This window comes from Glycine max, chromosome 9 (assembly GCF_000004515.6).
Source record: "Glycine max cultivar Williams 82 chromosome 9, Glycine_max_v4.0, whole genome shotgun sequence".
In the NCBI taxonomy this organism is placed as follows: domain Eukaryota; kingdom Viridiplantae; phylum Streptophyta; class Magnoliopsida; order Fabales; family Fabaceae; genus Glycine; species Glycine max.
Window position 1 is genome coordinate 8,583,606 of NC_038245.2, and position 51,682 is coordinate 8,635,287.

General features: G+C 36.1%; 2 protein-coding genes and 1 non-coding gene across 3 annotated transcripts; 1 reads left to right on the forward strand and 2 right to left on the reverse strand.

Annotated features, from left to right (window-relative positions):
- Nucleotides 1-13,863: 13,863 nt before the first annotated feature.
- LOC102661001 (uncharacterized) lies at nucleotides 13,864-20,581 on the reverse strand. Its single transcript, XM_014761762.3, has 5 exons — nucleotides 20,458-20,581; nucleotides 20,288-20,372; nucleotides 19,798-20,202; nucleotides 19,101-19,716; nucleotides 13,864-14,123 (listed from the first exon to the last, which is right to left on the reverse strand). The coding sequence occupies exons 1-5, from the start codon at nucleotides 20,553-20,555 to the stop codon at nucleotides 13,864-13,866; spliced, it is 1,464 nt and encodes a 487-aa protein (XP_014617248.3). The 5' UTR covers nucleotides 20,556-20,581.
- A 5,471-nt stretch (nucleotides 20,582-26,052) lies between these two features.
- Nucleotides 26,053-28,520, reverse strand: LOC100811574 (diphthine methyltransferase homolog). Its single transcript, XM_006587017.4, has 2 exons — nucleotides 28,199-28,520; nucleotides 26,053-26,873 (listed from the first exon to the last, which is right to left on the reverse strand). The coding sequence occupies exons 1-2, from the start codon at nucleotides 28,518-28,520 to the stop codon at nucleotides 26,161-26,163; spliced, it is 1,035 nt and encodes a 344-aa protein (XP_006587080.1). The 3' UTR covers nucleotides 26,053-26,160.
- A 15,238-nt stretch (nucleotides 28,521-43,758) lies between these two features.
- On the forward strand, nucleotides 43,759-43,865 carry LOC112998008 (small nucleolar RNA R71). Its single transcript, XR_003263055.1, has one exon. It is a non-coding gene; the product is annotated as a small nucleolar RNA R71 (small nucleolar RNA).
- The last annotated feature ends 7,817 nt before the right edge of the window (nucleotides 43,866-51,682 follow it).

A 51,682-nucleotide genomic window follows, 5' to 3' on the forward strand; every position in this document is an offset into this window, starting at 1 on the left:
TAAAATGCTTTGGGCTTAGTGAGATGACTCGCTTATCCCAGGTTTATTCAACCTACCGAGGCTGGGTGGCTTAGCAAGACTAACTCACTTAGCCTCCAATAGAAGACCAAAAGCCTTTTAGACTCTAACCCAAGCAACATAACTCGCTAAGCGCGGCATGCCGGCTTAGTGAGTTCATACGAACACACAAACAAAATTGGAAATTTAAACTCTCGCTAAGCCGAGGTGCAATGGCTTAGCGAATTCATACCAACATTCATATGTTCAAACAAAAATGATGAACACACTTATTGGGATAGGGTCGGCTTAGCAAGTTCATCTGAAAGCCCAAAAATTCTACAAAAATTGATGAACTCGCTTAGTGCACAGGCACGCTTAGCGAGCACATTGAATTTTCCAGAAAAAGTTGGAGCTTTTCATCCCCTACCACAGGCCCCTATCAAGACTCAAATCCTAATCAAAACAACATAATAAAACATACATTGCATGCGGAATTAAACCCCTAAAAACATGCCTTCTAATAACTAACCTAACAGCAACATTATTAATCACAAAATCAAAGCTTTAAAAACACTCAAGCATAGCTTCTAACCTTAGGTTTAGAACAAAAAATTAAAGAGTAAAGTGAATCACTTCATTGGATTGCTGAGTAGAGAAGCAAAGAGGAAGCATAAAGAAGTAGAGGCAGAGATGTGAGCACAATGCAGATGCGAGAATGCTGAGAGTAAAGAATGTGTAAGTGTAAAAGTAACTGCCTAAGGCAGTTAAGCCTTATTTTTGGCAGTTTCGGCTGCCTCGCTTACCATGGGTGACTCGCTAAGCGAGCACTCAATGACGTTTGAGTTTTCAGATTTCAAATTCACGCACTTAGCAAGCAGACTCGCTTAGCCTAATTCAAAAATTAGAAAATCTAGAGAAGGATTTGGGCTTAGTGCGAAGAATTTGCGCTTAGCGAGTTCTGCAGCTTTGATTGGTCTGTAACTCTCGCTTAGCGGCCATGGGCCAGCTTAACAAATAAAATGCTTCCTGATGCAGTAGTGGGACTCGCTTAGCGAGAGGCTCTCGTTTAGTACAATTCTAGACCTGAGAGGGATTTGGGCTTAGCAGGCTGACCCGCTGGGCCCAATTCACATGAATGTTCAAACAAAGAGGAAATTGCACTTAGCACACATGCGCGCTTAGCAAGATGAAGTTTTGCACTTAGCGAGATGACTCGCTTAGCCCAATTTCAAAAGATGAAATTCCAGAGAAGTTTTTGGGCTTAGCACACAAGGCTCGCTTAGCGAGGCCCCATCAGCCAATGAGTTGGGGTTGTTGCACTTAGCGCAAGAGGTGACTCACTCAGCGCATGCACAAAGATTCGCTTAGCGAGTAGGGCACGCTTAGCGAGTGGATAAATGAAAAATTTTCTAAGTTATTTTTCTATCCACAGTTTTAGAAAAGCTCAAACAACCCCAAATGACAATGCAAAACATGTTGATGATTTAAGCAATCACAAACAAGTAATCCTACTTGAATGCACTAATGAATGAAAATTAAAAAGAGCTGGGTTGCCTCCCAGTAAGTGCTCGTTTAATGTCATTAGCTTGACGCATAATACGTCATGAACCTGGATCAAATTTGGTTCCAACCTTCAGAACCATCTCCTTCCCTCCTTCATTTACCTCTGAACAGACATTCTAGCTGAGCAAATGCTTTTCTTCATCAAACAAATCAAAGCTGATCTTCTGATCAGCTATCCCCATTTCCAGCTTTTTCTTTCCCATATCCACCATGCAACTGGTGGTTAACATGAAGGGACGACACAAGATCAAGGGGATCTCAATATCCTTTTCAATGCCCATTACCACAAAATCAACAGGGAAAGTGAAATGTTTCACTCTAACCTGAACATCTTCAATGCCTCCATAAGGTCTGGTAATGGAACGATATGCTAATTGTAGTGTCATTCTCGTTGGCATAATTTCCAACTCCCCAATCCTCCTGCACATGGAAGGTGGCATCAAGTTAATGCTGGCTCCCAAATCAATGAGAGCTTTACCAACAGACACTGAACCAATAGAGCATGGAATTGTGACACTCCCAGGATCTTTGTGCTTCAATGGAAGGATTCGTTGAATCACATCATTGTAATTTCCCTCCACAACTATATTATCATTGTGAATGTACTTGCTCTTCTAGGTTAACAAATCTTTCAAAAATTTTGAATAGAGTGGCATCTGCTATAGGGCCTCTCCAAAGGGAATTGTTATCTCCAATTTCTTGAAGATATCAAGGAATCGAGCTAGGTGCCGCTCCTTATCTTTCTTTGGGGGTACCAAAGGATATGACACCTCTTTCCCTGTACATGGAACTGCCTCCTTTTTCTTCTCTCTTGCAAGCTCACTCTTTGTCTTTCTACTCTCCTTCTTTTCTTTTCCTTTTTCATTTTCTTCCTTTTTCTTTTTCTTTTTCATTTTCTTTCTCCATTTTTTTCTCATTTTCATTTATTTTGTTCTCCCTCATCTGGTTTTCTTCTGTTTCTTTTTCTTCTTCTTCCTCTACTACAACTAGCTCTTGGTTGTCCTCAACTTTCCTCTCCTCATCCTCAATCATGGTAGCCTTTCTGCCTCTGGTCATAACAGCTTTGCATTCTTCTTTTGGATTCTTCTCAATGTTTGCTCTAAAACTACTAAAAGAATTTTCAGCAACTGTTTGGCCAGCTGCCCCACTTGGATTTCCAGGTTTTTGATGGCAGACTCGGTGCTCTTGTGGTTAGACATAGAAACCTGCATAAATTGCGCCAAGGTCTCCTCCAGATTGGTGGTCCTGTCATAGAGGCTAGGCCCCTGGTTCTGAGGCCTATTGGATGGTCCACCTTGATCCTTTTTGAATTGATTTCTTGGATGGGACCTCCATTGCCCTTGTTGATGGTTATAATTCGAACCATGCTGGAAACCTGAATATCCGCTTGCATGAAAATTGGGTCTAGGCTGATTCCCCATGTAATTTACCTTTTGAGTTGTGTCTTCTAAGGGAATACAACATTCGGACTCATTAGCTCCCCTACATATGTTGCACCCTCTAACCTGCAAAACAGCTGAATGTGAAGGTTGATTAACATGCAATTGAATAGGCAAAACTTACTTAATGTTTCTATCAATGTCTCAGGCTGCTTGGACAATAACTTGTTTTGTGCCAATAATGCATCTTGAGAATAGAGCTCCAACAGACTTCTTTTTGTGGGAATGTGAGTCTGATCACGCAAGATTACATGATCACTTGCAGCCATATTTTCAATAAGTTCCATGGCTTCTTCCGGGGTCTTCAATTTAATCTTTCCCCCCTGCAAAAGCATCAAGTAGCTGCTTAGACTGCGGCCTTAACCTGTCAATAAAAATGTTTAGCTGAATTGGTTCTTAAAATCCATGAGTCAGAGTTTTCCACAGCAAGCTACGAAATCTTTCTAGAGCTTCACTCTAGGACTTGTTTAGGAATTGGTGAAATGAGGAGATCGCTGCTTTCCCTTCAACAGTCTTAGACTTAAGGAAATACTTCTTTAGAAATTTTTCTACCTCTTCATCCTAAGTCTTAAGACTGTTCCCTTTAAACGAATGTAACCATCTCTTCGCTTCTCTAGACAGTGAAAAGAAGAACAAACTCAGCCTTACAACATCTTCCAACACACCTACAATCTTGACTGTATTGCAGATTTCAATGTAAGTAGCTAGGTGTGCATATGGGTCTTCATTCGGCAGGCCATGAAATAAATTGCCCTGTATTAGTTGTATCAAAGAATGAGGATAAGTAATATTATGTGCTTGGACCTCTGGCCACGCTATAATAGTAAAGAATTGCGACACAATTGAACTAGAGTAGTCTTCAAAGGTGATCCTCCTAGGTTGATCTTCAGCCATTATGTCGGCCTCAGGTGCCCCTGTTTCAGATTCCTTTGTCTCTGGAAAGATAGAAGACGACTCAGATGATTGAGGTTCCTTAGGAATTGCGGTGTTGTCTTTTCCTGCAAAATTCTTCTTCTTCTTTCTATGTTGTTCCTCCTACAAGTGGCTTCAATTTCCAAATATAATGGAACTAAATCACCTGCAAAAGATTTGCCTCGCATACAAAGCACTAGCAAGAGCAGCAATTAACCAATCCAAGAGAAAAACAAATTCTAAACCAACTAACTATTCATACAAAAATAAATCAATGAATAAAGAATCAATGCCTACAAACTGAACTAAACTTTCCTAAATGGAAAGAAACTCCCCGACAACGGCACTAAAAACTTGTTCCGAGCAGTTCACTCAACTGCGAAATCTTATGAGCAAGTGTACTGAGTCACAACTAATATAAAATGGAAAGAACCGACTATCATTCAGAGGGAGTTTATTTCAATCAGAAAAGCTTTCATTCAATAAGTGGACATTTGTATAAAGTCATGAAATGGAAATAAAAAATGGATATAATTGCAAGTCTAAAGATAACTAAAGAATTAACTCTAAATACGAAAGATAAACAGATGATTAAAACACTGGGTCCTTCTACTAAGTAACTTGATGCAATTAAAGGTTTTTCTCTATCGAATGTTGTCTCTGTGTTCTATGCTGAGGACAATTATCCCAAACCACGATGCCTCGCATGAATGAGCTAATTCTAATTAAACTTCATTCTCGAATCCCTCGTCGAACTTAGCCTAATCGAACAGCATTAAGGTCACAACATAATAAAAACTAAATCCCTTCACCCTGTGTCCAACAATACAGTTATCTAGCCCTGCCCTATCCAGTTCTAAGGATTCAAAACATTTTCCAATGCTAAGAATCCCAACTTTACACATAAATGGGTGATCAGACCAAAAGCATGCAAGAATTAAATACAGATAGAAGCAATGAACACATCAAAACAACATTAAATAGATAGTAAAAAATATTTACATAAAGACTCAGTAGAATTTCCCAACAAAAGCTTTAGCCTTCCATGGCAAGTTACCGCCTTTAAGCTACAATAGGGGTTTTTGGAAGCAAAATACATATTACACAGTGGTAGGGATGTCTCCTCCACCTCAAGGAATCTAAAAATTACTCTAAAACCTAAAATCCTCTTGAAAGTTGGGGTTTTTGGTGTTTTCTTGCCCTGTTGCTTATTTCATGTAATGCACAATTGCTCTCTGAGGCTAAAGACCCCTTCTTTTCTCGCCAACTTCAGCTTTTAAGGGCTTTTTGTCCTCTAAGGCTCGCTTAGCGCCATTTTCGCGCTAAGCACAAGTTAGCAATTTTTGGCTTAGTGAGTCAGGCACGTTGGACGCCAGAAGAGACAAATCACTCGCTGGGCGAGCTGATGGCGCGCTGAGCGCGTGCGTACATGGTAGATTCTCTTCTAGATTCTCCTAACCAGCTAAGCGAGCTGATTCCTCGCTTAGTGGATGTTGCTCGCTAAGCGCGTATGCCTTGCTTAGTGAGACACCAGCTACAACAACCTTCTATTTCTTCATCTTTTCACCTGAAACTGAAGTTGAAAACTCATTAATTCACATTGAAGGGAATATCTACTACATAAAAATTAAGCTAAACCTAAAAATATGTACAAACCTACATAAAGAACCATAAATTGGGAAAAAGACATACTTTTAATAAAGCTTTTCAATACAAAAGCTAGTCGTAAATGATGACTAACAACTCCCCCAAATTTATAGTTTTGCTTGTCCTCAAGCAAAGAAAGAACAGTTCACTTGTCCTCTAGTGATAAGCTCACAATGGTTATTCAAAATTGTGTTTGTTCACAAGAATTCAATCACATGAACACAAGTTGCAAGCAATGCTTTACACCAACAACTTCTCATAGAGATATGCAGAATTTCAAAGATAGGAACATGCTTTTTAAGCAACACAAGTGAAATAAGCTAGTAAGCAAGACAAATATTAAGGAAGGTTCATCAAGCCAAATCCCCACGGTCACTATTTCACTCAAGCACAGGTGTTTAATCTATTTATCATTCAACAACCAACACAAGTCCCAAATTTTGAATTTCATCTCATGACATATGATTACAAACACACAATTTGAATCCAAAGGACTTTTTAGGCTTTGTTATACCCTAATTTCATCTGGGGACAATTTTTGTCGGCATGCAGACCTTGGTTGATCAATTTGAGATGCTTAACACGCATCACCACGTAATCCATAAAGTTATGTGACGTTTCGGAAAGAAATCAGCCAAAAACACAAAAATGGGGGGTGAACTTATCAAGCTGGGGGTGTAACTAGCAATGGGCGCATCTGGGCCCATCTAGAAGATTCTAGGCATTTTTCGCTTTAGGTGGAAGCAACCCAGCTCGCTTGGGCGAGGGCGACAACCACCTCCCCCATTTTGCGATAAAATGGAATTTGGGGGCTTCTGTAACCTTGGGCAAGCATATTTCACTTAAAATTAGTGAAAAGAGGGAGAATGAAGAAGAAAATCAAGGCTGAGGTGCTTCTATAACACTTTCGTAATGTTTCCGTGATCAATTCAAGGGATACGAAAATGGGGGTGAACTAATCAATTTGTGGGGTGCGCTCAGGAATTTTCATCAGGAAGCAACCAAGTCGCCCGGGCGAGTTGGGCGACAAGCTTCTCCTTATTTTGGCTATAAAAGGGGCATGGGAGGCTGAGGGAAGGATCCTAGCACCCTTGGAGTGCAGGAATCACTTACAATTAGTGAGTAGAAGAAGAAAGAAGGAAAAAATCCAAGCCGAGACGCTTCCGAGACGTTTTCGTGATCAATTCCGTGAACGTTCTTCGCCGTTCTTCATTGTTCGTCGAGCTTCAACCGGTTAGTTTTCAATTTCAAAACTTTCAATTCATTCTATGCACCCTTAGTGGTCCATTGTTGCTTTGTCTGCTTTCCTTTTCATATTGATATCCTTTTCTTCCATTTTTAACGAGCTTCAACCGATCGTTTAAGCCGTTATCTCGCCTAATAAATGATAAAATGAATTTCAACCGATCACTTGTGTTGTAATCTCATTTAATCACTGTTAAAATAAAATTCAACCAATTGTTCATGCCATAACCTCGGTTAAATCAACAAGTAATAAAAAATAATAAAATAAATTCCAAATCAGACTTTTTTCTTTGGAGGTTCCCTTAAATGAGTTGAGAAATAACCAAGTGAAACTAAGGCTAAAATCAACTCACAAACCAAGCTTTATTCGTGGAAAGGTCATTTGAAACCGTTGTAAGGTCTAACGCCTTAAACGGTCGCAAAGAACTACGTAGGTCTGATTTCTTCATCACAATTGAGGATACGTAGGAGCGAAAGCCCCGCTTTTGTTGATCCCAAGAGATCATTAAAGGTCCAACGCCTTAACATTCTCTCCTTCCAAAATCCCAAGAGATCATTAAAGGTCCAACGCCATAACATTTCTCACCCAAAAGAGATCGTTCAAGATCCAACGCCTTAATGTTTCTCACCCATAAGAGATCGTTAAAGGTCCAGCGCCTTAATGTTTCTCACCCAAAAGAGATTGTTCAAGGTCCAACGCCTTAACGTTTCTAACCCGAAAAATCAAGAGATCGTTCAAGGTCCAACAGCATAATGATTCTCTCCTTTCAAAATCAAGAGATCATTCAAGGTCCAACGCCTTAACGGTTCTCTCCTTTGAAAAATCAAGAGATCGTACAAAAGGGTTGAACGCCTTAAACAGTTCTCTATTTTCAAGAATCAAAAGATCGTTTAAAGGTCCAATGCCATAAACAACTTTTGTTCAGTTAAAATCAATCTTGCGAAAAAAAGATAAAAACAATTTAACCAAACGTTTAGTTCTTAAAGAACTACGTAGGTTTGATTTCCTTATAACACCCGAGGATACATAGGAGCGAGGGAAACCCCCCTTGTCGACCACAAAAAAGTGAAAGACATGAAAAGGCACAAAAAAGTAAAAGACATAAAAAGGCAAAAAAAAAAGAAATACATAAAAAGGTAAGAAATACATAAAAAAGGCATAAAAGGGGAAAATACATAATTTTGAAGTCATTTGCACACTCGATTAGAGGCTGTCGTCCCTTGTGACGGGCGTGTGGAGTGTTAATACCTTCCCCGTGTGTAAACAACTCTTGGACCCTCATTTTCAAAATACGCAGATCATCGTGTTTTGGTTTTTCTGACATTTTCCTTAAATAAACATTGGTGGCGACTCCACTTGTTTTCCTTCGATGGAAGACGCACCCTTGGCCTACACGAGAGGCCTTTTCGCGCCCCCCGCTGAAGGGCGGGTTGCGATAGTTGACAACTCCACTGGGGACTGTTTTTAGAGAGTTAGGCCTTCTTATCTTGTGCAATATCATGACTTCCCCTTTTGTTGGTTTCCCTTTATTTCTCTTATGTTCTTGTATGTAACTCTTTGATGCTTTTAGTGTGTTTTTAAATGTATGCATAAGATAGATATTTATTCATTTGATGCACACAAACACCAACACTATTTGCACACACGGTGAGTTGAAAATAGGCCCTATACCCAGGTCTGTGGGAACATAGGAAGTGGAGGTGAATCTGTGACCATGCTAAGTCTCCTACTTGCTTGATGACAATGAAACCTCATCTAGAGTTTTCCTCTTGGAATATGTCAGTAAGGTTACGTGAAACAACACTTGGGAATTGTCACTAGAAGGGGACTTTTGGATCTTTTCCATTAGATTCCTTAATTAGGGGCACATAGAAAATGCACTCTGGCATACTCCTTAATTGCATCATGCCTCTCTTCATGGCATCATAATGAACATATCGTTCCTACATTTTTCATTTATCATATTCAATCATCACATTTTGCATGAGTCATTGCATCATCATGCATCTGCATTCAACATGCTTTTTGTTCTACAAACTACATACCTTTTATTTTCATGTTCACTCATGCATGATTCTTGCATTTTCCTTTGCAAAACAAAAGCAAAAAACAAAAAAAAAAAGAACAAAAGAAAGTCACACCACATTCTTGGTTACATGGTTGGGTACCATGAAAAAGGTTATAAACCAACCGTGCTGCGATTATACACCTATTTGTCAAAAAAAATGAAAATCATTTGAATGTGGTACCTAATGCATGGTTAACTAGGAAAATGATGTTTCTTCGGGCATCTCGATCTCATGATCACATTTTCCATGAATATCATGAGCATACCTCAGTCATTCATCTCTATGGTAGGTTGCTGAAGTATTGCCAATCAAAATTTCTTTTCCTCGGATTATGGGGTTGAACCAAGCACATGCTTTTAAGAAAAGGGTCATCAAGTCAAGGTCAAGTATGGAAGTAACCAGCTTGCAAAAATTAGGGCAAAAGATGGATCGAGTCACATTGTTTCTTTGTCTGCTGCCAACCCATAATTGTGCTAATTTACAAAAATTGAGGACTGTTGATGTCCATGTGTTACTTCCAGTTTCACTTTGACTCTGACAAGATGTAATAAGCAATGTCGTCTATATAATATTTTCACCTTTTGCCACATGTAGAATAACAATACTCTCCTCTAAAACCTTAAACTGGTATACATTTCCTTCCTTTCCATGCTTCTCATTCCTTACATTCATAATAGATACCTAAAAAAACTCCTCCTACCTTAGAACCCGAATCAAATCAATATCTGACTCACTTTTAATGTTATGATTTTCCTCTCTTTGGCAGTTACGATTTTGAAATTCAAATGCCAAATCTTCTTTGCCAATGAACTCCTTTTACTCCGACCATGTGTACTCTAGCCACCCTTATTCCTTCGATGAAGATTCCAATAATTGTTGTAGATGCAAATGCCTTTGGTGTTTTGATGATGATCATGATGAAGAAAAGCAAATGATGCAAATGATTCAAGAATACAAGCCACAACATCAAGATGATCACTAGTACATTAGGAAGGAAATTCCTAATTGATATAGCAAAAGGTTTGGCCAAGTAATGCATGTTAAAAAGTGTTTTTCAAGAGATTTACTCTCTGGTAATCGATTACCAGAGGATGTAATCGATTACCAGTGGTCAAAAATGCTTTACAACAGCTACTAAATATTTGAATTCAAATTTTAGACTGTGTAATCGATTACACCATATTGGTAATCGATTACCAGCAGTTAATAAACGTTTTAATTCAAATATTAAAGCCTGTAATCGATTACACAACTATTGTAATCGATTACCAGAGGAGATTTTCAGAAAATAACTTTCAAGAGTCACATCTATTCAAATGGTTTATGAATGGCCATCAAAGGTCTATTTATATGTGACTTGGAAACACGAATAATAAGAGAGAGTTTTTGATTGCCCAAAATGTCTTATCCTCTCAAAGATTCCTTGGTCAAACACTTGCATATTCAAATAAGGAATTGTGATTGATCTTCATTGTACAATCTGTCTCTTTCAAGAGAGATTTCTTCTTCTTTTCTTTTACTTCTGAAAAGGGGTTAAGAGACCGAGGGTCTCTTGTTGTAAAGGATTCCTGAACACAAGGGAAGGGTTGTCCCTGTGTGATTCAGACTTTGTAAAAGGATTTTACAAAGAGAGTGGAAAATCTCAAGTGGGTTGCTTGAGTACTGGACGTAGGCACAGGAAGTGACCGAACCAGTATAAATCAAGTTTGCATTTCTCTCTTCCCTTAAACTTCTTTTATTTATTGCTATTTATCTTTTGCCTTTAAAGAAGTTTATTCTGAATTATCTTTTGAGTAATTCATGTTAAGGATGCATTGTTAATCTAAAGAGAGAGAGCAAGATTTAAATTGGGGAATAGTTCTTGTTATCTTAATTCAACCCCCCCTTCTTAAGATATCTGAGGCCACAAGGTCCAACAAGTGGTATCAGAGCGGGATTCTTGTATAAAGTTTAAAAACTTCAAGAATAGATATGGCCTCATCCAACTTTCCATTTCTTGAGGGAAATTCTATTAATAGGCCTTTTATGTTCAATGGCGAGGGTTATCACTATTGGAAAACCCGAATGCAGATTCTTATTGAAGCCATAGATTTAAATATATGGGATGCCATTGAAGTTGGTCCTTTTATTCCTACAAAGGTAGTGGGAAATGTAATTATAGAAAAACCAAGAGAAGAATGGAATGATGATGAAAGAAGAAAGGTTCAATACAATTTAAAGGCCAAAAATATAATCACTTCTGCATTAGGCATGGATGAATTTTTTAGAGTCTCAAATTGTAAAAATGCAAAAGAAATGTGGGATACTTTGCAAGTAACCATCTTAAATTGGCGTAAAAGTGTCATATTGAACAAAATCCCATTAACCTTAACTCTTTTAAACATATTACTCTCCCCACAACATTTGTCCAACCATAACATATCCTCATTACCCACATCATACATTGACCCCTTCCACCCCTTTGCATTTTGATCATCTGCTACTATTTTTCGTCTTTTGCCTCTATATCAATCTTTTCTTATCCCTCCTTACAACATCCACATATATTCTCCCATTCCTTTTTCCATGCCTCTTCACTCCTCTTTCTCCCTTACGATTCGCTGATGTGATCTTATGTACCATTCCCTTCACAAACCTATCAACTTGTCGTGCATTGACCCTCAATTTAAACATACCTATCCATATAGTATTCAAAAGTTTCTCCATTGTACCAACATCAATAATACCATCAATTGTCACAAAGCCAAATTCCCCCTTCCCCCCCCCCCCATTTGTCTCTCTTTGCCGCAATAAACACATCACCCACCTTCCCCCATCGCTTGAATATTTTCCATAAAGCTTTCGTATCAAAATTCTCAGGGAAAATGGTGAAGAAAAAAGATTGAAACTTGTCGTTCATTTTCTTGTCTTTTGAAATATCTGATTCGTTATACCTATTTCTCCTATGATATACTATAGTCCAGCCCTCACCATCACTCATGGTGTTCCCTTCCCATCATTCTCTCTCTCATCTCTCTCCTTTGTACAAAAAAAAATGTTTTATCCAATTTGAATAAAATTACTTTCAATGAAATGCAATTGTAATTTGAAACATATTGTGAACACACTTTTTAAATTTAATTGTCAATAGATGCATGAAACCATGAAGTTAAATAACTCAAACCAACACTTTTATAGTAACACGGTAAAGCAAGAAAATAAAGAAGAAAAATAAAAATAGCAAACAGAAAAGATACTAAATATTGGAAATAGTTTTCTTGCATCCAATAATAGGTGCATGAACAAGAATTGAGGAGATTTGCTATGTCATCTAGAATATTTTACTCGAGAAGATTATTTTTTAAAATTTTTTATAGGCCAAATAGATATTATTAGAACACGAGAATTACTTTGTGCACCCAATATTTTTCAGGTGCACCCAATAATTTTTTGTTTTTCCAAAATTATGCCTTTTTAAAAACATACAAATTCACGTACGGATTGCGAATCCGTAATGGTGAGTCTTTCATATGGATTCACAATCCATAACGACGAATCTGTAAGGCCATTACCTTCCCCACCTTCGCCACACCGTAACACCGCCACCACCATCGCTCTTCGCTCTAACCTCTGACACATTGCAGCACTACCACCTCATTCATGACCATCGCCCTCCCTTTGCTCGCGCCAAACATCGCCCTCCCTCGGGTCTCGTCAAACCTCCATCATGAGGTCCCTCCAGTCACGTCGCGAGCGTCCTTTGTCGCCACCAACCTTGTCGTGGAGGTCCATGGCCGTACGGATTGTGAATCCATAAAGGCCTTACGGATTGACAATCCGTATAGGTTATACATAAGGGTGTTTTTGATTTTTCACCCTAAATGTTGGGTGTACAAGAACAAATGTTGGATGTAAGAAGAAAAAGCCTTAGGGAATATGTCCTTGTGAGTAAAGGAACATAGTCCCTGGTGGGTTCATAATGGTGGGTTCATAAGAAATAGCCCAACCAGGATCATGTTAGGAAATTACTTTTTGCATTTTCCTTTTCACTTCATGCACTCCCAAAACGTCACATGGACAAAAATATTCCTCAGCCTCTTAAAGACTAAAAAGCACCCGTCACCCCCCTCGTCTTCCTTTTCTAATTATGCTGCTGCTGAATCGTCATAGAGAGAGAAGCAATTATGGAAGCTCCATTCCACAACATGGCATTCTTCATCATCTTATAAGATTGGTTATTTTTTTCCACTTATATCTCTTATATATTAATGATGAACTACAAAATCTAAAAAATAGTTGATGATGATAAAGGTTAATTTTGTAAACTTATTGTTCTCTTTCATCTATTAATTATTTTTGCTTGATGTGTATAAAAAACCTAGGAGGACTTTTATTTTGGGACAGGGGAAACATAATGAAGGTGCCAGGGAAGTTCTGGGTTCACAATATTGGACCATTGGGCTGCCTTCCAAAAATACTTGCACTGGCTCAGAAGAGGATCTAGATTCATTGGGATATTTTCTAGTTATAACTCAGCGGCAAGGTTGTTTAATGAAGCGCTGCTTCATTCAAATCAGAAACTAAGAATTGAATTGAAGGATGCTCATGCTACTGTAGTCCATGTTGATATTTATGCAATTAAGTATGACCTCATCACAAATGAAGCAAGTATGGTAACCCAAGCAAGTGAAGCAACCACTTTCTTCTCATTTAAGTATCGATGATTATTTAACTCACTCTTATGTTGATATTCTCAATAAAGTTTTCCTGCTTTCATTCCATATATTATGATGACATAATTGGGACATTATATGTACCAAGCTGATCAGTGCATAACAATATCCTGCTACACACACACCCCTCCTTTACCAACAAAAGACGAGCATTATTATACCACTATTTCAAAACCAACTCGCAAGGACATATTCTAAATTTAATCATATACACAACCCAAAAAAAGACAGACACATTTCCCTGTTTGGGATTCTTTTACAAAGAATTTCCCAAACTAGGGCTGTTCTTGAGCTATTTCCCAGGGGGTGCTCTTTTGGCACGTACCCTGCATGGGAAGCGCCATTGTTGATGGCGCCTTCAGCAGGAGTTTGGCACGTGGCCATGGAAACGCCATGCCCAGCAGCGCTTCCACTTTTGCATGAAAACGCCAGCAGTGTTGGCGACTTGGTGAAGGCTGAAGGCTAGCCCTAGGCTTGCAGTGCTGCAGTGCAGACTGACTGCAGTAGGGAAGCGCCATTGGCACCAGCGTTTTGCCTGAAAACGCCAATGGTGATGGCGTTTAAAGCTGTTTAAATACCAATGGTGTTGTACATGTGTTCTACGCTTTCGGTTTCATTATTTTACTTTCGTTTTCGTATAGCTTCGTTCTGCGCTTCCCGTTTCAATATTTTACTTTCGTTTTGGTATACCTTTGGCATTTTAGTGACTTTGGAAATTTCAGTGGTATGAAGCATTTTATTTTTTTAAATTATATTAGCTTTTATGTTTTTTCTTCAGCGGTTTCCGTTTGAACATTTTGCTTTTGATTTGGCACCTTTAGCATTTTGGTGGCTTTGGAAATTTCTGTGCTATGAAGCAATTTTTTTAAAAAAAAATTATATTAGTTTTCATGTTTTTTCTTCTGCGCTTTCCCTTTGAACATTTTATTTTCGTTTTGGTAGCTTTGACATTTTGATGGGTTTGGAAATTTTTGTGGTATGAAGCATTTTATTTTAAGGTTAGTGGTTTAAGGGTTTAGCTTTTATGTTTAAAAGGCTTGTTAGTGTATATTTAAATGCCAAAAATAAACAAAAAAATTGTGTAACGATGTGTATTTGAAGAAAATATTTTGAATATGAAATTTGTATAATTTTTTTAATTAAATTAGGTTGGTGTTGATGAACGTTTGAAGTTTGAATAAAAAAAATTATAGATAATATTTATTTGAAGTAAGTATTTTGAGTATGAAATTTTTTGTTTAATATGAAGTTGTAGTATTTTTTAATTAGATTAGGTTGGTTTGTTGGTGTGTTAAAAATTTAGAAATGTTGAACTCGAAAGTGTTATTTGATGCTTTGTTTTTTGTTGTACTACAAAAATTTTATTATATTTGTAGTAATTTTGTAATTACCTTTTTCCATTTTAAAGTTATTAATGGTTAAGAATAATTATTTATACTACTAACTTCGGTAATGAATTAATAAATTTTCTGTTAAAAATGACTATGTTAAAATTGTTCATTTTTATAAGTTTGTCCCATAAAATTAATTTGAAGTTAATTAAAATTTTTTAAAAGAGAAATTGAATGTGAAGTTCCAATAAAGAGATCTTTTGTGATTACATTTTATTAGTTTTGATTAAAAGTTTTATAAAATCGTGTGTTATTTAAGTGTGTTGATGTGAAATTTATTTAAAATTAATAATTTGAATTACATCTTCATTAGTTTAAAATTACTACATTTAAATTGTTAATTTTTTTTAGTGTCTTAATGTGAAATTGATTTGAAATAATTTTTTTTTAAAAAATTACATTTTATTTTGAAGTTTCAGCAATGACTTTTTGTGATACCCATTTTGTAACTTATTTGACGTGTTCAAATATTGTTTTTGTAGGTACACGATGAATTCGGTTATAACAGTGTTGTATTTCAATGGAAGGGTGTATGAAGATAATGATGGTGTAATATTTGAAGGCAGTAAAAAAGCGATTCAGATTAAACGTGGAATTAGTTTCAATGCTTTGAAGAAAAAAATTGGAGATAAGGTAAAGTTACAAAATAATGAAATTATTTCTGCTATTAGCTGTAGATTTTTAGTGTCAGGAAAATATATTGCCTTGCAAATTTGTGACGATGAAGACATTGAAACAATGTTGGAAAGTTTTAAACAACAAGACCAAATGTCAGTTCTGGAATTGTACATAGAAAAGGATGTGGCTGGTGGTTCAATGTTTCATTCTGCCAATTCGCTTACATCATGTGGAAATTATTTATCTAATGATGACACACAACCGGCAACAAATATGAGCAATTTACATATTGACGAAGACGATGATGATTATCTTGTGTCTAACTCATACGTTGAAGAGTCTTTAGACGAAGATGACAGTGTTGACGGTATATCTGATACAGACGATGAAGTCACAAACATTCCTCAACCAGTAAGAATTGTTCACCCAGCAGAAGGTATAATTTGTTGTATGAAAAAATTAGACAATACATTTATTATTTGATGACAATTGTATTTAATGCTAAATAAGTATTATTTGATTTTTTTATTTTATTTTGAACTGTTAGGTGCACAACGAATTGAAAATCCATTTTGGAATGATGCCTCACATTATAACAATATCAATTGGAGTTATCCTGATGAGGAGGACATTTGCGGTTTGGAGATGCCGTCGACCTTTAATGTTGGCCAAGAATTATATGTTGGCATGGAATTTGATAGTAAAGATGCGGTCAAAAATGCAGTGAAACAATATGTTATGAAGGTGCATCAAAGCTTCAAAGTTGTTGAAAGCAAAACGAACAAGTATGTGGTTTGTTGTGTGAATAAAAATGCAGAGTGTCCTTGCCCTTTTTATATGAGGGCAATTATATCTAAAAAAACAGATACGTGGAAAGTCACACAATGGGGTGGACCACACACATGTCTGAATATGACCATGACACAAGATCACGAGAAACTTGATTCAGATTTAATTGCCACTTGTGTAGTAGGTACGTATTTTATGTTCATATTATGTTCATTTTTTGTTAATTATCATTTAAATTTTGTTATGTTATTCACAGGCATGATCAGAGAAGATCCATCAATAAAAATTTCTTTGATTCAAGAGAGGATTAACAGTGAATTTGCGTACAAGGTGTCGTACAAAAAAGCTTGGTTGGCGAAACAGAAAGCCATTGCAATTGAATATGGCGATTGGGATGAGTCATATGCGAAACTTTCGTCGTGGCTAACACACATGCAAAATCATTCTCCTGGATCATATTTTCAAGTACTACATGACGATTTTATCATTGGGAATACGGTTAGTCGCGAACACCGTCAGTTTCATAGAGTTTTTTGGACTTTTGGGCAATGTAAATAAGCTTTCAAGTACTGTAAGCCAATCATACAAGTTGACGGTACACATTTGTACGGCAAATATCGTGGGACCCTCTTAATGGCGACATCACAAGATGGAAATGGTGGCGTCCTTCCTCTAGCATTCGTGGTGGTTGAAGGTGAGACGTTGACAGCGTGGTCATGGTTTTTGGCACACTTGCGTGAACACGTCACTGATAAAAATGGTATTTGTCTCATTTCTGATCGACACGCGAGTATAAAGTCCGCTGTGGCTAATGAAGCACTTGGTTGGCAACCTCCCCACGGTTATCATGTCTATTGCGTGCGACACATAGCAAGCAACTTCAATCGAAAATTCAATAACGCCAAACAAAAAGAAATGTTGAAGAAGTTGGGTAAGATTTCATATTTAATGGTCACGTTTATTTAACTTCCATATATACTTAAAATTGTTATTGATAACTAATTTTATGCAGCCTACACTCCTTGCAAGCACATTTTTGATCAAAATTTAGAAAAATTTCGTGAACTAAGTCCAGCCATAGCAACATGGATTGATCGCATTTCAAAGGAAAAATGGACGATGGCTTATGATAAAGAAGGACGTCGATATGGCCACATGACAACCAACCTCTCAGAATGTATCAATAAGGTTTTGAAGGATTGTCGCAACATTCCCATAACAGCCTTGGTCAAATCAACGTACAGTAGGTGTCGAAAGTACTTTGTTGAGTGTGGCCGCCAAGCCCAGAGACAGTTAAATGAAGGCCAAGTATATTGTTCAAAGCTTGTTAAAGAACTTAGAAAAAATCAAGAACAAGCTTGTTCGCACATCGTTCGCGTGTATGACATCCACTCCACAAGGTTTGAAGTAGAGGAGACCTTCAATCCTATTACGCAGCGTGGCAGACAAAAGTGGGCAGTTAACTTGAACGGTCATTATTGTCAATGCGGAAGGTATTCTGCGCTTCACTATCCATGTTCACATATTATTGCAGCTTGTGGTTACGTGAGCCTGAACTACTACCAATATATAGATGTTGTTTATACAAATGAGCACATCTTAAAAGCTTACTCCGCACAATGGTGGCCTCTTGGGAATGAAGCGGCTATTCCTCCTTCTAATGATGCATGGACACTTATCCCTGACCCAACCACAATTCGTGCGAAAGGTCGGCCAAAATCAACAAGGATAAGGAATGAGATGGATTGGGTCGAACCGTCTGAGCACCGAATAAAATGCAGTAGATGTGGAGCCGAAGGGCATAACAGGCATCGCTGTCCAATGCAATCTGAGCGTGGGAGTTGTTCAAATCATTGATTTATGTATGTTAGCCGAGTGACTTGTATTTGTTTAAGTTCTCTTCAATGTATTGAATTTGTGGGGTTGAATACATTTGTTAGTTAAAAACATTACTTATTTTGGTTTGTGTGCATTAGCTATTTGTGGGTTTCAATGAATTCGTTACTTAAAAACACATCCATACACCCTAACACTAAACCCTAATCCTCAAACCTAACCCTAAGCCCAACACACTAAGCTCCAACCCCAACCCACCTAAACCCTAAGCCCAACACACTAAACCCCATACACCTAAGCTATAACCCTATCCCAACCCCAAAGAGTAAACCCCTAATCTCTAACACTAACCCAAACACCTAAACCCTAACCCGAAGCACTGGGAAACAACCCTAATCCATGTAATCCATAAAACCTAACCCTAATCCAAACCATATCCATTAACTCCCTACCCTAAACCCTTAAACCCCTAAATTCTAACAATTACCCTAACCCCTAATCCAAACCCTAAACCCTTAAACCCCTAACCTCTAACCCTTACCCATAAACCCCTAATCCAAACCCTAAACCCATAAACCACTAACCTCTAACCCTTATCATAACCCTAACCCTAACCCTAATCCAATTTATTTTTCCTTTGTCTACTTTAGTTTTAGTTGTAAACTTGGTTAATTATTATAGTTTGATGTGCCACATAAACTCTATACATTAGTAAGGCATCAGTAAGGCATAATAAATGAGATGCGATAGATTAATTGTCAAAATCAAATGTCTAACAAACAACAACAAAATTACACAGATACATCAAAATCAGTCATTATGGTGTCCGTGATGTCGTGAAGATGTGCCACATGGTCGATCCCATCTTCGCGCTTGACGATCAGGATTTCTTCTGCCGCCGCGTTGTCTCCCCGCTTCTGCTTCCTCAGCCTCTGCAGAAAACTCCTGACGCAAATCAACACCTAATAACTCGCCCATATCAGGTATTGCTCCGGGTACATTCCATTGCGGAGCAAATGGGGTGTTAGGTGTTGCCATGGGGGCATCGTGCTGCTGTGAAGGAGTCATAGTGGGCCATGAAAAATGAGGCTGTGTTTCCGCAACACCACCGAACGAATGTGAGGTCTCAGAAGTATCAGTATGATGACCTGCAAAAGGATACTGATACTTCTGTGAAGGATATTCGGAAAATGTTGCTGGCGTGTAATACATTCCATGACCACGCTCCATCATTTGTTGGGAATATTGTTCCGCTTCAACAGGCTCCCTTCGTCTGCCTATGCCCCGAGTTTCAACACTTGACTGAAGAATGGGAAACTCTTGGGCTGGGAATTCACGCTCTGATGCTGGACCATGTGACACTGGTTCAGTGATTCTCTCTTGCTCTTCAGATATAATTGCTAACTTATCCACGTAAGGCACGAGATCATCAACCGTCCACGTGTTCCTCCCTTGTGGTGACACCATATATTGTAAAGTCTCCACAACTTCACCCTGCAATTAGTAGCGTCAACAAATTAATGCTCATGCTTAAGAAATTAATTAGAAGTTAAACATTGAAAAACAGATAAATACCAATGCAGCTGTGTTTGCATTGTTTGGGTCGACAAACATCTTTGTTTTACGCCTATACCACACCATGTAGTCCGAGTTATAACCCAGTAGGCCCTCCTGTCGAGGATAAACGTCGACCCTAAACTCTGCTCGATTGTTCCACTGACCAATGATTGGGGCCAACAGGTGGAACCAATTCTCATCTTGTTTGCCTTTGAGCGTTATGCCATGGAGATTTTGCGGTTGCGAAGGACACCCGGGAATGGGTTGTTGCAATCCAAATTGTCGTAAAACTCTATCGGGTTGGTGCCACTCAACAACATGGAAACAAATCAGTGGCACCACCGCAAACCAAGCTACACCTCCAACCACACAAATTGGAGGCAACGCTGCCATCACAGTTGCTATGTATGGCTCCCAGACAAACTGCATATAACAATACGCTTGTCAATTTTCAGTCAAACATAACATATTAAAATTCCATTTAAGCATTACATTACGATGTTCTTACCTCATGTCGTTTCATCAAATCCAATTTGCGACGGAAAAGTCTAAGATCATCATTGCCAATATGCTGATTTCCACGTCGCAACCACCTACAATAAAAATGAAATCATCGTTGTCAACACGTTCCATCATTAAATATTTTATCATTCAAACCTAATTTTTTAAACGAAAAACCTGTGTCCGAGTGGTTTATTTTCTATAACGGGAGGCGTCCTCTTTGGAGCTAAGGTCGTGCATCGTTCCCATGCCCACATTTGGATTAAGATGCACATACCTCCGATTGATTTAACTTTGTAATCGGTGGCACTGCACATCTCTCTATATAAATACGCAAGCACGGCAGGTCCCCACGCATACGTGCTGCACTGTTCAAAGTCACGTAGAAATTGTAGGTACCTTAAGGAAACTCTGCTACTACTTTTGTTAACAAAGAGGACACCTCCTATGAATCGAAGGATCCACGCACGGGTAAACCTTTGTAATTGCTCAATGTTACCCTCATCAATATTTATGTCAGAAAAATGGTGAGCCAACCAACTTAATTTGACGACACTGCCTTCAATTTCCCCTTCCTGTGGTCTGACTCCTAATAATTCTTCACACAAGTCGGCCCAAACAAGATTAGTTGAACCAATTAATGGTGCCCCGTCACTACGCAAACCTAGTAAAACTGACACATCTTGGAGAGTAATGGTAGCCTCTCCGCATCTCAGGTGAAACGTGTGGGTTTCGGGCCTCCATCTTTCAATGAACGCACTAATTAAGGCCGCATTTATCTTTAGGTATCCCATCCTCATGATCCAATAAAACCCACATTGCCGAAGCAAAGGAACAATTTCCTCCGGTATTTGTTCTTCACCTTGATACGTCGGGACTGCTCGCCTGATGTGTTCTGTCTGGTTCCCCATTCCAAACATGTTCTGAAACATGCTTGGGTTGCATCCACAACACGTCACTATCAATTGGACCAGACCTAGTTTGTATACTTGATGAGCATGACGACGAAGAAGCCATTGAGCCTACAAAATAAAATATAATACAATTAATTGACAATCAAATTTATACAAATTAATTAAAATAAATAAGAAATTATATTCTTTAAATTTCAATAACAAAATATATTATACAAATAACCTAATTCATATATATTCTATAAATAAATTAAATTACAAACAAATATAAATTTAAATATATAAATTAATGACTACAAATAATTACGCGTAAAATAATTTAACATACAAAATCAATAATTTAAAATACGTAAAACTATTCTAATTTAAACATAACATATAAAACTGAAAATAATAACTAAAAGTAACGTAATATAAAAAAATTAATTCTAACCTAATTTAAAATTACTAATTTACACTACATAAAATTATTCTTAATCTATCATAAAATTATTCTTAATCTACTATATACAAAATTAATGACTTCAAATAATTACGAGTAAAATAATTTAACATACTACATCAATATTTTAAAATATCTAAAATTATTCTAATTTAAACATAACATATGAAACTAATAATAATTATAATTAAAATTAACATAATATAAAAAATTTAATTCAAACCTATTTTTTAATTAATAATTTACAATACATAAAATTATTTCTAATGTATCATCAAATATTTAAACTAAATGTAATCTACCATATAAAAAATTTAAACTAAAGCTAATCTAAACTTAATACGTTATGATACCTAAAATTATTCCTAATCTAAAATTATTAAATTATGGTACCTAAACCTATATAAAAAATTTCAACTCAACTTAATCTATCATATAAAATTATTCCTAATTTCCCATATAAAAAATTATTCCTAATTTATCATATAAAAAATTTAAACTAAATCATATCCTATAACATTAAGAATTGAAACTAAACTATACAAAATTATTAACACTACCTACCTAAACTATACAAAATTATTATTATCTTACACTACCTAAAATATACAAAATTATTATTATCTTACACTACCTAAACTATACAACATTATTATTATCTTACATTATCTAAAACCATTTTATTATCAGAATATAAACATATAAAAGAATATATAACTTACAATTTTTTTACGAAAATGGAAGAATGAATACCAAACAAGAACAGCACCAACCAAGCAACAACAGCACCAATCAAGCACTCTTTTCACACAATATTTGTTCACTCTGCAAACTCAAAAACGCAGGCTACACTTTCAGGCCAAACGCAGTTTATAAAGATGAAGAACCACGAAGCGCTAATGGCAACAGCGCTTTCCGGTCAAGCAAGACGCGCCATTGGGAATGACGCTTCCCTGCGCACCTAGGCTGCCTAGCCTGCACCTTTGCTGCTGCTGCTGCAGCTGCTGATTGACGGACAGACCAGTCAAAGCGCCAATACCACTGGCGCCATCCGGTCAAATCGCCAACTGTGTTGGCGCTTTCCTCCAGCAGGTGACAAGTGTCAACCATGCATGAACTCGCCAATTGCAATGGCGCTTCCCATGCAGGGTACGTGCCAAAAGAGCACCCCCTGGGAAATAGCTCAAGAACAGCCCTAGTTTGAGAAATTCTTTGTAAAAGAATCCCAAACAGGAAAATGTGCCCCCAAAAAGACATATCCCAACAACAACCCATCTGCTACTGCAACGTCCAACATTAGATAAAATTATTCACATACTCGAATCAACACAAAAAAGATACAGCCTTTTGCCCTTTCCGACGTCTGAGACTGATGGTGAAGCACCGCCCTAACCCCTGATTCAACTTCATGTAAAATTAATTAAATACAAATAAGTATACTTCGGAAAGCATCTTTCCCGGAAAACCCATTCCGCAATATTAATAAATGTACTCCAGAAATATCATTCATGAAGATAATTACTTTAAAAACATATTTTTGAAATAGTTGTTCTAGAATGTTACTTACACTATTTCGGATAGAGTAGTCCAGAATAGTATAAGCAACCTTCCAGCGCAACTATTTCAGAAATAAGCAACCTATATTCTGAAATGAGTGATTCAGAAATTAATAACTTTTTTGGGTAACTCTATCGGCAATAACATTGCTAATGAATTGTTATTCCAGATTATTTACATATAAACCTCTTACGGAATACACAAATCGGAAAAAAATGTAATAAGAATTTAGAGAAAAAAATGTGATGACGAGGGAACACAGTGAAGGAAGCCTCAAGGTAGGTACATATGGCGTGAAGAGATTAAGGAGAAAATAGGTTTGGGAGAAAGAAAGTTATAATAAGAGTTTCAGTGTGGAAATATTATAAAATTGAGGGTGCAGAAAGCAAAATAGGGTTGCAGGAAGTAAAAGAATAGGCTGTCAAAATGACCAAAGTAGACATTCTATTTTGTTGGCATGTGACTTGAGCAAGAGGTAAAATTGGAATTTGGATAAAAATATTTTTCTGCTGATCGACCATGTAGTGTGTACTAAAGCTTTCACACACTAACTGCACGGACGCATGCGTGTCAATAGTATGTATATAGTTACAACTTACAACCGACAGAATTCAAGGAACAATATAATTTTAATAAATAAATAACCAATCAGCTCCTTTGTATATTATATTTTTTTATCATTAATCAATCATAAAAAAAATTATAAAATAATTATTATAAAAATTAATAAATTTATCATATATGATAATTTTGTCATAATTTTTTTTATAAAAAATCTGTGCATAAACACATGCTACAATGTAATTATAAACAAGCTACAATATAATTATAATAATTCTTTTTTTGGGTCTATAGACTTGATAAATTATTTATTTGGAAAAATTTTAAAAAATAGAAAAATTTGTCATAATATAAAATTAAAAAATAGACATATAATCATATAACTTTTTTAACACCATGGGATGAAATTTTATATGAAAGTTAATTCAAAAGTTTGATTTTTTTAAATAAAATTGTATCATTAATTATTTATAAAAAATTTTGGTATAACTTATAAAATAATTATTATAAAATTAATAAATTTATCATTTATGATACTTTTGTGATTATGATTTTTTTTCGTAAAAAATCCGTGCATAACACGGGCTGCAATGTAATTCCAGAACTAAGTGCAATGTAATTATAAAACTGGTGGATCTATAGGTTTGATAAATTATTTATTTGGAACAATTTAAAATTTTTTGTCATAATATAAAATTAAAAATTAGACATAAATATGTAAAAGAGTATAGTTTGCTGATACTTTTATTATCACAAGACCTTCTAATATTACAAAAGTTAATTCAAAAGTTTGATTTATGTAAAAAAATTTGTATTATGAATCAATCATAAATTTTTTTGGTATAATTTATAAAATAATTATTATAAAAATTAATAAATTTATCATACATGATAATTTTATGATTAAATAACTATAATTTGTGCATATAATATTCATTTATTAAATTATAATTGAAAAGAGTAAAATTATCAAAATTTATAAATCATTCATTTTTTAAATAAATAAATTATTGGTCCAATTAAAGGACTCCAGTTACTTTATATGGTTAACACATTACTTAAACAGAAGCAAAATGAGAATTTATAAAAGAGAAGGAGAAAAACATAGTAAATACACATGACATACATGTTATGTGAAGAAAAATAAAAATAAAGATGTTCATTTTTTTTAAACAATAAAAATGGTCCAACTCTTTTTATTCAAAAAAAGTAGTTTGAAAAAAAATAAATGATATTTTTATACTTTTTCTTACAATTTTTATACTTTTTAGCATATTTTATTTTTTAATCTGTATAATTTCAGTACTAAAAAAAACAGTGGAGCGGAATATGCAACGGGCGACTTACTAGTAATTATATTAAAATTGTCCAACGCTAGCATGTGAGTCGCCAGGACAGTTTTTCAATTTATTTTCTATTCATTTAATTATTATTTTTTTCTCTGTTTTTTCCTTCAAAAAACCGTACATTACACGAAGGCCAATGTTAGTTTGATTTTATTTGATATGCAGATGTTCTTTGAAAGTATAGATAGCAACTATTGCAAATAAGCTAGTTTCTTTTCTTTTTTCAACATCCAGCATAAAGTAATTAGAATTAGATGAGCAGAGAAAAAAACAAAGAAAGAAAAAAGAAAGCCCAGGCTAGGACGACACTTCACAACTTCTTGCATTAAGTTTCCTTCATTAATATCAACTATTACAGATTCAATAGTTGTGATGTTTAAATCAAATATTTATTCTTGAGTTTAATGATTATGTATTGAATAAAATAATTTTATATTATCATTAATAATAAATTATCATTAATATAAATTTTAAAATAATTATCATAAAAATCAACAAATAAATAATAAATTATGATATGATAAGATATAAAAATATTTTATATTATCAATCCATAATCTATTTTCTCTTAGATAATAAAAATTTAAGTACATATTAGATTTTTTTTTAAATGATAACAAAATTACTTTGAAATAATTTTAATTTAAATATTAAACACATAACTTCATAATAATTATAATAAAAGTCATTATCTCTTAACTTTCACTATTCAAATATAATCCAAAGATTTGTATTTTACTTTTATTTCTCATTAATTAAAATATAAAAAGTTTTATCCTATCATAAGTAGTGTAAACATAAACTTGTAGTTTGCAGTAAAAACAAAAACAAAAACTTGTTGTATAGGTTGTTCTACTTTCTTTTCTAACCGTTAAACCATGATCAATCAACTACAATCAAAGAGTGACACGTTAGCTCATCCTTCAAGCCGTGAATGAGTGAGTAAAAATGATTAACTGTAAATGAAAGTGTCATGTAATTCAACCATAATTCAATAAATAAACTACGTATCACATTTTCAAGTGGGTTCATGACTTAACGTTAAGCATCAATCTACATTCTACAAGATAAGATCATTTCCTGGCCTCCACACCCGAACAAGTTTGTCGTAGAATGAGCAAGTAGCCACCAGTGGTTTGGTATTCCCACCTATGTGATTTGCTTCTCCTTTCTGCCAATCTGCTCCATAGGCAAGAGAATCATGCTTCTTGTAAGTTTCCGACACTTCGGCATTGTTGCCTTTAATGGCGACAATAGCAAAACCATTGTGCATACAAGCAGCCAAAACCAAGCCTGGAATGAAGGGGTGGTGCTTAACCCTCCAAACTCCTCCCCCCAAGTTAATTGAATTAAGGGGTTTTGAGATTGATCTTAAATCCCATACCCTTAGGAATTCATCATAACTGCCAGTTAACAAGGTATTTGGGTCATGTGGACTCTTCTCAATGCAACAAACACCCATTTTGTGGACTTTAGAGCTCTGAAATACCACATTGGGAGGTTTATCTCGCAAATCCCAACAACTGAATTTACAATCATCAGAGCCAGTGTATACCAAATTTGGTTGGTGGATATCAAAGGAGGTTGTCCAAAGTTCATAATCATGAGCTTTCCACTCTTCTTGAATTTCCAGCTTGGATTCAAGAAAAGAAACAATAGACACAGAGCCGTCAGAAAGCCCCACTGTGATGGATGTGGCTGAAGGGTTCCAATCCAGGTACAAGCACATAGAGTTACTGATTTTTTCATTTGTGATCTCCTTTAGATTAACCCCTGAAATAGAACCGATAAAAAATATTAATACAAGGTAAGTGAGCAAAAGAATGAGAACACGTCTCTTAAGCAAAATACAAATTTAGAGATATGATAATTTAGATCTCATGGATGAGTACATCAACAAATGAACAGCATATCCAGCAGGCTGTCGGCCTTTGACACTTCCTTTGCAATTTACATGTAGAGAAACCATATTTTAGCGCTATAACAATAAACAATAGCCACTAACAAAAAATATACAAGGTAACAAATTGTTATGAGGTCAAATAATAGGCGTAAGTAGTATGGCAGTATTCATACTAGTGCACAAGGAATTGACCTTCCATTTAAAAAGAGGCAATAATAAAATAGAAACAGATTATAATCCCAACAATAGCCATAAATGGGAACCAAACCTGATAGAAGAATGTCAAATAAATATCAGTCTTGTGGTGGGTATTTTAAGACTACATGTTAAATTGTTATCAAACTCTTAAGTCAACTTTTAAATTCCAACAGTTTACAATTCTAAGTACAGGCAGCCAACTAACTCTTTTCTAGATAAGACTTAGGTAGACTTGGTAAACTTGTGCAATTTTGCATAAGCTTGAGTCAAGAAGAGAATCAGCAAGTCTGAAATCCAATGTGATTTTTGACCCAATTGACCCACAGTGAGAATGTTTATGCTTTTGCCCATAGGCTGCTTATGAAGTCAAGGTAAATGCAACATTTTACTCGGGCTCAAATCAATCAAACCCTCACCATAGTCTGTTTTGTGCAAACCAATTGAAGCTTAGTTGTAGCATGAAGTTTTGTTGCTATCAAGTTTAGTGTTGCCAACTTGTCATTCTTTTATAGTGATGATGCCTATGAACTCAGCATCCATTGTGAAACCAAAATCATGAGAATCCAGTGTTGTCAATTGTGAAGAAGAAAGGATGCATGTGAAATACAGAGCTTCGCACAAACAACAAGGACTAAACCTAACATAACCATACTTTCAGAAATTTTAATAATAAGTAATACCATGGACGAACCTTCAGTTTTGGAGACAAATCAAACAATACTCATCTCGAGTACATGCATGCAAGTCCATGTCTGTGTCTCCATTGTAAATAGTGATGGATATTTACCTTGTGTTTGAATATTATTTTCTAAATATTTTTATATTAGGTAAATTTGATCCTATATATGAGTTGGAAAGGACTTCACAAGTTCCCTTGAGACTCCGAGTTTGACAACCTTTTATTTTGATACAGTTTTAAATGCTATTAAGTTTGAATTTGATATTTTCATACTGAAAATAGTGCTTTATAGAAATGAATCAAGGACTAAATCCATACCTTCCACTCCATTACAGCAACCCTCCAGCATTTTAATTCTCAAGTATCCATCAGCATCTGCTTGAGCTAGAAAAGGACTTGCATGCCCGCCAGGTGGATTCCACTTTATGTCAAAAATCCCAGCAGTTTCCTCACTAAAAACCATGTCAAGGTGACCTGGTTCCACATCAACATTGAAGAGTGAAATGCTTCCATGTCGACAGGGCTGAGAACCTTCTTGTAATGTGTAAGTGGATACTGCTAAAACATTATGGTAGGGATCATGTGGACAAAACTCCACAGCATCAGCATTACCCTTTAAATAGCAATGTGCTATGTCCATGCCAGCCAAATGATTGCCAAGCTAGCTTAACAGAAACCTTGCATCACATGTAAACCATGCACACCCACAGGAAAAACAAAAAAAAAATCTGGAATAAAAATTTTTAGTGAGAAAATGACACAACTTTTAGCATAAATAATTTATTGAATTACTGATTGGGAGTTCAATCTTATTTAATAATTTCTCACTCATGTTTTACATAATTACCTTTCACATGTCCCTGATCATCACTTTTACTGAATAAAACCCAAAATAATTTATACAGAAACAGAACATATGACAGAAGAAACAATCAATTCGTAATAAAGCATCCAGCCAAATTAAATGGGATGGAAGTTGCTGGATATTCTAAATGCACAACAGCAAGAGAAGCCTAGATTTTCACAATAAAATTTGGAGTTGATCATAGATACCTTTTAGGGAAAATCAAAGGAAGGGCCCATGAAAAATAAAACCCCATCGAAAAACTATACCCTGGCCTCTTCTATTTTGAAACGTGTGAACCACTTCTACTGGTCTTGTCTATATTGTGTTACTGTGGTGTGTCATGTGTGAACTTTAGTATTTGATTTAGTGTTTTGAGTCAAGCATAATATATTTTGACTCTTCCAGAAAGGGAAAAGGAAAAAGAAAAACTAAAATGATTTTGAGTCAAGCATAATATGATTTAAGTTCTTCTTGAGCAGTTAAAAAAATAAACATTTATTTAAACATGGATGAAATTCGATGCTTCGTGTTATAACAAATATCATCTAAATATTACAGAAGGAGAAATGATAACACACTCCTATAACACATTCTCTACTGTTGTTAGTTAAAATTAATTGGGAACTATAAAATGAGTGGTAGCTCACTAAATAATGAGTGGACCATACACAAATTTGTATTGTAGTTGTATTGTAACTTGTTTTAAGCATTCAATATTGTTTTGTCAACTAAATTTAACATTTGCAGTTTGCACCCTACTGGATGTTTGCCTATCTAAGCATCCCAACTTAAAACAAAACATTATTTTTTATTTTCCTTGATTGTTTTAGTTTGCAATTCGATTGCTTCAAGTAGAGGTGTTGTATTGAAGCTACGCAGAAGGATAAGGATGGATTTCCTTACAAATTTGTTTCAACAGATAAAACAAGACCCTTGGTTCAACTTATAGGTAAAAAAAATGTCCTATATTTGCTTTGAAAAAAAAAAAACTACTAGACTGAGCGGGCACTAAAACTTTCATAAGGTCCACTGAAGGAAACAGACACAAATGCATTTCTCTGATCTGTGATTTTGTTGAAGATCTAGGCATGGAAACTGATGGTGGAACAGATGATGAGAAAAATGGAAGTTGATGATGGGAAAGCAGAAGAAGTGCAAGCTTAATTTAAGGACAAGGTTTTGGGTGTACTGATGGAGGTTTTGAACAGAGTGTCCAAGCTTATAACTGCTTTCTTTATTTAACAGAGTTGGTTTACACTTTTCCTGAAGCTATATTCATCATTTTCTTATTATCACTTCTTTTCTTTGTTTAAAATATGTATTTTTTCCATAGGAATCATACTAAAAATAGTAAACTACATTGATACCACCTGAGGTATTTTCATATTGCACATGATACCCCTCCTTTTTCTATCCCTACACTAACCACTATAATTGTTTGAAAAACATTACACTGACACCCTTTATATATTACACTAACCCCTTTAATTGTTTGAAAAAGAAGGAAGGCTGTTGTAAAAATTAAAAAAGCACTGAGATTATGTGCAATTTAAAAAAATCTCAGGGAGTGTCAGCATAATTTATCCTAAGAAAAAATTAAACATTTATGTATTTTGTTTTGCTAAGTTCCTTCTTAGAGATATATCAGTCTGTTGTTGCGTGAAATGATTTTAGCCAAAACATGCTCCAACATGATCCCAAAATAACTTAAGTGATTGATACCAAGAACGAGAATCGGCTTCTCAGTAGTGGGTTCCGAAGCTACTTCAACAAGTGCTTGGTTTAGGTGAAAGTAGAAGAAGAATTTGGATTCTGAAAAATTAAAGTATAAAAGCTGTAAATAAAATGTGTTAATATTTGTAATGATAAACATGCAATATAAACTGGGTTTGTTTTTTTGATTGACTGTGTGCTTAAATTTGAAATACAAATCATATTTATACTTGCAAAATGCAAATAAGCCACGTTTTCCTACTCACTAGCTGCCTGAACGTGAGCTGGAGAGGTATTTGGTAGCTTCTACCCTGATTCAGCAAACAAAATGCAGAATTTGGCAGACTTCACTTGACTCAGTAAGTCATGGTGGGCTCTTCTATCTGATAGTGGTTGACAAATTCCCCTGGATTTTAGGCCTTATCTCTAACTCTTCAACAGTCCTTCCATTTGCATTTTTGAACGTTAAACTGACAAAGGAACCCCCTTCTATCTTCTAGGGAACATGATATTGGTGCCTTCCAACTGATGCCATCTAAAGTTCGAAAATAATGGGATATCTTAACTAAATTAATTTAAATGGAACTCAGCTAATTCTCACGTGCTAAGCATCAACCGAACTCGACTTCTACTAACAAGTACCCAAATGCTTCTAAGCCCAAACTCAGCTAGCTGCATTGGCCCATAACTCTTAATCACTGACTCTTTCCCTGAACTGGGCCTCGAGCCCATTACATTCAAAATTTTGAATTTCAGTTGTCAACACAGTAAATTTTAAGTTAGTTTATAACTGGATAGTAGCCAACCTTAAAACTGATATAACTGCATAATTTGATGACCATTATACTGATGATTATGTACACAAGAAAAGTAATATGCTTAAAGATAAAATTAAAAATTACCAAAAATTAAAAATATTTCTCATTTACAATCATTCATCATATTGACATAGCTTAGACACACAATCACGATAAACCTAGGGGTTAAGTAACAAGTGTATAACAGGGGACTGTGTGAAGTGCAAATTACACAACACCAAATAAAAAGAGGGGAACAGAATTGAGGAGGTTTTAAAGGTCATGGACCTGCAAAAATAGAACAAAGGAGAACACCTGAGAACAGGGGAGGTCACAGACCAGTGAAAACATATGCTTAACTAATAGACTATTGTAACTATATGGTAAATGCTATCAATATACTACTTGGTTTGCAAGAGGTGTTCTTGCTCTTTTCAATGTATATTAAGAATGTTTCATTAGCCTGCTGAAGTGGTTAACAGAACAAAAAACCTTTTGCATAAAAATTAAGGATGGGTAAGAAAGAAATAAAACAGAATCGGACTTGGAGTACATGTCACAAAGAATTACCAATGTAAGGAAACTGATAAATTTAAGTATTGGCTCGTGTACCTGTGGGCTTACTCGTATCTCCAGAACAGATTCTACAAACTGCAAATAAAGTTAAGATAAAAAATAAATAACCATACACCTGTTCAAGGGGCAGAATCACACATCTAAAATCAACACAAACAAATTTAGGGGAAATAAAAAATAAATAAATTCATAAATCATTAGGTGTCAAAAAAAAACCCAGCTCCTTTAACTCCATCACCTTCAATATCCTTGAATGGTTCCACTAAAAGTTATGTTATACATTTGTCTTTATTTCTAAATGTGCACAAGAATCTGGAAAAGACAGTGAAGAGAAGAAAAATAATCTTATCAAGGCACTACTGGTTGTTGCAACAGACAGTGAACATCAATATCTACTCCATTGGCTATAGGTTGAAATTGTATACCAATGCAGCTCAAACAGACACAGCCCAAAGCCTAAAAGCTGTAAACTTTCAGCAACTTATGAATGACGAAACCCCAAGGCCAGAATTTCAGTGACTTTCCAGTGATGAGACTGATCCAACACTAAACCTCCTTCCAAATTTTGGAATAACAGAGAACAAAACTGAAGTGGTAGAATTACTTTCAACAGATGCAGCAAAAAGACTCGAAACTGAACAATTTGTGCTACTTTATGACAGTGAAACTCCACAGACACCAACACAACCCCGTGTCTATTCTCTATACAATGCTGCTTGTTAGTGCTCCACAGACACTCAATAAAAGACAACAGACTTACCCATTAAGGCTTAGACCTTTAATAGTGCGAGGCAACTATGTGTGTTCTCATTGCAGAAACTGCTATTTATGTGTGAACAAATGTGGCCGCTAAAGTGTCAACCCTAAATCTAAAGAAAAACAAACAGGTGATTACTGATTCTGGTGTAGGGTGGCCCCAGTTCTGAATCTTGTTATGATGCTTTTAAATCCAAGCAAGGTTTTAAAAAATGGTCAAGGATGGTGATTTTGGAAACAACATCATGATTGTTAGAGTCTCCATGATTGCAATTGCAACTGCATTTGTCCACAGTTTCACGCAATGTCAAGGATTGTGACCAAATCACAACTGCGGCCACAGTTTAAAACCTTGATTCTGTGGCAGGAAGATCTATTAACACTTTTCATACATTCTAATCCGTGAGCTGTCAACAAAAGAGTATTTGTTTGGTACTTGGGTTGGGACTAGCCATTCCCAAATACACAAATTCCCTGACTCACACGTGGCACAACCGCACAACAATAACATCATTTATTGGAATCCCTTAGTAAATTACAATTTATAGTGCAAGGCTTAAATTGCAAACCCGTCAATTAGCAAATATTTTCTGATATACTGGAACCAACGAATAACAAACCCATGCCAAATAATTGAAATTGCAATATATGGCGAATAGCAAACCCATCGAATACCAAATGCTTCTCTTCTTTCAGTATATATTTTTTTGCCCTTTTCCTTCGCAATATATTGGGAAATTAGTTTCTATTTTTTTCCCGCAAGAAGCATAAATCTTCATAAGCATAAATTCCCCAACTTTGTTATAATATTTCGAGGAGAAATCAAAGAATGAAATGGAAAAAAAAAAAAAAAAATAGGGAAAAGGAGAATCGTACTGCGCGCTATTCATAGAGACTAGAGAGAAGCGTGGTTGAACAAAGAAGACGACCACTAACAGCAATTGGGGCCGAAGTGTTGAAGGAGCGAAATTGGAAGAACACTAGAAGCTTTGAAGGAGCACAACATTCGTTCGAACAGGTTTTCGTTCATGCCGAAGACCAGAGGTTTAACTAAGGTTTTTACTAATTAAATTTTAATCAAAATTATATTAAATTTTGTTACTTAAAAAAATAAACCTTACCTTAAAATATCTCAAAAAGTTTGCTGATTAAAATCATAGTAAAATAGCACAAAATCCACCATAGTTGGTAGATGAATAGGTTTCTTAACCATGTTGATAAAGGTTAAATTTTCTAATCGCGCGTATGAAAAAGATTTTGTTAGAAAACGTAAAATTTACTTTGATGATTTCTGCGTCTCGACAGTTAATGTCATGACTTCTCATCGTGTGAATATCTTACTTAAAAAAATATCACAGTAAAATCACAATATATTCAGCATAAAAATTTCAAAAATTAAGCATACAATTGAGCTTTGCTACATATTTAGAAATTACAAGATTTATAAGGTGCTCTGAAATTTATCATGCACACTTCAAAGGCAAAATTATAGTAAATTCAGCATACATATTAGAGAAATTAAGCAATCACAATGAGCGCGTACTTACAAATTACAAGATTTAAAGAGGTTCTTAGAAATTTAGCATACACATTTCAGAGGCAAAATCACAACAATTCAAAAAATATTTCGTGTGTGTAACCGTGTATAGTCACAAACCAAGGCATTGCTTGGAACATACTAACAAGGGCTTGCTATTGGCCCATTGAAATTGCTTGTGGTCCCTATCAAGGAGTTGACAATTTGTTATTATACCAAGAATGTCCTTCCCACAAATCATGTGAAGTCATGATTCCATTGAGTGTCCAAATTTGTGCCCCTTTATTGTATTTTTTTTAAATTGCCCTAGACATAACAATGGAACTTAGCACAATGAAATCTTGATTACATTGTTTAAGTTTTTATTTATCCCAATGGAATTGATTTCGTTGTTCTGTTTTTTTTAAATTGAATAAAAAGAAAAAAATATATTTTGTGTCTTTATTGATTGAACATTGTCACACTGTATTTATTGACTAGACATTGCTTTTCCTGAGACATATTGACTGAACAATGCTTTTTTTTAAGATGTATTAACTAAACATTGCTTTTTTTTTCTTCTTCTTTCTAATACGCATATCAACCATATTAAATATAGACGTAGTCTAAACTGTCTATATTGTCGGACCAAAGCTATCGCGTTCTCCTCTACCTCGGAAAACTATACCTCTAAAACCACCTCTGTCTGAGCCACCTCTACCCTTGTAACCACCTTTCTGGTTCCCACTACCTACTTCATCAAAATTTTCATTTGAACCTTCATTTACATCATCGGTTGAGGCATTTGTCGTGTTCCAGCTACTATTGCTTCTCCAAGTGATGTTTTGATTAGCATCACCAAATCTAGAATTCCAATTACTTTGCCCAAATTAGAATCTTTATTTCCAGAATCTCCAAAACTCTAGTTATAGTTCTTGTTTCATTCCCAGCACTCCAAGAGGATTTGTTAGAGTTTTAATTGGTATTGCTTGGATAAGAAGCCTAGTTACCACTGGTCCAAAAGTTCCAATTGCTTTTCTTGTCCTAATGTTCACCATATTGCTAAAAACATGGAGAGTGTACTTGTTGTTGTGTATTACAATGGTGACATTATTTCATCATCTGAAGGAGTATCTTTTGAATATCCTATTGGTTCTAAAGTTGTTAGAATAAGTGAGGATATGATGCTTGATGCTTTAAGAAAAACAATTATGAACACCATCGGAGGTAGCAGAATTTTACTTGACCTTTTTTACTGCTAACCTGTTTATCTAGGTGATGGTTGTATTGAATAAGAGTTTGTGGAGCTTAAACGCGACAATGATGTGAGAAAAATGTTTTTTTTTATCTTTTCAAAATTTAGTAGTAAAGGTCTCATTGAGTTGAATGCAACTTTTGGCCAATCTCCAGATGAAGTCTTTGTCCTGCTGTGCAAACCTAGGAAACCTAGATCTACTGATGAGATCATTGTTTTGGTGCATGATAAATATGTGTAAACATGTTTTTATTTTAGTCCTATGCTGGTTTTTTTTAAAGAAAAGTTTGTATTATCAATGCTCCTTTAGTTGTTGATATTGATGTTTGTTTTATGAATCAATTGAAGAAGCAATTGTTGTTACTAGGCACATGTTGTTTAAACAATTTTTGAACACAAAAATAAAACTAATTCAACCACAATATAAATAAGAAAATGTCAAAACAAGAAAAATTGTTCATAATACATCAAAATAACTAATAATACAAAAAGTCAATTTCCTTTGTCACCCTTCTTACCACCCTTGTCACCATCCTTGCCAGTTCTCTTCCTGCCTCTTTGTGTGTCAAAGTTGCACCCAATTGCTAAGCCCTCCTGCAACAATTTCCAAGCTTGTTGTATGAGCTAATGATGATTTGTGCCCTCTGGCACAACTCTGAGGTTCAACAAGCTCTGCATAACTTCTGTTGCTATCCAAAATCGATCCTGCAATAATAATTACTTTACAATTAGTAACTATTTTTTTTAGTGACAATGTGATTGAGGTCGTACCCGAATCAAATAAATATTAAAAATGCAGTATCTAGGAAGTGATCCTAGGTCGTCTCCCAACGAGCAATGGTCAACCAAACGTTCATAACAGATTGTAATAAAATAGTAACGAATTAGGGGGGGGGGTTGTTTGTTTTTGTAAATTAAACAGCAAGTAAATTTAAATTAGAAAATATCAGAATTAAAACACGTTGTTTCCCCTTGATTCACAAGCAAGTCTCTTATCCTAGGTTACGAGGATTTATCCTTTATCAGTTCAACCACTTAATCCAACCCTAAATTAAATTACTAAGCAAAATTTAACATAAGGCATTCATTATGTGATTAAGCAACACATACACCAATTAATCATGAATGAAATTGATCATTAAACATGAACGTAAATTAAGCGCAGAGACAATTAATCAAGCACTAAGCATGCATGGATTAATAGCAACAAATACAGAGTAATTGGTGAAGAGAAAAAACTGATCAAAATTCAATAGTAATAATAAAACCTCAAAGAGAGTTGTGCTTGATCCTCAAGAGAAAACAACACTAGAGACTTAGTTTTCCATTAATCAATAGAAAACGCAATTGTAGTAGAAAACGAAGAAAACTGGAATTATTCTCCAAAACGAAAAAAAGCTAAAAACAAAAGAGAGAGAGCCTAAAACTAGAACCTTGGTGCTGTTATATAGTTCTCAGCCCCAAAGCTTACAAATCTGTTTTAAGTCCAAGCCCATAAATAAAATAAAATCTTGATAAGATAAGATAAGACAAAATCTAGATGAAATAATATCTAGATGAAATAAAATCTATATAAGATAAGATCTAGATGAAATAATATCTAGATGAGATAAAATCTAGATATGATAAGATAAAATCTAGATTAAATAATATCTAGATGAGATAAAATCTAGATAAGATAAGATTTGGTAGAATAAAATTGTCTGCTCTCTTCAAGTCCAAGCCCAATTCCGGATTCAAGCCCAATTACTTATAATTCTCCTGAAATTAAATTAAAAACACAAAATTAATCTAGTAGGCCCAAATGATAAAACTACATAATTAATTTGAAAATTAAGGCTAATCAGTAATTAAAATGGTGACAAAAAGGGTTAAGAAATATGAGAAAATGATGACACGTCAAATCCCCTCACGCTTAGCCTTTTGCACTCCTGGGCAAAATAAAAAAAAACAAAGCAAGGGACAAATCCAGAGACATTAAAGAGAAACAAACAGACACAACAACAAGTACATATTTCTCAATGAATCTCAAGGAATGAAAAGAATGGGTAACATGCAACACGTAGAGAGTTAAAGAGTCAAGGCCGTCATGAAAATCATCCAAGCATCTCAAACATGGCAAGATAGTAAATCAACTCAAGAATGAAAAGTGATAAAGCCTCACAAGATATGCACTCTATCTCTCAAGTGTCTAGGCTACTGTTTACTTTCAGATCACCCATGAAAACAAACACCACATAGACTAGGCAAGACTCTAAAATTGACAACCACATCACAAGCACATGCACATGAGGATCAAAAGGTCTTTTAAGGTTGTAATGGGGCCAAGGACAAGGTAGATGAAAGTATGGGATGGTAGCTAAAACCCAAAGGAATAGAGGAGCAATGGGGAATAAGTGGGAAGTAAGAAAAAGTAATAAACCCAAAACCAAAATTACAAATTAAGCTTTAAAAAGTAACCCAAACAAAATCAACCAAGTCCTCAAACCAATTCAAGTCTTCAAACCAAGACCTCATTTATTCAACCTCATTCTTTTTCTATATATTTTTTTCTTTTCTTCTTCTTTTTTTTTTTTGAACGTGAACAGTAGCAATTGAAAGCATTTGAAAAATAAAGCAACAATTAGGCAATATATGTATATACATCAAGCATGGCCAACAAAAACATATCATCCATCCAATGAAACATACCCCCCCCCCCCCCCCCCTTCACACTTATTCCCAGAACAATTCCAAAGCTCCAAAATTCCTTAAAGGTAGGGTGAAATCATGGTTTTTCACTTAAGGCTTGTAATGAGCTTCAAAATAAAGAAAGGGGAACATCAACTCAAAGGGGCTATCAAAGGAATTAATTCAAGGTAGGCTCATTTGGCTAGAGGCTTATAAGAACAAAATGCCTAAATCATCTCCCAACATGCATGTGAAGCAAGAAGTATCAACAAGAGTAAAGCCAAGGCTATTGTGCAAGCAATCAAGGGGGCAAAACCCCCCGAATAAAATAGATGATGAGGGCTCAAATTCTCACCAAGGGTAAATCTATCACTTTCAATTCGAACTTTCAAAACTAACTTGACATGTAGAGAAAAACAAGGATTCAATTCACAAAATGCCAAGAAACTCCTATTTCAAAAATAATTACCTATTACCTGTACATAACCTATAATTCAAAGAGAACATGCAATGTTGTACACAAAACATAAAACCAAAATAAACCTAGAAATCCTAAAAAAATTAAACTAGAATACCCAACAAAATTAAAGAACAATCTTCTCCCCCCCCCCCCCCTCACACTTAAACAACACATTGTCCTCAATGTAGCACAATCATAAGATCAAGAATAATCAAAGTAATCAATAAATTTGGACAAGTGCAATAAAAGTAAAGAAGGAGACAGAAAAATAAAACTCCCTAAGTCATGGCGGAAGAGAAGTAGGGTGAAGTAAGGAGGTCTCCTCCACCACTACATCCACTAAGGAGGGATTTGTGAGGAATGGTTTCAGCCGGTGTCCATTGACCTTGAAGCCCTTATCTGTGGATTCACTTTTGATCTCAACTGTACCATAAGAAAAAACATTAGTCACCACAAAAGAACCAATCCACTTTGACCTCAACTTACCACTCATGAGTCCGAGCCTAAAGTTATACGATAAAACTTTCTGTCCAACCACGAAGTCCTTCTTAGCTATCAAGCTGTCATGGAACTTCTTGGTCTTCTCTTTGTAGATTTTGGAATTCTCATAGGCTTCTAAATGGATTTCATGTAGCTCACTTAGTTGCAACTTTCTTTCCTCGCCAGCTTGATCAATAGAGAAGTTACAGGTCTTTACAGCCCAGTAGGCTTTGTGCTCTATCTCTATAGGAAGATGACATGCCTTGCCAAAGACAACCCGATAAGGAGACATTCCTATGGGTGCTTTGTAGGCAGTCCTATGCGCCCAAAGAGCATCATCCAGCCTGGTGCTCCAATCCTTTCTGTTCGGCTACACAATCTTCTCCAAGATCCTTTTTATCTCTCTGTTTGAAATCTTAGCCTGCCCATTAGTTTGGGGGTGGTATGGTGTGGAAATTCTATGCACGACCCCATACTTTTTGAGCAAGGCATACATGGATCTGTTACAAAAATGGGTGTCTTGATCACTAACGATGGCTCTAGGGACTCCAAACCTGCAAAAAAGATTAGATCTAACAAAATCCACAACAACTTTAGCATCGTTAGTTCTGGTGGGCTTGGCTTCCACCCATTTTGAAACATAATCAACAACAAGGAGAATATAAACAAAACCAAAAGAGATAGGGAAATGCCCCATAAAATCTATACCCTAGACATCAAACAACTCACAAAATAACATGGGTTGTTGAGGCATTTGCTATCTCCATAAAAGTGAGCCGCCTGTTCTCTGACAAGGCTCACAAGTGCTACAGATTCTCCACGCATCCTTGAAGATGGTGGGCCAATAGAAACCGTAGTCAAGCACCTTGCAAGCTGTCCTCTGTATGCCAAGATGGCCACCTGGTGCAGAAGAATGACAGAATTACAGGACCAAGTCAATCTCATGGTCTGGAATACATCTCCTAATAACCTGGTCACTGCACAACTTCCACAAATAGGGGTCATCCTAAATATAATGCTTAGCATCGCTCTTAATTTTATCATTTTGAGCTTTAGATGCTAAGGGAGGAAAAACAGAAGCAACCAAATAATTCACAATATTAACAAATCAGGGAGTGAGGAAGGAATCATAAATACTATACAGAATGTACAAATGGTCATCCGGAAAATCATCCCGAATGGGTGAGTCCTCAGACGCATGCTCAATCCTACTCAGATGGCCAGCCACGAGGTTCTGTGCACCACTTCGATCATGGATCTCCAAATCAAACTCTTGGAGACAAAGCATCCACCTTATCAATCTAGGCTTTGATTTAGCCTTCTTCAACAGGTATTTCAGAGCTGCATGGTCAGTATAAACAATAACACGAGTACCAAGTAAATATGAACGAAATTTTTCAAGAGCAAAAACTATCGCTAATAGCTCCTTCTCTGTGGTAGTGTAATTTGCTTGAGCAGCATCCAAAGTTCTGGAGGCGTAGTAGATCACCCAAGGCAGCTTATCAATCTTTTGAGCAAGGACAACTCCCAATGCGTAATTGGATGCATCGCACATTAACTCAAATGGGGCTGTCCAATCAGGTGCCTAAATGATAGGGGTGGTAGTCACCGCACGCTTAAGGCAATCAAAAGCCTTTTTGCATCGGTCATCAAAATCAAACTCCACCTCCTTTTGTAGCAGATTGGATAGTGGAAGGGCCACTTTGCTAAAATCCTTGATAAAGCGCCTATAAAACCCTACATGACCAAGAAAAGAACGAACCTCTCGCACACAAGAGGAGTAAGGAAATTGTGAAATAACATCTATTTTTGCAGGGTCTGCCTCTATGCCCCTACTGGAAATGATATGCCCTAAAACTATACCTTGTTCTACCATGAAGTGAAATTTTTCAAAATTCAGCACAAGGTTAGTTTCAATGCATCTATTAAGAACTCTATCCAGACTATCCAAACATGCATCAAAAGAGGATTCATAAACAGTACAATCATCCATAAACATCTCTATGCAACTCTCTAAAAAGTTACTAAAAATGCTAAGCATACACCGTTGAAAGGTACCAGGGGCGTTGCATAGGCCAAAAGGCATCCTCCTATAGGCAAAAGTGCCAAAGGGACAGGTGAATGTGGTCTTTTCTTGATCCTCAAGAGCAATATGAATTTGTAAATAGCCAGAAAAGCCATCAAGAAAATAGTAATGAGACTTACCTGCCAAGCGCTCAAGCATTTGATCAATGAAAGGCAGGGGAAAATGATCTTTTCTGGTTACCTGGTTCAGCCTCCTATAATCAATGCAGACTCGCCAGCTGTTCTGCACTCTTGTGGGGATAAGCTCATCCCTTTCATTCTTGATCACTGTGAAGTCTGTCTTCTTAGGAACCGCTTGGGCTGGACTCACCCACTGGCTGTCAGAAATGGGGTAGATGATTCCAGCTTGTAAGAGCTTGGTCACTTCCTTTTTCACCACATTTAGAAGGACGGGGTTGAGTCGTCGTTGTGGCTGCCTCACTGGCTTAGCTCCATCCTCTAAAAGTATCCTATGCATGCAGGTAGATGGGCTAATACCAGGAATGTCTGCTAAAGTCCATCCAATGGCTTTCTTATGCTTCTTGAGAACTAGCAACAACTTCTCCTCTTGCTCAGCAGCAAGGGAGGCATAGATGATCACTGGAAATTTTTCCTTGTCCTCCAAGTAAGCATATTTAAGGGTTGCTGGTAAGGGCTTCAACTCTGGTGTGGGTGGTGGCTGAACAGTGGGAGGAACCAGGGTAGGAGAAGAAGAAGGTTCCTTAGCCTGTACCTCATAAAGCAAGTCAGAAGTATATGAACTTCCTGCAACATGGTTAGTGCATTTTGACTCTAAAAAATCAACATCAAGAGGTACAACACCCAGAAAATCAGAACCAGACTCAAATTCAGATTCATTCTCAGCATAAAAATCAGATACAGGATCAAATTCAAACTTAGATTCTGATTCAATGCATAAGGAATGATAAGTATGCAGATCAGATAAAAATGGATGTTTCCTACCATGAAGAACAAAATCAAAATCAAACATATAATTATCAACAATCTGATCAATTATCTCAGCACGAAAAATAGAATGATCCTCATATGGATGTTTCATGGCATCAAGAATGTTAAAATGAACAACAATATCATCAAATTTCATAGACAATGTGTCAGCATAAACATCTATCTTGGTTTGGGCTGTTTTCATAAATGACCTGCCTAAAATAATTGGAACTGAACCATGGGAAAATCCCTCTTCCATATTAAGAACATAAAAATCAACAGGAAAAATAAGTTCACCAACCCGAACTAGCACATCCTCTATGAAACCTGCGGGGTAAGCAACACTTCTATTTGCCAAATGAATCACTACATCTGTAGATTGCAAAGGTCCAAGAGATAAAGAATTGAAAATGGACAGAGGCATGACACTAACTGATGCTCCTAGATCTAGCATGGCATTCTCAAATTTACTGTTCCCAATAATGCAAGGTATACAGAAAGTACCTGGGTCCTTACATTTCTCAGGAATGTGAGGAACAAATTTACCTATCAATGCTGAAATGTTTCTGCCCATGCTAATCCTTTCATTGCCCTTGAACTTCCTTTTGTTGGCGCACAACTCCTTTAGAAACTTGGCATATCTTGGAATCTGCTTGATGGCATCTAGCAGAGGTATGTTCACCTCTACTTTCCTGAAGGTCTCCAAGATCTCCTTTTCTGCTTCTTCCATCTTTTTGTTTGGAATTGCTCTAGGTGGGAATGGAAGGGGGATAAGAGGCTGTTGTAAGTCAGAATTATTAGAAGAAGGTCCACCTGCATGAAAATTTTTGTTAGGAAGCTTTCTCTTTTGTGCAACTATCTCATCCTCTTTTTCAGGTGTAGAATGAAGCTTGACAAGTTCAGGTGCAGGTGCTGCTACTGGTGGAGGCACTTGAATTTGGTTGCCAGACCTCAAGGTGATGGCACTCACATTTTTTGGATTCTGCACAGTTTGTGAAGGTAATTTGTCAGAATTTTGGGACCGAGCTTGGTTCAACTGAGTAGCCATCTGCCCCATCTGATTTGTCAGACTCTGAATGGAGGCTCTTGTCTCTTGCTGAAATTGCATATTCTGGATGGTCATTTGTCTCACTAACTCTTCTAAAGAAGGTTGAGGAGGAGCCTCAGTTGTTGGTTGTCTTTGTTGTTGCTGTATTGGAGGAGGAACATATGACTTGCTTGGACCAGCAACATTCTGGTAAGAAGTGGCAGGCTGTTGTTGTTGTGGAGGACTTTTCCATCTCAGATTTGGATGATTCCTCCAACCTGGATTGTATCTATTGCTTGAAAGGTCATTATTATTCTGCTGTTATTGGTTTTGCTGCTGAGGAGGTCTATTATAATTTTTTGCAGCATAAGTTTCAGGTTGCTCATTGACTCCAGATTGTTGCAAAGAAGGACAGAGATCTGTATGGTGATCTGCAGAAGAACATAGACCACAGACTCTTGCAACAGGTGTAGATTTCTGATTCATGGCAAGCTGGGTTACTAGGTTGACCAAGGCATCAAGTTTTCCTTCAAGCTTTTTATTTTCAGTAGATAAGGATGAATTCGTGGCCACCTCATGGACTCTTCTAAGGACAATAACATTATTTCTTGCACTGAATTGTTGGGAGTTGGAAGTCATATTCTCAATCAAATTCCTAGCTTCAGCAGGGGTCATATCACCAAGAGCTCCACCACTGGCAGCATCAATCATACTCCTCTCCATGTTGCTAAGTCCCTCATAGAAATACTGTAGAAGAAGTTGCTCAAAAATCTGGTGGTGAGGACAACTTGCACACAATTTCTTGAATCTTTCCCAGTACTCATACAAGCTCTCTCCACTAAGTTGCCTGATTCCTGAAATATCTTTTCTGATGGCAGTCGTCCTAGATGCAGGGAATAATTTCTCCAAGAACACCCTCTTAAGGTCATTATAGTTGAAAATGGACCTGGGAGCAAGGTAGTACAACCAATCTTTTGCCACTCCCTCCAGAGAATGAGGAAAAGCCTTTAGAAAGATATGATCTTCTTGGACATCAGGGGGCTTCATGGTGAAACAAACAATATGGAACTCCTTAAGATGCTTATGAGGATCTTCACCTGCAAGATCATGAAACTTGGGCAGCAAATGTATTAGTCCAGTCTTGAGAACATATGGAACACCCTCATCAGGATATTGAATGCACAAGCTTTTATAAGTGAAATCAGGTGCAGCCATCTCCCTAAGAGTCCTCTCACGAGGTGGAGGTTAAGCCATGTTCTCAGTATAAATATTAGTAATGGAATGCTCAAAATCCGAATATTCAGAATCACCCTCAATAGAATGCTCAGAATGCTCAAAATGCACAGAATGACCAGGATGCACACTATGCCTAACTAATCTACGAAAGGTTCTATCTATTTCAAGATCAAAGGGTTGTAAATCACCTGGATATCTCCTAGTCATGCACTATATGCAGCAAATAATGTGTTTCTCAACAAGCACCTAACAAGGGGGTAAAACTATAGCTATACTCAAACGATATCAAAATGAGATGAAATTTTGTGAGGCACACCCTAAAATTATGAAAAGATAGCACAAAAATTTTCAAACAAAAATTCAAGTCTAACTATGAAAACTACCTAATAAAAGTTTAGAAAAATAGGACAATAATACTTGAAAAATAAAAAAAACTTAGTAAACGGCTGATTTTTGGAGTTTGGGAGTCCCCAACTGACTTCAACAAGTTGCCATAGTATGGGAAATTTTTTCTACCCCAAATGCATATATAATAATAGTCGTTCTGATACCCGGAGTAAAAGTTATGGCCATTTTAAGTTTTGCTAAAAACAAGTTCCAAAAATTTTTGTCTCTCTCAAATAATGCCACACCAAGTGCTCCTGGTATTTTTCAGACAAAATATGGATCAAAAGAAGCTACCACGCAAAAATTCAACCAAAAATAACAACTCTAACTATCAAAACAAAAATCGTTAATTAAATTGCAAAATTCATCGCTAATTCCCAGTCGCTAATCACTGTTCAGCATTGTTCACAGCAAAACAAAAAGTTGAATCAGTCGCTAAATCCGTCGCTAAAACAATCGCTAAACAGGAAATGCAACTAAAATGCAAAGAATAACGTTACACAAAATAAGATAACTAAACACTATTATGAACCTTTGGCCCACTGTTCCCCGGGAACGGCGCCAAATTTGATCGAGGTTGTACCCGAATCAAATAAACATTAAAAATGCAGTATCTAGGAAGTGATCCTAGGTCGTCTCCCAATGAGCAATGGTCAACCAAACGTTCATAACAAATTGTAATAAAATAGTAACGAATTGGAGGGGGGGTTGTTTGTTTTTGTAAATTAAACAACAAGTAAATTTGAATTAGAAAATATCAGAATTAAAACACGTTGTTTCTCCTTGATTCACAAGCAAGTCTCTTATCCTAGGTTACGAGGATTTATCCTTTATCAGTTCAACCACTTAATCCACCCCTAAATTAAATTACTAAGCGAAATTTAACATAAGGCATTCATTATGTGATTAAGCAACACATACACCAATTAATCATGAATGAAACTGATCATTAAGCATGAACGTAAATTAAGCGCATAGACAATTAATCAAACACTAAGCATGCATGGATTGATAGCAACAAATACAGAGTAATTGGTGAAAAGGAAAAACTAATCAGAATTCAATAGTAATAATAAAACCTCAAAGAGAGATGTGCTTGATCCTCAAGAGAAAACAACGCTGGAGACTTAGCCTTCCATTAATCAATAGAAAACGCAATTGTAGTAGAAAACGAAGAAAACTGGAATTATTCTCTAAAACGAAAAAAAGCTAAAAACAAAAGAGAGAGAGCCTAAAACTAGAACCTTGGTGTTGTTATATAGTTTTCAGCCCCAAAGCTTACAAATTTGTTTTAAGTCCAAGCCCATAAATAAAATAAAATCTAGATAAGATAAGATAAGACAAAATCTAGATGAAATAAAATCTAGATAAGATAAGATCTAGATGAAATAATATCTAGATGAGATGAAATCTAGATATGATAAGATAAAATCTAGATTAAATAATATCTAGATGAGATAAAATCTAGATAAGATAAGATTTGGTAGAATAAAATTGTCTGCTCTCTTCAAGTCCAAGCCCAATTCTGGGTCCAAGCCCAATTCCGGATTCAAGCCCAATTACTTATAATTCTCCTGAAATTATAATTCCTGAAATTGTATGCTCTCTTGGTGTGGGGGTTTGGCGGCGAGCAACGACGGCTCGTGGTGGCCACTGGTGGTCGTGGGTGGTGATGAAGAACGTATTTATAATCTGTAGATCTCGCTTAGCGAGCTCGTTCTTCTAAGCGGGAGTCCACTTTTCGCGCTTTAGCGCGACAATTCGCACTGAGTGCAACTCCCCTTACGCTAAGCACGACAATTCTCGTTCAATGCAATTCCCTCTCGGGTTGGAATTGCGCTTAGCGCGCTTCTCACACTAAGCGAGAGATAAAACTTTGTTATTTTCAAAATCCCAATGGTCAAACTGTGAAATATTGTCTTAGGAACCTCCAGCCTAAATTTGAAGAAGACAATCCAACGGTTAACAAATCCGGCATCTCGATTTTACTAAAATAGGTTTAGGTAAAATTTGAAATCTGATAATTTCAATTTAGTTCAACAAAACTCCACATAACTCAACATCGACATCAGGAAAATCACACATGACTAATTCAAGCCATACCTCAACTCATTAAAGTCAACCATATAGTCAAATAACACGATAAATACAGTTAAACATCAATTTATAATTAGCAATATTTTAGGGTGTTACACTTCTCATGTGGAGCGGCCTTGACATGCAATGGTAACATATATATTCATCTTACTCTGAATTTCATTTTTATTTAAGCATGCAATATGTATAAACCTTATCTGTTGTTGTGAATGCCATAGAAGGCTTGCCAAGTAATAGCTGAAAGGTTGGAACGGTTGCTTAACCTAAGAATAGTGATTGAATGCACAAAAACATACAATGTCATGGAAGACTGCCTAAGGATCGCTAGAGATGTAACTGCGAATCGCAACGTATATGCGTGGTCATGATGAATACGACGCATGGAAAACACATGAAGACATTTAGAATTTTTTAGAAAGTCTATAGACAATGTTTATCATTTTATTTTATTTGACAACATTTTTATTTTATCAATTTTATTTGAAATCTTTTTTATATTACTATGGAACCGCTTATATCATAGGTCGTGAATTAAACCATAAACCCTATATTCCACACGTAACAAATTTTTTAATAAGTTTCAAATTAACCCTAAATCGTAACTAGTGACATAACACTAAACCCTAGTCGATAAAACCCCTCTTTTTTTATGTACCACCCAACCCTAATTGGTGGCATACCACTAAACTCTAGTTTTCACGTAACAATTAACCCTAATAACACGTGTAACACTAAACCCTATGTATTATAGTAACCCTAAATTGTTTGAACATAAAGTATAATACATAATTATATGAATTTCCAATGAAAAAATTGTATATTATTGTAGAACATGACAGTTACATAAGTAGCTAAATCTTTACTCTTCACTTAAATCAACATAATCTATTTTCTACATCATCAATTTTTTGTACTGTTGCATTCTACTAATATATGGAGTTGGCCACTGCTTTGCCTAAGGATGACAATTTTTAGACCATAACAAAGCTAGAGGCGGTAAGGGACAACGATCTCTTAAAAAAACCTATTACACATGCACAAACAATTTCAAATTATTATAACACAATCAATTTCATAAATTAAAAAACAAGATTATTGTCGCAAACTACCCTTCGGCGGGAGGGCGACGCGAGACTCGCGGGATGCGTGTTCCACGAAAGGAATACGCGCGGAGTCGCCACCAACGTTTATTCGAGGAAAACGTCGGAAAAACCGGAAAAGACGCGATCTACGAACTTTTAAGTTGAAAGGTTCGGGAGTTGTATTTACGCACGGGGAAGGTATTAGCACCCCACACGTCCGTCCCAAGGGACGACAGCCTTTAATCGAATGTGCAAACATGACTTTGATTTTTACGTTCCCTTTTATGTCCTTATATCCTTTTTATATTTTTCCTTTTTTGTGGTCGACAAGGGTGTTTCCCTTTGCTCCTACGTATTCCTCAATTTGGGATGAGAAAATCAGACCTACGTAGTTCTTTCTTATCAAGTGATTCTTTTTACTTTAAGAGGTGATCATTTTAAGGCGTTGGACCTTAAAAATGATCCATTTTACTTAGTGAGAAAATGAAATGACAAACTTCAAAAGCCTATTTTTATGGACGAGCTTGACTAGGCGAGTTGATTTTAGCCTTAGTTTCACTTTAGTTATTAGTCAATTCGATTAAGAATGAGAAATCCCAAAGAGAAAACGTCCGATTGATTTTTCGCTTTACTTTACTAAAAAATATTTTTTTGATTATTATATTATTATTTTACCTCTTTTTTTGATTTCCAACGTGGTTACGGCACGACCGAACGGTCGGAATTCATTTTAACCAAAATTAACGGATGATACAATTCAAATGATCGGTGGAAATTTATTTTATTTTTAGATTAAGCGAGAAATGACTTAAATAAAATGGCTTAAGCACGTCAAGAGGGGGTATAAAAAGTAAACAAAACGAGAATAAAAATGCACGAAACACAATGTGGACCACTACGGGTACATAGAATGAATCGAAAAGCTTGGTTCGAGGTACTTACCCGTTGAAGATCGAAGAACGATGAAGAACGAATGAAGAACGTCGAAGAACGGTTGAAACCTTTGCGAAATTCTTCACGGAAAACGTTACGGAAACGTTTCGGAAGCGCCTCGGCTTAGATTTTCTTCACGGAAACAATTTTTCCAAGCAAATTCGAAAGAGAGAGAAGTGCCTAAGGGGCTGAACCCTTTTCTTCTTCACTTCCTCCCTTATTTATAGCAAAATAGGGGAGGTGGTTGCCGCCCAGCTCGCCCAGGCGAGCTCAGCTCGCCCAGGCGAGCCAGGTTGCTTCCTCCAGAAGCAACAGCCTTCTGGAGGAATATTCTGGAGGGCCCAAGTGGGCCTGGGTGCTATTTGCACCCCCATTTTTACTAAGTACACCCCCTCTGCTTTTTTTTGGTGATTCTTTTTTCGTAAAGTTACGGAAACTTACGAATTTCGTAACGATACTTGTTTTCTTTCCGTAATGTTACGGAACCTTGCGGATTACATAATCATCCCCTTTTTGACTTACAGAATGTTACGGAACCTCACTTAATTATGCAACGATGCTTCCATTTGATTTCCGGTGTGTCACGGAAACTTACGGATTGTGCATCAATATTTTTTTGGTTTTTCGGCATGTCCTGGAATTTCATAAATTGCCTAATGATGGATGCCAAGCACCTCACAAGGACCAAAGAAAGGTCGCATATCATCAAGCAAAGGTCCCCGGACGAAATTAGGGTATGACAATTATGAAGCATCTACCTAAACAAAATGATTGTCATACACATGACTGATACATATTACGCGATGCACAAAAGAATCTGTTGGTGGTTGACTTCTAAGAGGGAAAAACGTCATGCTTTGTTGGAGAGAAAGAGAAACAATGATGACATTATACCTTGATGCAATGACATATTCGATGTCGGTTATATTCATCCATTTATCCATGGTAACCTGCATGTTATAGTTATGGTTACATTTATTTAAACTAAATTTTAAATAAAAAAATTAACATAAATTGCATATCATGGATAATCCATCAACAAGTAGGGACTGCTTTAATTCCTCAAATTTGTCTATGCCACCAAGGAGGTTGATATACTCATCAGACCATTTGGCAAGTTCTTTAAGCACATGGTTGTGCACCAAAGACCGTTAATCTTCACCATACCTAATAAGATAGCAATTACACGATATCCATAGTTACCATCAACTTTGACATCGACAATGTTTTCAATGGAATCATGAATGCATGGATGAAATTGATCCAACATCGGCATAGTCCTTCTTGGAATTGCTTGGTCAGATGATGATGCGCTATGTTTGACTGAAGAATTACTATTTTGCACAGAATATAAAGCATCAACATATTCCCAGTAAGACAAATCACACTTTATTGATATTTGATGTTTGGTCATCGATTTCTTCTGAGCACCTTTGGTGTTAACCTTTTCTAGAGGAGGACACATAGAGTTTAGATCAGGGTAGGCAATTTCTCAGAGTTTACTCTTTAGAGTAACTTTTCCATAAACATCAAGCTCTTCAAATCATGTGGATATGGTTTCCATCTCTTCGGTTATGCTCGCTTGGGGCTCAGATAACCCTTGGTCTGAAAAACTTAGCCTTCACCAAAGCATATGGATTGTCTCAAGTGGTATGGTACCAACAAAATATTTGGATAGCTTACATGCACAAGGAAGACCATGAGTAGTTCTCATGACACATCCACAACAAGAAGGGTTTTTGCCAGCATAACGTACACGCTTAAACTCAGTAGCAATCTAATTTAAAGCATACCTTGATACATTGCCAAGTAGTCTCTTGTATAAGGTAACTTTAAAAACATGTCCAATCACATGTGTACTTGTCTCAAAAGATGCCTTAATTTTAGTGTGTTGTAGCATGATCATGTTGTTCAAGGCTTACAAACACTACATAGGTCTCCAAGGCTACTTTGTAATAATATTTTTAAAGCCTAATGAGCAGATTCAACTTTGCATATGAAATACACAAAAAACAATAAACAAATACAAATATTTTTATCCATTAAGTCCTAAACCCTAATAAAAAAATAATAATTTTCATACCTATTTGTTGTTGTGTTTCCTAAGTGCTATCACCTTATTTGTCCAGGCTTTAACAAAAAAAATTTTGCAGGAAATTATCCATGTTTGGTTGACATAGTCAACAAACATTGGTCATGGTGAACAAGCAATTTCAAACTTCTTAAGGCAATCATCGAATTGATCCTCGGAAGGACAATCAACCAAACTCACCAGGCATCCATCACATAATCCCATGCATTTTTTTTACCAACAAGGGATTTACATCTTGCCTTGACATTCTTGTCAATGTGAAACCTACATAACAAGTTGGTACACTCAGGGAATACAATTTTCACGGCATTCATCAATGATAGGTCTCTGTCGGAAACAATAACTCTAGGGAGGGCATCACGTCTTAGAAAAAGACCTCGAAACCGTTCTAGAGCCCAAACCACATTATTTAGACATTCTCCCTCCAAATAGGCAAAACCATCACAAAATGTCATCCCCGTTGGTGTCACACCAATAAAGTCAAGTAACGAGATCCTGTACCTATTTGTTTTGTAGGTACTATCTATCAAAAATTCCAAATTACAGGCATTGCATAACTTCACTGCATCAGGATGACACCAGAAGATATCACGTACAACATCTTCTTCCTTTAACCTATGCCAATGAATATACTGATCCCATTCAAGAAGCTTAATTAGTTATTGCATTTCAGTATCACTATCTTTTATGGAAGAAAAATATGCACTTCTTGCATTGCATATTTGTTTCATTGTTGTATAACTATTGTCATTGTGTTCCTTCAGCGTTAGCAGAATATTTTTTGGTTTCACCATTGACTTTGTCATATTAGCAATAATTATCTTTTCATCCTTAATCAATTGATCAGCGTATGAATGTCTAACTAA

Bases quoted from the DNA above. Each gene is read 5' to 3' on its own strand.
- LOC100811574 (XM_006587017.4), bottom strand. From the start codon at position 28,520: ATGGACATAGCACATTGCTATTTAAAGGGTAATGCTGATGCTGTGGAG. The intron at 26,874-28,198 runs GTATGGATTTAG...GTTCTATTTCAG, and splicing joins TTGCTGTAATGGAGTGGAAG to GGGTTAATCTAAAGGAGATC.
- LOC102661001 (XM_014761762.3), bottom strand. From the start codon at position 20,555: ATGTGCATCTTAATCCAAATGTGGGCATGGGAACGATGCACGACCTTA. The intron at 20,373-20,457 runs GTTTTTCGTTTA...TTTTTATTGTAG, and splicing joins AATAAACCACTCGGACACAG to GTGGTTGCGACGTGGAAATC. The intron at 20,203-20,287 runs GTAAGAACATCG...TGTTATATGCAG, and splicing joins ATTTGATGAAACGACATGAG to TTTGTCTGGGAGCCATACAT.